We start from the raw sequence: 66,398 nt of genomic DNA on the forward strand, positions 1-66,398 counted from the left end.
GGCCAACATGGCAAAAACCCATCTCTACTAAAAATACAAAAATTAGCCGGGGTGGCGCACACCTATAATCCTGGCTGCTCGGGAGGCTGAGGCAGGGGAATCGCTTGAACCCGGGAGGCAGAGGTTTCAGTAAGCTGAGATTGCACCACTGCACTCCAGCCTGGGCGACAGAGTAAGACTCCATCTCAAAAAAAAAAAAAAAAAATGGAGTGGGAAGATTTGGAAAAGCAGATAGGGAGGGCCTGAGCAGGCATTGCAAGAAATAGCCCTGACACTCGGTAGATGCTCAGTGGCTGTAGCCCCCACCGCCTACAGGGGCCAAGACAGTTGTCACCAAGAGCGTACAGCTAGCTCTATGCCCTGCTCCCCATACAAGGCCCAGGGGCCACCAACACAGGCCAGATAACTCCCGTCCTGTCCACGGCATCTCATTTGGATGATTGAAAATATTCCAACCACATTAAACAGCTACTTATTTGATGATGTTTAGTGATAAAAATACTATCAACCTCATTCAGGAACCACTCGAGGAGGCTTAACGTCGTACGAGGTCCATTGAGTCCCAAAGAGAAGTGGTCACATCATCTTTGTTTTTTTTTTTGTTTTTTTTTTTTTGAGAACGAGTCTCACTCTGTTGCTCAGGCTGGAGTGTAGTGGCGTGATCTCAGCTCATTGCAACATCTGCCTCCCAGGTTCAAGCAATTCTCGTACCTCAGCCTCCCAAGTAGCTGGGATTATAGGTGTATGCCACCACGCCTGGCTAATTTTTGTATTTTTAGTAGAGGCAGGGTTTCACCATGTTTGCCAGGCTGGTCTCGAACTCCTGACCTCAAGTAATCCACCTGCCTCGGCCTCCTAAAGTGCTGGGATTACAGGAATGAGCCACCGCACCCAGCCTGGTCCATTTTCAAAATAGTCTAGTAGGCTTTTTTTTTCCTATTTACATGTTCGAGTTTCTAGAATCAGTGGCATGTCGGCTTGTACTCCCCAAATGAGTTCACCCAGGAATGATGTTGGCAGATTCCCATGGGAATGACTTCAGCCTTCCTCAGCAGGCTAACAGTGGCAAGCACACCAGGGTGTATTTTTGTGCGGCATCGTCAGGCACCAGTATTAAACTCAATACAGTCATGAGAAATTCAGCTCAGGGGCTCTTAAGTCAGCACTTCACTGAGAGTTCCAAGGTCTCAGGCCTTTCTCTTTTCACTTTATTTGGCAAGCAGTTAAATAAATAAATAAAATAAAAATAAAAAATAAAAAAATCCAGCACATCTCCATGCTGTGGGGCTGTGGCCCCTCCCAAGCTTTTTTAAAAAAACAAAAACAAAAACAAAAAAACCCCACTGGCACAGCAAGAAGAATCTCCTTCTACCCAGGCTTGAGTGTATCTCATCCCTAACTCCAGAGGCTTCTAGGAACCCAATCCAGGAAGATAAATCTGGTCTCAGTTTGGTTTGGTGACTCACAAGGTGTTAATAAAGATGACCCCAAGGTTCTCAGAGCACATTTCCGACCCCCAGTGACCTAGACTCCAAGGAACACTTTGGCCAGCCTTGGGCAATAGCGGGAGCTGGCTTCCCTGTGCGCTTCCTTTTTTAATTTTTAGAGACAGGGTCTCAACTCTGTTGCCCAGACTGGAGTGCAGTGGCGGGATCACAGCTCACGGCAGCCTCATCTCTTGGACTTAAGCTATCTTCACATCTCAGCCTCCCAGGTAGCTTGCAACTGAAGACGCACGCCACCACCTGGCTAATTTGTTTTTTGTAGAGACAGGGTCTTGCTATGTTGCCCAGGCTGCTCTCAAACTCCTGGCCTCGAGGAATCCTCCTGCCTTGGCCTCCCAAAGTGCTGGAATAACAGGTGTGAGCCATTGCGCCAGGCCCTCTGGGCACTTTTGGACAATCTCAGCCTCTTGGTGAGGCCTGAGGCCAGGTGGGCAGACATGCTACCTAAGTGGCACCTTGGCTGTTGGCTGGGTCGGTCCAAAGGGATGCAGCAGGCATATTCCCATTACCTGAGTTCACAGCCCTGAGTCTTCCCAGGTTCCTGTTGCAATCTGAGACTGAAAGGTGACCAGGACAATTCTCTCATGAGCCGGGCTATTGGAGACGTCACAAAACCCAAAGCAGGCTTGTTAAATGCACCTGTCATTTATTCTAACTGAAACCAGGGACAATCTCCATGATGACACTGCTTTCAAAGATTTAGAAACCACAAAAACCATTTTGAGTTATATTATTACTTTATTTTCTTTTTTTAAAATGTAGCATTAAAGTCATCCAACATACAGATATTCCTATGGCTCCTGGCACATTTTACTTTCTCTAAAGTTAGGTATTTTAATTATGAGATGAAGAAAATCATCTCATTAAAATGGCAACATTTCTGATAAATGTGTTTCATATTTATGTGATGGGTAATTGACTCCCCATCTACCCCTCCAGTCCAGAGCTACAAAAGACAGCGCACAACCACAGCTAACAGGTGGTGGGTGCCCAAGTAGACAGGGCTGCAGAACAACAAGCAACGCGATTAAACTTCTGAAACAACAAGCAACTTCTTTATTTGTACAGAGTAAGAATATATAAGAAAAGCATCATTTTCCTTTTTAGCCCTTTTATTAGTGTTTTGCCTCCACCCAAGTTACTGCATACCAAGCAGCTAATAATAAAAACCAACTGACTTAAAGTCTCTGAAATGCATGCAACTTAAAATTCCCTAAAGCACACATCGGTTCCGAGTCTGATTTTTATGGGGCAGAGGCTACGGTGCTGTTGGGTTACCAGGGGTGTCTGTCGTGCTGCTGGGGTTTGAAGTCGCTGCTGCTGTGGCTTCTGGCTGCTGGGTTTCTGTGTGGGGATCTTCTGCATTTCCAGCATTTTTCTTGCCCTTGTCTGCTGCCACGGCACCCATCTCCATGATTGCCTGCAGTGGCTGATTCGCTTCAAGGTTGCTGGGCTGGAGTTCATAGACCTGGACTTGACCTGGGACATCAATGGCTTTCTGTTCAAGTTTTTCCAAGATGGTCTGAACCTTCCTGACACCGTCTCTCCTGGCCTGACGCACATCGGCTCGTCCCTCGGGGTCCACTGAATCCAGGGCCAGCAGCTCTTTGGTCAAATACTCTTCAATCATCAGGTACTTTTTGTCAGTCTTCTTGCCTTCAAAGTTGTCTACAGCCTGCTCCAGCCCCTGCACCTTCTCCAGGATGGCTTCCACTTTCAGCACTCCTGGATGTTTTGGGGAAGCCTCGGCTTCTCCTGGTTTTGGAGGTGTAGCTTCTGCAGGGGCAGTGCTGGGGGCTGCCCTCTCTTCTGTAGCCACATTCTTTGGGGAAGAGGGGACAGCAGAAGGGCCAGGGCTGGGAGAAGGACAAGGAACTGGAGCAGGGGGAACTTTCACCTCTACCTTCTCAGAGGGAGGTGGGGGCTTCTGGGAAACAGGTTTAGAATCCGCCTCTTTGCGGATCACTTGAATTGGGACGTGTCCAGGAGGGAGTTCTGGTACAACTGGGACTGGCTTACTTTCTGGTTTGTTTTCAGGCTGGGGAACAGGTGCAGTTTCTCGATGGGTCATGGGCTGCTGAAAAAAGGACACAAAAAGATATTTTTAATAACTGACTGAAAGTCACAGAAATTGTTTGTAGCTAGTACAGATTAGAAAGAAAACTGAGAAATGGCTTTTTTAAAAAAGTTTAATAATATAAAAGATTTTCAAAGTCAATCAATGGCTGTTACAAAATAAAAACATGGTATTAATCATGTATGTAACCAAACCATTAGTCAGGCTTCCATTGATCACCCCGGGCTATTTGTCTGTTACCTCTCACTGAATTTCTCTGTAGATGGTATTCTTAACGGCAATGAAAAGAAACCCAATAAAATACTCAAAAATGAAAATAGCTAGCCTGGGCGATATAGTAAGACCCCAACCCTACAAAAAATCTTTAAAAATTAGCCAGGTGTGGGAGCTTGCACTCGTAGTCCCAGCTACTCAGAAGGCTGAGGTGGAAGAATCGCTTGAGCCCAGGAATCCAAGGCTGTAGTGAGCCATGATTATGTCATTGCACTCCAGCCTGAGTGACAGAGTGAGATCCTGTCTCAAAGAAGGGAGAGAGGGAGGGAGGGGAGGGAGGGAGGGAGGGAGGGAGGGAGGGAGGGAGGAATGAAGGAAGGAAGGAAGGAAGGAAGGAAGGCAGGCAGGCAGGCAGGCAGGCAGGCAGGCGGAAGGGAGGAAGGGGGGAAGGGGGGAAGGGTGAAAGGGGAGAAGGGGGAAGGGGAGAAGGGGAGAAGGGGGGAAGGGGGAGAAGGGGAGAAGGGGGGAAGGGGGAAAAGGGGAAGGGGGAAGGGGAAAAGGGGAAGGGGGAAGGGGAAAAGGGGGAAGGGGGAAGGAAGGAAGGAAGGGGAGAAGGGAGGAAGGAAGGGGGAAGGAAGGGGGAAGGAAGGGGGAAGGGGGCAAGGGGGAAGGGGGGAAGGAAGGAAGGAAGGAGGGAAGGGGGAAAGGGGGAAGGGAGGAAGGAAGGGGTAGGGGGAAAGGAAGGAAGGAAGGGGGAAGGGAAAAGGAAGGAAGGAAGGAGGGGGAAGGGAGCAAGGGGGAAGGGGAGAAGGAAAGAAAGAGGGAAAGGGGGAAGGGGGAAGGGAGGAAGGAAGGAATCAGGGAAGGGGGGAAGGGAAGGGGGAAGGGAGGCGGGGAAGGAAGGAAGGAAGGATGGAAGGAAGGAAAAAAATAGCAAAAACTCATGCTGACTGCTGAACTAGGCTGACTCAGAGCAGAGTCCTGAGTGACTCCAGCTCTCAGGTGATGCAGCCTTGGAGTCGCTGCCTCTGGTCCTCCTTCCTTACGCTGTGCAGACAGTCTGCTCACGGTGTGATCTTCTTGTCTCCTGTTTTAGAAAAGATATGATCTTCTTTTTTTAAAACCGTGAGAGCCTAGTAGTTTCTGCCCAGACCAATGTATTTTTTTAGAATTAGCCAAGATGCTCTAAATAGTTAACTCCAGAACAATCTTGCTTCAGGATAGCTGTGCTGCAGCCTAACATTCAGCAATGACACAGCGCCTCTGTGCTAACCTCTGGCTGTGCAGGTTTTCATGTGACTATAAACTACAGCCATACAGATACATAGATTTTTGTGGGGGACAGGGTCTCACTCTGTTGCCCAGGCTGGAGTGCAGTGGGGCTATCACAGCTCGCTGCAGCCTCAACCTTCTGGCCTCAGGTGATCCTCTAACCTTAGCTTCATGATTAGTTGGAACTACAGGCACATACCATCGTGCCTGGCTAATTTTTATATTTTTTTGTAGAGACAGGGTTTCGCCATGCTGCCCAGGCTGGTCTTGAATTTCTGAGCTCAAGCAATCTGCCCACCTCGGCCTCCCAAAGTGCTAGGATTATAGGTGTGAGCCACCATGCCTAGTAAGCCATATATATATATATATATATTTTTTTTTTTTTTTTTTTGAGACGGAGTCTTGCTCTGTCGCCCAGGCTGGAGTGCAGTGGCGCGATCTCGGCTCACTGCAAGCTCTGCCTCCCGGGTTCACGCCATTCTCCTGCCTCAGCCTCTCTGAGTAGCTGGGACTACAGGCGCCCGCCACCAGGCCTAGCTAATCTTTTTGTATTTTTAGTAGAGACGGGGTTTCACTGTGGTCTTGATCTCCTGACCTCGTGATCCGCCTGCCTCGGCCTCCCAAAGTGCTGGGATTACAGGCGTGAGCCACTGTGCCCGGCCAGCCATATACTTTTAAATGAGCTATGCTCAAAGCAAAAATATCTTGACTCTTTTTTTTTTTTTTTGAGACGGAGCCTCGCTCTGTCACCCAGGCTGGAGTGTGCAGTGGTGTGATCTCAGTTCACTGCAACCTCTGCCTCCCGGGTTCAAGCAATCCTCCCACCCTAGCCTCCCGAGCAGCTGGGATTACAGGCGCCCGCCACCATGCCCAGTTAACTTTTTTTTTGTATTTTTAGTAGAGATGGGGTTTCACCATGTTGGCCAGGCTAGTCTTGAACTCCTGACCTTAAGTGATACCCCCACCTTGGCCTCCCAAAGTGCTAGCATTACAGGATTACAGGCGTGAGCCACTGCGCTTGGCCTTATCTTGCTTGGCTCTTATTCATGTAAGTGAATATCTAACACCTCTTTTAAAATCTCACCCTAATTTCATCAACTGGGAAATAATTGGACTATATTATTTCTAAACTATTCCCAGCTTAAAACATTCAATTCCACTATAATGTTCAGTTTGGCGAAATGCTGGAAAGCCTCCCAAAAGGGAACTTTGAATCAGCTCTAAAAGGGAGGTTACTACAAACACGATTAATGGTAAAAACAGGATGAAATATTGTTTCACTGATTATGAGAAATACATGGGAATGATTTGGCGAAAATATCCCTCTCTCTACAAATGGGACCCTCCTAGGATTGCTGAACCCAAGTATGGATCGATGTAGCTGTCTACACTCCAGCAACCTCCTTTTCCATCAAATCTCTTTCGCCAATGCAGACATTCGCAACTTTGGCCCTTACCAGTCACAACCCAACCACGCACCCCTCCCTAGGTTCTGACAATGATGGCTGTGTAAGAAGTGACTTTAGAAACACTTTAGAGAGGGTGTTCCACAGCCTGTGCTCTTCAAAAACGTCAAGGCCGTGAAAGCAAAGAAAGGCTGAGGGAAGACTGAAGAGAAGTTGCGTTTAAATGTGGTGCTCATGATCCTTGTTTCAGTCCTGGAAGACATCCTGGAAGTGGGGGAAAACTGCTATAAAAAAGATTCGAAAATGGGCTGTGTACTGGATAATAATGTTGTAAGAATGTTAAATTTCTCGAATCTGGTAAGTCTACCATGGTTATGAATGAGAATGTCCTCCTCTTTGGAAAATATTTGCTATTCAGGGGAAAAGGGACATGATGTCTGCAACTAATTTTCAAACAGTTAAAACACATCAATAATATACGAGAGAAGAAATGACAAGGCGAATGCAGACATATTGACAAACAGTGAACTGGATGAAGTGTATGTGGGACTCTGTATGATTCACACAACTCTTCTATGAGGTTGAAATTATTTCCAAATAAAACAAAATTTTAAGAGGAGGGTGCTCTATTCCAGGTCCCTGGCCAGTGTGACCATTTGTAATGAAAGAATATCCCACATTTGTTCACCGGGGGCTTTCCTTTTTAAAAACTGTAGCATTCAGCTGCTCAAGTTGCAGCCACAGGGGGCCCAGGGCTGCTGACTGTTCTGCTGCTAAGCTGCAAGCTGCTCAAACTAAATGACATCCTCTTCCAGGAACCTGCACCTTGTGTCTCCACTGGAAGATAACCAGACCCCTGCCTACAACCTTCCCCAGGCCAGCCTGGCTTCCAATCCGCCATAGCTGGCTGATGCCTCAGCCAGACCACATGGTACCTGATTACAAAGGGAGGAGGGGGGTTAAGACATGGGCCCTGTGGTCAGGCTCAGCCCTAAGCTGAAGAGATAAAACGAACACTTCTGAAATACCGCGAATAATCACATGTTGAACTCATACAAGTTGGGAGTTCTCATTAAGGGACTCGTATGAGGCATCACGAGATGAGAAGGATGAGTAGGCTTCATGGAGGAGACAAGACTGGCTCGTCCCTCAGAGGACGGGGAGAACCTGTACTGTGTGGGCATTTCAGGGAGCGGGTTCAGCATGGGCAAAGGCACAGGGGTGGGAATGAGCAGAACGGGCCTGCAGAGTGGAGTGGGTAACTGAGCAGAAGGTGACACGCTGCCTACACCCAAGATGAGGCTGTGGCTGCGCTGTGGGTGGGGGTGTGAAGAGCCCTGAAAGGGTGTGGTGGGCACTAAGGAACCTGGTCCCAGGTATGTAAGTTCTGCCAAGCTGTTTCGTCTGCTCTAAGTCAGCTGCAATGCACAATGATCAGCCCAGCAAAAGCTGCAGAGTGCGGAGGGATCACAGCCTGAGCAACTGTCCTGCATTTCTGTTAATACCTAGCAATTTCTCGAATCTCACTTGCCTCTAGGTACACGCATGTTTAAATAGGCAGGGATGAAGGGGGAACCCAGGGCACCCACAGAGCTCCTGCAGCCCTGGAGACACACCACCATAACCGGTCTGCTGACGACTAACTTCCCGTACCTGAGGCCTGTCGACCACGGTGTGCACACGGATGGGCGAGGGGGAGTGGAGTGGCGTGCTGCTCCTGGCTGGTGAGCCCTCCCGGCTCGATGCACCCTGGACAGATGACCTGAATGGGGATGCCGCCCGAAGGGGCCGGGGCTCCCAGTCATCCCCCTGGATCTTGTGGTACACAGGCTGGTGGGTCTGGTACTCCCCCTGCTGCGCTGGGTAGTGCGTCTTCTGGGCTTGGTGGAAGGCGGGCTGGGCTGCTGGCCGGATAACGTTCTGCTCGTGTATCACCGGAATGGAGATGTACCCCCGCGGGAGCTGGTGACTGCCCAGGCTGCTCCTGCCGGAGGAAGGCAGGCTGGCCGAGGAGGATGAGGATGAGCAGTCAGAGGCAGCTGGAGACTGGGACCGCTGCAAGAGACACAGGGTAGAGGGCTTGACCCCACAAATGACTCCCCTAGCTTGGTATCCTGACCATGCCTTCTGCTGTGCACCTCCTCAGGGCAATCCATATTGTAAAACCTCCTATCTGTAATTTTCAATTTTCAAAATGTGGGGTTAAGACTGAGAGCTTTAGGGTTGGGCGCGGTAGCGTAGCTCACGCCTGTAATCCCAGCACTTTGGGAGGCCTAGGTGAGCGGACCACCTGAGGTCAGGAGTTCAAGACCAGCCTGGCCAACATGGTGAAACCCCATCTCTACTAAAAATACAAAAATTAGCCGGGCGTGGTGGCACATGCCTGTAGTGCCAGCTACTCAGGAGGCTGAGGCAGGAGAATTGCTTGAATCCAGGAGGCAGAGGTTGCAGTGAGCTGAGATCACACCACTGCACTCCAGCCTGGGCAACAGAGAGAGACTCCACCTCAAAAAACAAAAAACAAAACAAAACACACACACACACACACACACACACACACACACACACACACACACACAAAGACTGAAGGCTTTGGAGTCAAGGGGCCTATGTTCAAATTCCTAGTAATTCAATCGTTTTCTAAGCTTCATTCGAAATATAGGAAGAGTGTCCCTCCCTCACCGGGCTGCTCTGAAGATGAGGTCAGTCACCTGGGCCTGTACCTCAGCCCCAGGCCAGCACACAGGAGGCACTCATACAAGGGATGTGTTGTCCCCACTACCCTTTCTCTGCCAATCTACAGAGAACTTGGCTGAGCAACTGCGAGCTGCAAGCATCCTGTGTGGCCCAAGGCAGGTCAAGCACCTTTCCCTGCTGGGCCACCTTCTATTCACCTCGAAATTGAGAGCATTTCCTCTTCTAAGTGCCTTGTTAGCCTAAATTTGCGAAGATGTCTCGCATTTATGTGTCACTTTGATTTCTTGCAGCAAAACCATTATAAATACAGGCATTACTTATTTTTTTATTTTTGAGACAGTCTTGCTCTATCACCTAGGCTGGAGTGCAGTGGTGCGATCTTGGCTCACTGCAACCTCTGCCTCCTGGGTTTAAGCAATTCTCCTGCCTCAGCCTCCTGAGTAGCTGGGATTACAGGAATGTGCCACCACGCCTGGCTAATTTTTGTTTTTTTTTTTTGTAGAGACGGGGTTTCACCATGTTAGCCAGGCTGGTCTCGAATTCCTGGCCTCAAGTGATCCACCTGCCTCAGCCAGCTACTACCTCTTTAAGAAAAGAAAAGAGCCTCTGATATCCCACATTAACTGTAACTTTTCACTCTCAAGCAGGTGTGAAGCTGAACCGATTCAGACAGAGCTGAGAGGCAAGCATGACTCTGGGTGCAGATACAACACGGGAGTTTGTGCCCAGCAACAACACTGGCACACACAACAGGATGATCTGCAGACGGGAAAATGAGAGGGCTTACTGCTCAGGAATCCTACTAGGAATGCCTCAAATCCAGCTAAGAGCCAGATTAAGAACTATTTTTTAGCTATTAATGCACAGAATCCATTGACAGATCCCTGAGATGTTTGGCTTCAGGATTAAAATGCTGTCTTAAAGCAGCTGCCTTCCTGACTCCTTATTTCTTTTTAAACTGTGGTGCACGGTGAGGGCAGGCATGGGGTCTCATTTTCCTATCAACATAGCTCCACAAGTGGTTAAGATTTATCCATAAGCATTGAACTGAACAAAATAATACACAGCTATCTCTGTGCTTCTGAATGGAAAGCCCAGTGTGAAGAAGGAGCACGGAAATTAGGAGCCAGAAGGCAGGCCAGGCTTCTGGTCCCAGCTCTGCTCCCTCCACCTGTGTGCATCTGGAGCAGGCAGGCTGCGGTGTGCCCTTCCAAGCCGTTCCTTAACTACAAAAAGAAGCCACATGATTCCTGCCCTGCCCCACTGAAGAACAGCCCTATGAGATGCCGAGGGATGATGTGGGGCCATCACTCTGTCTCTGCTGAGTGACCTCTGATGCTGCAGGCCAGACCCAGATGCCCTGCATGTGAACAGGTGCCTGGCCCAGGACACTGTCCTCGGGGGCTGGGCCCGGCCTGGGAAGCACAGCAGCTTGCTCCCCAGCAGGCCCGTGAGCCTGGCCTCTCCTTACCTCAGGTCCGTGGGAGGCTGGGGGCTGGGCTGCCGCCGCCGCTGCCACCTGTCCACACTGTTTATCTGGCTGAGTGGTTTCTGGCATGCCCCGCAGAGGTGACTGGGACCTCTGAGGAGCCGCTGCTGCCGCCTCAGTTCGGAATCGCTGCATCCCAGGCTGGGGATAGGCATGGAAAGGGTGCGCCTGCCGGTTCTCAGCGCCTTCATGGAGCACGGGAATGGGAATGTAGCCTGGTCGGAGCTGGGGGTACACAGGGTGGCCTTCCCTAGCAGGCGGCAGCCTAGAGCCCTCCCGGGAAGGGCCATTGGCAGAGGATGGAGTCTCCTGAAACAAAAAGTGGAGAAACACAGACTGGTTAGAAACTGGGAAGTGAACCCTCCTGGCAGAGGAAACAGTGTGGCACTTGGCATTGTAATCTTCCTGAGTGACTTGGGCCTCAAAGCGTCAGCCAGCTCCCAGCCCCTGTACCCTCCAAACCCCCCACCCCACAGAGGCTGCTATTTGGCCAACAGTTTAGGAATTAGGGTCATCAGGAGAAAGCCAAAAGTATCTGTTAAGCACAGGAAAGGTCCCAATTCCCCAAACTGGTAAGACAGGTTTCTTTTCTGGGTGACCGAGGGAAGCGGTGGGTGTAGGAGAGCTGCCCACGCCCTCATTTTCAGAGACCTGGATCAGAAGATGAGCTCCAGGAGCAGCGGTCAGCTCCAACTTCTACATTACAGCAAGCGTCTCTGTTTCCAAAAAGGCCCTCACATTTCCCAGCAATATAGAGCTTGTACTGGGCCCAAACACAGGACACAGTTTGGGAATCTTTACAGAGAAGTTGGCTGGGGAGCGAGGGCTGCCTCCTCAGGAGTATTGTTAGAACAATTTGCAGGAAGGGGAAGGACAGGGATGCAGAAGCAGCACAGGGAGAGAGGAGCACCCAGGGGTAACTGTGTCGCCTAACGATGCCAACTGACAAAGATTCTCTGCTTGACCAAACCTTAGGCTTCCGAAGCATCTCCTAGGCCCATCTGTGTACTTCCTTGTAAAGTCAAGTTTTAGCAAAAGACACTGCTAAGTCAGTTTAGCCAGAAGCCCCCTCCCCAGCCTCACTATCTGGTCAGCTTCCTCAGCCTCCATCATCCCCAGGTGCTGTCTAATCACCCTGGCCTGTCTTCGGCAAGAATCCTGTTTGGTCAGCGTAGCCAGAAACGCCCTTAGCCCTGATGTTTCCTCTTCTAATTTTCCATCCACACTGCTCCTTGACTATAAATTCCCACTCGCCCGTGCTGTATTTGAAGTTGTGCCCAGTCTCTCCCCACGACTGCAAGACCCCACTGCCGTGGTCCCTATGCCTATCTTGATGGCCCTGAATAAATCTTCCTGACTGTGCTTTAACAAGTATCACTGAAGAACTTTTTCTTCAACACAACAGAGCCTGCTTGGGCAAGGAGCAGTTGGGGTCCTTCTCTTATGTCCTGTCTTGAAGTTCTCCCTTCAGTGGCCTGGCTATTTTGGGACCCTTGAGAAGGCCAAGTTCCAGATGTACCACAGGAAAGATCTTATTTCAGAAAACAAGGCTGGCCAGTCACTCACTGGGCAATGCCATCTCTCAGCAAGCTGGGGCTGCGCAACAGAAGTCCTAACAGTCCCCGAGCGCTGAGGGTCCTTTCCCAGGAGGGGAGCTACTGATAAGTGTCACTTGCACATATCTGTAGAGGGCAAGTCTTAAGAAGGGGAGTGATCTTTCCTGAAGGAGGCAGCTCTCTGCACGGCAAACAAACACCAAAGGCTAACAATCTATGAGCTTGCCAGGGACAATCTCTAGTGCTGCAGAATCAATCAAAAGTAAGGACAGATACTGAGGGCTGCTCTGCACTTTGAGTGAACAGACTATTAATTCTGTGATGTTTCTATTTGTGTGCAGGCGTGGGCACCAGGTGGCTGACCCTGGTTTAGCCCTTTCAGTCCCATCAACTGCCTCCCTCCTGCTGAGACCCTGCCCTTGGAGGGCCTCCAGCACACAGGAAAGGCATGGGTGTCACTGTGTCCTTGGGGACATGGGCAGACAGGCATTCTCAGATTAGAACAGCCACGTGCTCAGGGCAGCGGCATTACATTAGCCTGCTTAACTCTCAGGTCACCCAAGAGCAGGAGCAGGTCCAGGCCTCACATTCAGAGCTGAATTCCTGCCGTGAGACGGCCCTGACAGGGAGCCAGCAAGAGGCGCTGAAGAAACCCTCTGCTACTCGGTGTTGAGTCATAACGTGCCTGTGGGCATTCTGTCCACTCACTGAGGTCCTCCTCCTTCCAGCCGAAATCAGGGCCTGCATTAGTCCTGCAGTGTCATTTTTGCTGGCTGCCCAGGGGCTCATTGTTTCTTCCCAGCCACGCACAAAAGCCTCAACCATCTGCACACTCCACACAGCAGGGCCCAGCAGTGAGCAAACCTTCATCCGCCACCTGCTCCTGGGCAAACATCCTGTCACCCACTGAGGAGTCCTATGGGGATACCAAACCAGCAAGGGGCACTCCCTGCCAACAGGGACTTAGAAGATGGGCTAAGGAGGCAGGAAACAAACAAGAAGCAGAATTACTTGGAAAGCACGGAGGCCCTGAGGGATGGGGAAAGGCACAGGCTCTTCCATGGTAGACGCCGCCCTAGGTAGGGTCTAAGTGTGATTCATACCCCTATTCCTAACAGTTCTGTGAGCTTGGGTAATTCTCTTACCTCTGTAAGCCTACATTTCCTTTTCTAGAAAATGGAGCTAGCCAACACCTGCTTCTGGAGAAATGTTGTGAGGTTTTATAAGGGCATATCGAGAGATGCCCGGAAGACTGGCAATAAATGTGAGTTTCTCCCTAAATAGGCACAAAATTATGCTCTTCAGACTCCAAAGTGTCAAAGGAATCAAAAGCGAAGGATAGGGCCAGGCGCCATGGCTCAAGCCTGTAATACCAGCACTTTGGGAGACTAAGGCGGGCAGATCACCTGAGGTCAGGAGTTTGAGACCAGCCTAACCAACGTGGCGAAATTCCATCTCTACTAAAAATACAACGATTAGCTGGGCATGGTGGTGGGCGCCTGTAGTCCCTGCTATTCAGGAGGCTGAGGCAGGAGAATCGCTTGAACCCCGGAGGCAGAGGTTGCAGTGAGCTGAGATCTTGCCACTGTACTCCAGCCTGGGCAATAGAGCAAGACTTTGTCCCAAAAAGAAAAAAAAAAAGAAAAAGTAAAAGTGAAGTACAAAGTGAATTGATGGTGCTAGAAACCAGAATGGTGGTCACTTCTGGAGGAGATGGTAGTGGCTGGGAAGGGTCTCGAAAGAGCTTTCTGAGGTGATGGGAATATTCTCTTTTTCTGGGCGGTGGTAAATGGGTGTATAGCTATGTAAAACTCCATCAAACCCCCACACTGCCCACTCCACCACATCCCACCCACACTCTCTGGTTTCAACTGAGAGAGCTGCTGATCCCAACCCATTGTAGCCAGACCCTTCCAGGGCCCGGAGTCCTCAGACAGGCCTTGAGGAGATGCAGCTCCTCCTGGGGGAAGCCCCTGGATCCAGAAGGCCCTTGAGCCAGCCAGCCATGAGCTAAGCACCTCATGCATCTCGCTGAGCACATTTTGTGCCTCCATTGAAAGAGGAGGGGAAGAAGACAGGAGAGAGAGGGAGGAAGGAAAAACAACTCTGTCTGCACACAAGACTGTGACAGCAGAGACTGCTTGCTGGAGCCAATATTCAACCTTTCCAGAAACATGGCTTGGTCCACGGGGAAGGAATGTAGTCACTGCAGGCAGGGGCAGTGGTGTCAGAAGAGTGGTGGGAAGCAGTGGCAAGGGGCAGGCTTGGGGGTCAGTGCTGAGCTGAGGGAGATCTGGCTGGAGGCCCAGGGGCCAGGCTGGAAGTGGGGGCTGAGGTCCACCCTTCTGAGTGTTCCAACCATCACAGGAGATGCCTCCGCAAGACAGAGGGACTGGAAAGGAGAAGCCAGGACATGCTGGGAAGTGAGGAAGGACGTCATGGAGGAGGAGATGAGCACAAAGCAGGGCAGAGGGCCTGGAGGGGAAAGAGCACCCAGAAAAATGAGAGGCACATGGGGGGAAGGGGAAAGGTCTCCACTGCGCGTGAGGTCCACTGAACAGGCCAAGCCTGCCGGCACAGCTGGAAAGCAGAGACAGTCAAGACAGGCAAGGGCGGCCTGGCTGCTTCTCCAACAGTCCCGAGGTCTGTATTCCTGGGTTTGGGTGAATTAATGACCCATTTTTGCCATTTAATAAAAAACCAAGTGTCTCCTTGTAAGCACTGCATCTAAAAGACGTTCCAGGCTCCCCTTCTACTCCGGTGGGGTTTTGTTAAACAAAAAACAAAAAACGTTGCTTTAAATAAAAAACACACGAATTTCACAAAATAGGCAATTAAATACTTCTACGTGAATGAATAATTTCAACCAAAAACGAAACTCCCACCTGTAATGAGGTCTGTGCCGGGAATGCTGATGCCACATTCTAATGTTCCCATCCACTATCATTAGGGTCACAACAGCAAATGCTTCCACTTTTACTAAGTAAAAAACACCACTTGGTCCAGGTGCGGTGGCTCATGCCTGTCATCTCAGCACTTTGGGAGTCCGAGGTGAGTGGATCACCTGAGGTCAGGAGTCCGAGACCAGCCTGGCCAACACAGTGAAACCCCGGCTTCACTAAAAAAAAAATACAAAAATTAGGCCGGGCGCAGTGGCTCACGCCTGTAATCCCAGCACTTTGGGAGGCTGAGGTGGGCGGATCACGAGGTCAGGAGATTGAGACCATCCTGGCTAACGCGGTGAAACCCCGTCTCTACTAAAAATACAAAAAAAAAAAAATTAGCCGGCGTATCTTGGCATTGTGATCTTCCCGAGTGACTTGGGCCTCAGAGCGTCAGCCAGCTCCCAGCCCCTGCACCCTGTAGTGCAGGGTGGTGGTGGCCTGTAGTGGTGGTGGGCGCCTGTAGTCCCAGGTACTCGGGAGGCTGAGGCAGGAGAATGGCGTGAACCCGGGGGGTGGAGCTTGCAGTGAGCAGTGAGCCGAGATCGCGCCACTGCACTCCAGCCTGGGTGACAGAGCGAGACTCCAGCTCAAAAAAAAAAAAAAAAAATATATATATATATATATACATATACACACACACACACACACACACACACACACACACAAATTAGCTGGGTGTGGTGGCGGGTGCCTGTAATCCCACCTACTCGGGAGGCTGAGGCAGGAGAATTGCTTGAACCCGGGAGGCGGAGGTTGCAGTGAGCTGAGATCACGCCATTGCACTCTAGCCTGGGCTACGAGAGTGAAACTCCGCCAAAAAAAAAAAACCACACACACACACACACACACACACACACACACACACTAAACACCACCTGGAAGAGTTAAATTGCCCTTTCTCTCTTCTACGGTGTTTTCAACACAATTTAGCAAAGAGAGATATTTTGTAAATAAAAGAATCAAAAGAAAAAATGTGTAATATTTATAATTCTCCTAGAATCTGACTAAAACATGTCTCTTCAGTCTACTAAGTGTTTTCAAGTTCAAGCACATCCAGATAATGCCTCTTGGTTACACCAGCATCTCTCAGATAAGGCTCACTACGTGCCCCTTCCTGATTCAAGCGGGAGCTCGGAATCTGCCTCCTCAGAGTTGGGGGGACAGCTCTGTGTGATTACGGGACAGGGACTGGGGCGCAACCACAGTGACCAGGCAGATGACTGCTGATCCTCATGGCCACCTCGTCAGGGCCCGCCTGCAGCTCAGAGCTCATTATCCTTATCTCTGGCTAAAGACATCAGGAATATCAGATGACATATATCATACAAAATCCAATTAGGAAAGAAGAGCCCAGGGGCTCAGTCCTGACTCTCACTGCTTATCTCACTATATTAATTTATTAAATGAATTAGTTAATTCTGCCCCCTTGTTTGTGCATTGCATTAAAAATCTGAGGCATGTCTCAGGGCACCCAACAACTCCATGAGATAGCCAAGACAGAAAGCAGGAAAAAAATGACCCCAGATGAGCCAAAATTTGCCCTATTATGTACAAGATATTATGATTAGAGAAAGCCTGAGGTCAGGTTCTGAGCTTTGGTGAGCTGTTGGGCTCATTTGCTTAAGAGCAGGTCTAAACTGCACTAGTGGTTTTTAGCAGCAACATGAGCGCTGAGGGAACAAGGAGGAGACCCAGGAAGAGGCTGCACTTGGTCCTAACGCTGGCTCTGCCCCTAAATACATGTGTTACGGAAGCGGCTCACATGCCCTCTGTGAACTTTAGTTTTCTCAGCTGCAAAATGAAGGGGAGGCCCAAAAATGTTCTAGAAAGCAGTGGTTCTCCAGCGCTTGGAGTATCGAAGCACCGAGGAAATGCAAACATTGCAGACTCTAAGCCCAACCCAAGTAGGTCTGATTCCATAGGTGTGTGAGGAAGCCTGAAGGTCCGCACTGAGAAAAATGATGATGGAAAGTTCCTTTCAGCTCTGACACTCTGCGTGGCCTGATTTCCAAAGTCCCTTCAAGCTCTCAACAGCTATACAAAGCCCCCAGACAAGGAAACGTTAATGTCACAGAAATCTAAAAATGACTACTCCTAACTACACTCAAATCATATCAGAATTGCTGGAACTCAAAGCATCCCAAAGTTTCATGTCCCAGATGAAGAGGAGGGCCCGCCCGGGTGCAGTGGTTCGTGTCTGTAATCCCAGCACTTCGGCAGGCCGAGGCGGGTGGATCACCTGAGGTCAGATCCATTCCCAGGAGTTTGAGACCAGCCTGTCCAAAATGACAAAACCCCGTCTCTACTAAAAATACAAAAATTAGCTGGCCGTGGCGGTGGGCATCTGTAATCCCAGCTGCTTAGGAGGCTGATGATCCACAAGAATTGCTTGAACCCGGGGGTGCGAGGTTGCAGTGAGCCAAGATTGCACCACTGCACTCCAGCCTGGGCAACAGAGTGAGACTCTGTCTCAAAAAACAAAAACAAATGAAGAGAAGGAAGGCTCTAACCCCCAACCCTGTGCCCTAAAAGCAGGGTGGGAACGACAGCCCTTGGGCACCTGCAAGGTGTCTGCCTAAAGAGGCGTACGCTGGGCACATGCATGTTCACGAAAAAGCCATGGAGAAGAATCTATCTTGATCCACCCACAACTGACTCCCTGTACACTGAGTGGCCATTGAAACCCGAAAATGGGCACCTTCTGTGAGCCCCAATCTTGGCTCCATGGTACACTGCTCTATATTTTATTTTTATTTTTATTTTTGAGACAGAGTCTCATTCTGTCACCCAGGCTGGAGTGCAGTGGTGCGATCTCGGCTCACTGCAACCTCTGCTTCCCGGGTTCACACCATTCTCCTGCCTTAGCCTCCTGAGTAGCTGGGACTACAGGTGCCCGCCACCATGCCCAGTTAATTTTTTTTTTTTTTTTTTGTATTTTTAGTAGAGACGGGGTTTCACTATATTGGCCAGGATGGTCTCAATCTCCTGACCTCGTGATCCGCCCACCTCGGCCTCCCAAAGTGCTGGGATTACAGGCGTGAGCCACCACGCCCGGCCAGGTATAGTGCTCTTTAAAAAGTGGGCTCCACATCTACAAACCACAGCTTCCATCACTCTGGTCTGAACTAGGAGAAACAGTAACAAAGGCAACTCTTAGGGCTGTCTCGTAGCACTTACGACTTGGCAGGCCTGGAGAATTAAGTAGGACACAGACTGTATTAACTGGGTTTTTAGGCCAGAAGAGCCTTCACATGGGTCAAGTGAACACTTCAAAACTTCTAAAACAAAGAAAAAAGATGGAAGAACACAGGAATCCTGGAACTCCCCATATGGCTAAGGCCTGGATCAAAATTAAGTGGCCTGGCTCGCCTCCATCAGGCAGGAAACAAACAAAACACACTTTCTTCCAAAGTGCAACTGGAACTGGGCGTGGTGGCTCATGCCTGTAATCCCAGGACTTTGGGAGGCCGAGGCGGGCGGATCACCTGAGGTCAGGAGTTCAAGACCAGCTTGGCCAACATGGTGAAACCCTGTCTCTACTAAAAATACAAAAAAACAAAAAAACATAGCCAGGCATGATGGCAGGCGCCTGTAATCCCAGATACTCCGGAGGCTGAGGCAGGAGAATCGCTTGAACCCAGGAGGGAGAGAGAGGTTGCAGTGAGCTGAGATCGCACCATTGCACTCCAGCCTGGGCAAGAGAGTGAGGCTCTGAATTAAAACAACGACCAAAACAAAAAACAAAGTGCAACTGGAGTCGAGTTTCAGCACCCTACCAAAGCTCTCTGCTTGTTATGACGGGGTGCATGAATGAATTAAGTCTTACTGCCCATTTGATACTGAAATAAACAATAAACAGCCATTCACATCCCTACAGCCAAAGTCAAAATCCCTTCAGTCCCCACTGGATTGTAATACAGGGTCTCTCCCACTCCCCCAGCACTATTTTGGACACATAATAGACTCGGGGAAAATTCTGAATAAAAAACTAAGTCCACACTCCACTTATAGCACACCTGAGGAGTTAGGCTTTGTCCAGAGACTCCTGGTAAGACAAGAGGTCTGTGCCAACCACATACTCGATAAGCTATCACAAGTCACAGGCCACTGGAGGTTTTATCTAATATGCCTGTTACTAAAATATATATACATTTTATCCTGGGATAAACAGATGACTGTCCCTATGTGTTTTCAATGGGGAAAATTTTTTTTAGACGATGAAACCAACATTGCTTCTCTCTGCAGCTGTGTCCAAATAAACAGGAATGAACCAGCATGAGCCTGGGTCTTCAAGTTGCCACCCTGGGTTCCAGTCCCTCCTTGATGCTCACCAGCTGTGTGACCACGGTCAGGACTCCTTGCTACTGTTTCCCCAGCTGTAAAGATCCCCATATTTCCCCGTGGTTTTTGCAAGAGTTAAGTGAAATAAGGTACGAAATAAGGTACAAGTCTTTGTAAACTCTGAGCTGCTCTGTGCCCTAAACAATCGGGTTTTTCTTTCTTTTTTTTTTTTTTTAAGAGACTGAGTCTCGCTCTGTTGCCCAGGCTGGAGTGCAATGGCACAATCTCAGCTCACTGCAACCTCCGCCTCCCGAGTTCAAGCAATTCTCATGCCTCAGCCTCCTGAGTAGCTGGGATTACAGGCACATGCCACCACACCCAGCTAATTTTTGTTTTTGTTTTTGAGATGAAGAGTCGCTCTTGCTACCCAGACTGGAGTGCAAAGGCATGATCTTGGCTCACCACAACCTCTGCCTCCTAGGTTCAAGTGATTCTCCTGCCTCAGCCTCCTGAGTAGCTGGGATTACAGGCATGTGCCACCACACCCAGCTAATTTTGTATTTTTAGTAGAGATGGGGTTTCACCATGTTGGCCAGGATGGTCTTGAACTCCTGATCTCAAGTGATCTTCCTGCCTCAGCCTCCCAAAGTGCTGGGATTACAGCCGTGAGCCACCACGCGCAGCCACAATTGCATTTCTTTATTCCACAAATAGTTATTGACGGACTCAGCTTTTCTCCAGCACTAGCTGGTTGGGCTTACAGTTTACAAGGCCTAATTCTTTTTGTAAAAAAAATATTTATCTATTTATTTTAGAGACAAGGTCTCACTATGGGGCCCAGGCTGCTCTCGAACTCCTGGGCTCAAGTGATCCATCTGCCTCGGCCTCCCAAAGTGCTGGGATTACAGGTGTGAGCCACCGCGCCCTGTTCAACAAAGCCTAATTCTTTAGTCTGTCTCACCGAGTTGGTGGTAAGACGGTTAGAATTAGAAGCCCCTTTATCTGAGAGTCTTAAGAGGACTAATTAGCAAGAATGTCACTTTCCCTGCTTAAGACTTTATCCAAAGTTTCACAACCTGGAAGCAAACAGCCAAAGACGACTCTAGGGACCTGAGCCCTAAACTACCCGCCTCTCCAACAGGCTGGGCTGCTGCTCTGGGGAAGAGGCCTGCTCTGCAGACAAACTCCTGGCTGAGCAGGGCGCCCAGCTGCACTGACTGTGGCTCCTTGACACATCTCCCTGAGGCCTAGGGAGAAAAGCCAGGCCAGGCTGGGGCACAGAAGGGTCCGCCTGGGAGCAGAACATCTGCTGGCGTCTCCTCAACATCCTCGATGGCCCCTCACCAGGGCACATGTCAGCCATCTCCAGGCCAGGCACCATCCGCAGCTGCTGGTATTTCCCCTGCTGGGGGCACTTGAGTCAGCATCCAGCCTCCCCGCAGCCCCAGCCCTGCAGCCCGCCTCACGGGTTCCATGTGGCAGAGGTAGGAACTGGAATGTGGCCCAAGGTCACAGAAAAGCTTCAGGGCATGTTAGAACGTACCTACCTCTTCTTTAGGGGAAAAAAAAAAAGAGCAGAGGCCGGGCGCGGTGGCTCACACTTGTAATCCCAGCACTTTGGGAGGCCGAGGCGGGCGGATCACGAGGTCAGGAGATCGAGACCACGGTGAAACCCCGTCTCTACTAAAAATACAAAAAATTAGCCGGGCGTGGTGGCGGGCGCCTGTAGTCCCAGCTACTCGGAGAGGCTGAGGCAGGAGAATGGCATGAACCCGGGAGGCGGAGTTTGCAGTGAGCCGAGATTGTGCCACTGCACTCCAGCCTGGGTGACAGAGCAAGACTCCGTCTCAAAAAAAAAAAAAAAAAAAAAAAAAAAAAAAGAGCAGAGCCACCTGCTTTAATCAAGCCAAAGTCACAAATCACAGACAGAAACTACCCGAAATTTCCATCCCAGGAAGCTCTGAATCTAGACAGAGCCAAGGAAAAGGGCCTCTCTCATCTGCTACATTTCCATATGCTAAATGTAACGGTCAGCCACCTGGCAAGTCCATCCTCCAGACACGACCCTACAAGTGTCTGTTAGGTCTCAGCGTACAGGACATCAGCAGACGTGTATTCTGTATAAAATACAATTTCCAAAAGAAAAACATCCTCAGTTCATCAGCTGTCATGCAGGCAAGGGGACCCTCTCTGATGGACAGTGAGACCCCTGAGTCCCAGGGGGGGCTCTGCTCCCACCTGCAGTGGCTTCTCAAGCATTTGGCCCACAACAGCCACACCCCCCAGAAGAGGGTGGTGGCACTTGGAAAACCCCTCCTTCCTTCCATCTGTGGTGACATTTACACCCAAGAGCTGGGTCCAGAACAGCTGTGCAGGTAATCGGCCCCTCAGTAAGGTGGGCTGACGTCCCCCCTCACAGGCTGCGCTCCTAGCTCCTGCCTGGCACTTTGTGGCTGCACAGACACGGCTAAGGGAGACCCTCCCCTTGAGGAGCTGGGGCTGAGTAAAGTCAGCGCTCTACACAGCGCAGTGCAGGAAACAAGGACCCAGCCTGTCTCGGGCAGAGGATGGGGAGATGCGTCTACGGACGCATGGGACGGGGGCTGGCAGCTGGGTCAAGGCTCCCGAAGGCCCCGCAGCTTCATCTGTTACTGTTCCTCTACATCCTCCACTCACAAAGGGCACGGGAAGCCCCAGGGAGGGCTCCGAGGGCTACCTGGACACTGGTCGGAGGAGTCAGCTACACTCCGTACAAGGGGGATAAGAGGAGGCCTCGCTTCTAGGAAACAAGACCCCAGGCCTCTCTGAGAGCTGAAAGGCCCATGGACAGCCAGGACGGTCTGCTGTGTGGAGAGGCCACACACCTATCCACAAACACACTTCTACTCCACAGAGCAGGCTGCAAATGTTTCCAGGAGTTCCACGCATGCATCAGTTCAGGCTTTGGGGCGTTCGCCTCCCACGTACCATCTTCCTTGATTCTCCCAATCCTGCTAACAGGAGTGTTGCTATGCCCACTTCACAGAAGGGGAGACTGAGACTCAGGGAGGGTAAGTGCTTTGCCTAAGATCTCTAGAACCCAGGTTTGTCTGATGGTAAGGCCAGGTGGATGCTAACCTTTCTACTACTCCTGTCACAGCTGTACACTGTGATAACATCCATGTGTCACTAACGTCTCCAAAACCTTCATCTCCCAGGGTAAAACGCAGCAGGAGAGGCAGCAGGAGAGAAAGCCTTCCATTTTGCCCAGCCACGCTGGGCTGAGGCTCAGACCTGGAACATTCAGTTCAAGTGTGCTCTGGGTCAGGGAGCCAGCGCTCCATGCTGAGTCATCGGGCCAGCCAGGCAGGGCACACGAGAGTGAAGGCACTCAGCTTAATTCTGAGTCACCACAGCCCCAAGACTGCAGGGACGCCCGGCATGGAGCGCTGTCAGAACCGGGGAAGACCCCGTCCAACCCAGGAAGGAGTGCTAACCCCGCTGGGATGCTGGGGGTCTGAACTGACCCTGAAAGGTGGGCCAGCGAAGAGGCTGGCTTTTCTTCTGCACATGAAGGGGCCTTCCCATCCTCCCACCGTTTGAATTTTTAAACCATCCATTCATTTATTCATTCATTCAATGTCAAGGAAGAATTTTTTGAAATAACTGAAAAAAATATATAATTCTACTTTAATAAACACTGAGGAAGCTACTTTAAAACAGCAAACGTTTGTTCTCCAATTGAATGCTAAGGAATATTCCGTAAAAAGTCTCCCCATTTCACTGGGGCACAGCTCTGTGCTGGGAGCTCTTGGACAGCTGAGCTGTTTACAGGCTCCTGACGCACAGAGCTGGCACTCTGCGATTCTAGGCTTTTCTGAATTGACAGTGAATAAGAAGCTTCACGTATACGGTGTCTGATCTTACTGCCAGCCACACGAAAAAAAATTTTTAAGAGAATCCTTTTACAGTGCCAGGGGCTGCTCTCTGCACAGCTATGGAAGTAGGGTCTGGCTGCTGCCAGCTCCCAGCCTCTCCAGCCCTGCTGGAAGATGCTGTGTCATTGGGAGAAACAAAAAAGAGCTTCTCCAGACCTGTAAGGATGAACTTAGGGAATCAATAGTGAAGTCCTTTGTGCAGAGAAGGCCATTCACAAAGTGACCAAAAGGAGCAGGCCTCTGAGACCTTTAGGAGCCCAGGGCAACTCTGCACTTCTTAGGAACCAATGGAAGGCTTCCCGGGACACACCTGCACCCTTCACGGGCAGCTCTTCTGTATCTGCCTTCATGCTCTGGGCAGGCCCGTGTTCTACCCTTCTCCACAGTCACTCGTTTGATCTTTTCTGAGCCTGTGGACCCTGCCAGGCATCAAGAGGCAGCGATGAAGCACACAGACTCTGCCCCAGAACTCTTAACAGGGGTGTGACCCCAAGGCAAAGCAGAAAAGTGCAGAGCTTAGGAAAAAAGATTCAAATTAAAATAATATGGGGTCCAGAGGAGAGACAGGCTGCTTTGGACCAGGAAGAGGCAGGACATGCTTTGTGGAGAACGGCCTCAAAGTGGGCAGACTTGTCCTCTACATGGCATTTAACACTGTGACTCGCACATTGTGGGCGCTCAGTGAATTTCAGATGGGGTGAAGGAGTGAGTAAAGAGTTGGGCCCATCTCCTAAATCCAGACCCAGGTTCAAGAAACAGGCCAACATTTCTGATTAACTGTACAAAGATGGACTCAGGGCTGTTTATCACCTCAAGCTGTGCCTGGGGAGTATAAAGCAGCCAGGCCCGCTAAAGGCAAGTCTGTCTGTCACCCCTTCAGGAACCCAGGTGAGGGTAAAGCCACAGAAGTCTTTCTGTTTATCACAGGCCAGGCACACTGCCTCTCCAAGTCTGCTGTCCCATGCCTAAGACACTTCATAGTTTCTACTTCAGAGAGCTGGTGAGGATTTAGAGATAAGGCTACCAAAAGCACCCACTCATATCTGGCACATATACATATATATAAGTGTGTTGACAGACAGAAAAACACTATATTCACTCCTCTCTCCCCAAATTCTTCCTAAGCTTTTGCAAGCTGCCTGGCTTCCTAAAAGGCTGCCAAGGTCCCAAAGATACCTTCATCGAAATACGTGACGACTTAACACCAGATATCTCACATGGTATCACATGTGCCACATGATGCATACAGAGGAATCCTGCACCTGCAAAACGAGGGGCTCTGGAGCCTGCCTCAGACAGCTGCCTGATGGGCATGGTGGCTCTCACCTATAATCCCAGCTACTTGGGAGGCTGAGGCAGGAGAATCGCTTGAACCCAGGAGGCAGATGTTGCAGTGAGCCAAGGTCGCACCACGGCACTCCAGCCCGGGAGACAAGAGTGCGACTCTGTCTCAAAAAAAAAAAAAAAAAGAGAGAAGGCCATTTGAGTCTATGCTCTGAGGCAGAAGCAGATCAGGGGTGTGTTGAGTCACAACAAAAGGGAACCCGGGAGAGGCTGGAGAATAACACAGTCAAGTGTGACAAGGGGTTCATTCGTGTTCGCCAGTGCCAGAGGGTCTCAAAGATCCTAATAAGCAAGGCTGTTGTCTTCAGTTTCTTCTGTAAGCTCTCTTAAACATTTAAGAGCAATATTAAAACAGCAAAACTTAAAGGAGAAAGAGTAGGTCTGGATGATGAATGGTTTTCTACTTTGGATGACAAACATCAGAACATCATTTTTAAATGTCAATAGAAAGTAATAAACATGTAGAGTGGTTTATATAAGGTGACTGTGTGTCATTCCAGAAACGAGGACAGCACTAAGCAAGCCTCATGGGTGGTATGAAGCTTTCTGACTCACAAGCAGCCCTGACAGCATCCAACAGTTAAGCCTTCCCAGCCCTGGCTAACGTCAAACGCTGCCGCAGGTCCTGTGTACGGGCTCCACCCTCATAAAGGGCAAATCTACCCTACAAAACGGGACAAATGATGTTCTCAGAGGTGCAGTCGGTTCTCATGTGAACAACACAGGCTGTTCTTTAGAGGGGAAAATGAAAGTCCTGGATGAGCTGGGCTCAAGGCATCTGGCCATGCTCTTCATCTGCCCCCCAACAAATCACTTTCATGCAGTCGCACAGGAACTTCCTCAGCCACAACTGTAACTTGCTGGAAATACAAAGGAGAGAACGGCCACTCATTTCCTGATTGTGCTCCGCCTCTGCTAAGAGGCATAACAGCTTGCAATCGATCTGGAAAGAGCAAAACGATCTCATCTTTAAGAAAATTCAGGAGGCTCTGCTAGACCTTAAGCAGAATAAATGGGTCTCTCTACTTCAATCATAACTCGAAACATTTCCAGTGTCATCTGAAAGGATGTTTCTACCTCCTTCTCACAGTGCCTGAGTATAATCTGTTAAATGATTATGGTGAGATTCTGCCAGGTGGGCAAGACAGAAAGAAAAGGCTCTGGCTTGCTTCTTCCTGGGGTCCAGGAGGATCTCTGGACCACCTCCCCACTCTCGCACTGCCAGCCACCCTGCCAGACTTTGCAAGGTGCTGTCTCCGCTGGCTTCCCATGTCACCCCCGGCTTCCCATGTCACCCCCATATTCACACCTCCAGAAGCCCAGGTACCCGGTGAGTTTCCCCAAGAAGGAAAATGGAGGCTCGGGAAAATGCTCCGCAAGTTAGATGTTCAGGAGGCACTAAGCCGCAGCTCCTCCTCCCCAAAATGGGATCACTGGCCATCCGTGGCTCCCACTGCCCGTGCAGCAGAATCAGAACCACCAAAAAAGCTTTTTGGACCTAATAGTTTTCTGGGCCCTACACTGAGCAATTCAGATTTGAACATGTGGTTGGGGCAGGGAGGCGATGAGACACAGCCACCATCTGTGTTCTTAACAGGACTCCCTGGAGACTGCCAGGCTGGTAACTCCCAAGATCCACAGAGCTAGAGCAGCCCTGCTCCAAGAGGGAGGAAGGTCTCCCTCTCATCCCAAGGATGCCTGGCAGGAACAGCACTCCAGAATATCCGGCCTCTGTTTATTCAGGGAGGAGCCTGGAGGAGTGGCTGCACCAGCATCGAATGCCAACCTCTGCCAGGAAGGGGCCTGGACTGGTATGAACTTGCCAAATTAGTGGGAAGCCCAAGTGTGCAGAAAATCAAAATCCAGGAAGACTGCAGGTGGGGAGGCCCAGCTGCTTAGAATGAGGCTGGATGAAGCCCAACATCTTTGCCGTGAGCCATCCTGCTTCAGCAACAGAAGATACTTGCTTTCGCTCTGCCCCTCTGTGAAAACAGGGAGTTGTCCTCACCACTTCTGGAGAGGGCGGAGGATTAACTGCAAGATGGCAGTAGAAGATGAAATAAAATACAAAGGTCTGGTCTTTTCTTTCCATTTTCTTACTAACGTGGTTAAATTTTAAACATCCTGAAGCTGAGTCCTCCCCGAAAAGAGAGGTCGTCTCTTGAGCTCCTCATGCTCAATGAACAGCTTTTTATTGATTGACAGCATTTCGTCTTGAAGATGATGATGCTCAGGCGGGCCTCAGCTCAGCTCCTCCAAAATCGCCCTTTGTTTTATGCAAGGGCCTTTTTCTCATTATGCATTGAGAAGCCAATTTCAAATACAAAATGATATTCAAGGATTTTCCACTACATTTAGTCTCCAGTAAGGTGTAACTCACACAAGTGCAACCAGATATTGTGTGTGTCAAAGCACAGGATTGAAAGCAATGAAGCACAAACAGCTCATAGGCTGAATGTTAGTTTTCTCCTTAAGTTTTGGTGCCATGCTGACAAGCCTCAAGTCATTCACTTGGTAAAGGGAGCTCTTTTCTTGAGTTGATCACATCCCATCATCAAAATCCAAGCAACCTCAGCACAGAGGTCAGTGACCCAATAACTTGGTGGCCAGGAGGGCACAAAGATAATCAAGTATTCTAGCCTGCACGCTTCAGTTTCACAAAACATTCACTTCCAACTTCTGAAGAGACACAATGCCTCTTGCTAGGACTTTCCTGACACTAGTTCTCTCCCTGTTGTTGGTACTAGCTGGATGACCTTCAAAGTCACACCTGAGCTCTCTGGGTTTCAGAAAATAAAGAAGCCTAACATAAGAGATCTTCAAGGACCTTTCAACTTTAAAATTTTGACTGCGAAATTTTCAAATAAATCTTTCCAGCATCAGATTTCTGATTTGGTAGTTCTTTTTATTTGTTGAGAATAATAATGGTAACTAAACCTGCTTTTTTTATTTTAATAAGGTTTATGAAATCACAGCCTAACCCATGCACCAGGTGGGTACAGGAAGATCTCAACTTGCTGGGTAAGTTTCATGCTGAGAACAAAGTGCTGGGAATGTTTATGTTCAAACTTGATCTTCACTCACAACAAAGGTGCCAGCAGATACCACTGTCCCTATGTCTACATGAAGAAGGCCTCAAAATAATAGTTGTAAACCACACTAAAGATCAGGTACATCCACGCAGACTCCTAAGAAAGGTGGTTTGAAATAAGCGTCAGTTTCACCCAAAAATGGGTTGAACAGACACACAAAAAGGTATACGTAACTGTGCCCATCCCAGCTAATTACACCCTCTTGTACTAATTTTCAAGAATAAATATACAACTAATCTCTCGTAAATGTAAACTGCTGCCTGTACACGGTCTCACTGTTGGGCACCGGAGTTTTATCAATATTGTTAAAACAAAAAGTGCATAAAGATGAAGGGAAATAATACAGGTCTTTCTTCTAAAATAATGGGTTACAAAGCAGTTTTAATTTGGTGAGTTTTTAAATCTTCAAAATAATTTACCAGCTCTTTGCTGCTTTTATCTTGCCCAGACGGCATTAACAATTACGCTTTAAGTATAACATATTTTAAAAAACTTTTTATTTTGAAAGCTCAAATGTATAGAAAATTGAAAGAATAGTATGACTAACTATGATTTTTGAAAATTAACACACTCATTCCAAATTTACGTTTTCAAATTTCATGCTCTTGGGGATTAAGTATATATCCTTGCATATATGTAAATGAGACATAGTTCTGCTGTATTCACAAGAGTATCATTACTCAGTTATTTGTGTACTGGTAACAAATCCTAAGTATTTTAATACCATAACAAGGCAGGAAGCGAATGCCATTATAAATATACACGTATCATTCTCTTTCTCTCCAGTGTGAGGCAATGTGGTAAGGCAATGGCCAACTGTAAGTCTCAGATCTCTAGTTTAGAAACTGCTGGGGAGAAGCACACCCTGTTTTTTATTTTACAAGTCATACTAAGATACGTTCATATTGAAAGCACTTTCAAACAATAATACAATTTTAATTTAAAATACACACACACACACATATATATATGAATGCTTTGACACCAGCCTCCAGAGTCATTGGGTGCCTAACATGGGACAGTAGTCAAGATACCCCTCAACCAAGTTGGAGAACTTGAGCAGTAAAATTCCCCCCAAAACCACCATCCAAGCTTACGAGTGTCCCCCTCGAGTCCGCGGTCAGCGGGGTGCGCCGCGGGTCCCGGGCCCGGAGGCCGAGCGGGCAGCAGGGGCCGCGGTGGGCCGGGGCCTCCGGAGCTGACCAGGCCGGCCGCCCCTCTCCCAGCCCGGGAGCGCGAGGCCAACGCCGGACACCCGGCCTTCCGCCCTGGAGTCGAGTCGTGGACGGCACCGGAGCCACTGCGGGGTCGCTTCCCGGGACACCGAATCCCGGGGCCTCCTTTCGCCCCGACGCCTGTCAAGGGCGGGTCCGGAGCGAGGACTCGTCCGGGCGCAGCGGGAGTGTGTGGCGGGGCGGGGAGCCGGTGTACGCCCGCGAGGGGCCTTCGCCGACCCCCGGGCCCCGCCGCCTCGCGTCCCCCCGGCCCAGCCCACTCCCCGCCGCCTGCCGTCGAGGTGGCGCCGCCGACCAGGGCGGGCCGCAGGCCCGGCTCACCTTGGGGCCCTCGGAGGGCACGCGCGGGTCGTTCCACGTAGTTGTGCGGCTGTTGTGGTCCACGAAGAAGGGCCAGCCGGTCTGCGGGTCGATCTTGATCTCCCAGCCGGGGGGCAGAGGGTCGCGGTCACCGTTGCCGGACGCCACCTGCATCATGGGCGAGTGGGTGGCGGCGCTCATGCTGGGTCGGGGTCTGCCCGCCGGGGCGCGGGTGCGGGGCGCTGGCTCCGAGCGCCGAGTCTCTGGCCGGGCCGCCGCCGTAGGCCCCTCTCCGCCGCCGACGTGTCCGGGAATCCGGCGCCGGGCACCTTTATGAATTAAAGGCGGGGGTGACGTGGCCAAAGAGGGGTGGAAGTGTCTGGAAATAGCCTCCTCGCTGCCAGAGGGGAAGGAGGAGATAAAGGGAGGTAGCAACTGGCCGGCTAGAAACTTCTGGTCCAGTCCAGAGAAGTTGGCCGCGGCCCGGAGTTGGATGCGGAGCTCCGCCCTGAGTCATCGGCTATAATCGCGGCGGGCGGGGCTGAGGGGCGGGGGCGGGGCCTCGGCCCGCTCGCCCCTCCCCCACATCTTCCCGCCCCTCCCCCCTCCGCCTCGTGCGCGTGCCCGGGCCGGAGTCGCCGCGGGCGGGCGCGGGCGCGCCTTCGGGGTACGCCTGCGGGTGGGAAGCCGGACAAGCTGGACTGGGGGCGTCCTCCGTGCGCCCTGGGCGGGTTTCGGCTTTCATACTCGCTCTCTCCCTCTCCTTTGCGCCGAGTGAGTGTTCCCGGGGCTGGAGCCCGTGCTCCCCGTGCCTGCCACCACTCCTTCCTTTACAAACAAAGCCATCTCGCCCACCTCCACCGCCTCCCCCATATGTGATAGCCGGGGACCCTGAGGGCTGTCCGGGAGGAGCGCGGGGACGCTCATCTGACACCGGAAGGAAGCCAGGGAGAAAATGGAAGTCAGTGCAAACTCACCTGCCTTCCTTTGGAAACTTCAAGAAAAAAAGGGATTGTATCAGCTGATAGCTTTTAGTCTCCTAGACTAAAAAGAAAGTTTCGTTGCAGTGAACAGCTTTAAAGATAAATCACATTTTCTTGGATTTGGATCTTTTTTATGGTAGCGGTTGGTTCTTGCTATCTTACATCTTGACCCTGATTTGGGAAGTAAAGACCGAACCTAACCATGACATTTTTTGTTTGGTTTATTCAATTGCACTTGTAACCTGTCAAAGGAGAAAATTACAACACATTTAAAGATCTTTGTTGTTGTTGTTGTTGTTGATTTTCATTTTTTAACTTTTATTGTTAAAGATCTTATTTGTGATTCTGGAATTGGGCAACACCTCCATTAAATTAGAATAAGTGCTCCCGTGAGCTGAGCAGAAGAGGTTGGTTTTATAGACAGAGAAGGGCTGAAGAAAGCAGAAACAAAGAACCAAGACTGGATTGGTTGTTTCAAAATTACTTTCCTTGTAAGGAGGGGACAGAGAGAATCATAGAAAAATAACTGATGAGGGCTTGCCACCATGGCTCATGCCTATAATCCCAGCACTTTGGAAAGTCAAGACTGGAGGACCTCTTAAGTCCAGGAGTTTGAGACCAACCTGGACAACACAGTAAGACCCCCATCTCGGCAAAAACAAAAAATAAGCCAGTTGCAGTGGCTTATGCCTGTAGTCCCAGCTACTCAGGAGGCTGAGGTGGGAGGCTCATTTGAGCCCAGGAGTTTGAAGCTGCCATGAGCTATGATTGTGCGCTTCATGCCAGCCTAAGCGACAGAGCAAGACCCTGTCTCTTTAAAAGAGAGAGAGAAAGGAAGAGAGAAATGATTGGTTATACTTCAGATTACTGTACAGTTGACCCTTAACATGGGTTTGAATTGAGCAGGTCCACTTGTACATGGATTTTTTTTCAATAAAAGTTACACCGATGTGCTTGCCTCTCCTGTCTCCCCTTCCACCTCCTCCACCTCTTCTGCCTCTGTCATCCCTGAGATAGCAGAATCAACCCTTGCTCTTCCTTCCCCTCCCCAGCCTCCACATGAAGATAATGAGGATGATGACGTTTATGATGATCGCGTCCACTTAATGAGTAGTAAATGTACATCTCTTCCTTATGATTTTCTTAATAACATGTTCTTTAGCTGACTTTATTGCACGAATACATATAATACATATACAACATATGTGTTAATTGACTGTTCATGTTATTGGCAAGGCTTTCGGTCAAAAGTAGGCTATTGGTAGTTTTGGGAGATCAAAAGTATGCAGGGGCGGGGCATGGTGGCTCACGCCTGTAATCCCAGCACTTTGGGAGGCCAAGCGGCAGATCACTTAAAATCAGAATTTTGAGACCAGCCTGGCCAACATGGTGAAACCCCAACTCTACTAAAAATACAAAAATTAGCTGGATGTGTGGCACACGCCTGTAATCCAGCTACTCAGGAGGCTGAGGCAGGAGAATCGCTTGAACCCAGGAGGCAGAGGTTGCAGTGAGCCAAGATCATGCCCCTGCACTCCAGCCTGGGCAACAGAGCCAGACTCCAATTCAAAAACAAACAAACAAAAAAGTATGCAGGGATTTTCTTTTTTCTTTTCTTTTCTTATTTTATTTATTTATTTATTTATTTTTGAGACAGGGTCTTGCCCTCTCTCCCAGACTGGAGTGCAGTGGTGCAATCTCAGCTCACTGTAACCTCCGCCTCCTGGGTTCAAGCGATTCTCCTGCCTCAGCCTCTCGAGTAGCTGGGATTACAGGTGTGTACCACCATGCCCGGCTAATTTTTGTATTTTTAGTAGAGACAGGGTTTTGCCATGTTGGCCAGGATGGCCTCAAACTCCTGGTCTTAAGTGATCCACCCGCCTCGGTCTCCCAAAGTGCTGGGATTACAGGCATGAGCCACCTCACCCAGCTTTGCAGGGATTTTCAACTGCAGGAGTTGGTGCCCCCAGCCACTTCCTGTCACCCCCCCAACCCTCACCCCTCATTCGAAAGTAGCCTGTTTGGGAAATGAGACTATCATCTCTCCTGATTTCTCAGAAAGTCAGATAACAACTTGGTTTTGGTTTGGTGTTGTGGAACTTTAGCATGAGTGACTCCTTTCTGATTTTTAGTGGGGTTTGTTGAGGCCTAATGCAGGAGCTTAGTCCAAAACAGTGACCTCTTATAACTTTTATTTAACAAACGTCAATGAGCACCCCAATTCCCCTGGGAAAGAGAGACTGTGTTCCAGAAAGAGAGAATGTTTGGGAGGTGACATTTTGGATCTTTAGGCATACTGACTCATTCCCTTCCCCAGAAACGCTTTGAACTAATATTGGGCCTAGTTTTCAATTCGGAATCAGAGAATATCCTCGAACCCCAGTCAATGCCTCTGCCCTCTCCTGCCCTCAGCTTACTCCTTCTGGAAGAAATGCCAGAGAGGCCTGCCTATCATTTCCAACGGAATGATTCTCACTTGTAAAAGTATGCTTATCCGCTTTGGAGTTCAGTAACTCCAGCGGTGATTAGGCCCCAGGGACTGATGCAGGTCACCAAACATGTTAGAGACAGGTGTATAAACCCGAATGTCAATGCACTAGTTTCCCATGGGAAATATTACTGTTGAAGGAACTAGACCCCCAAATTCACTAGTCAGTGCCTGTCTTACGCTTCCTTATGTCTGCAGCCCTGAACCCAGAGTCCATATTCAATAAATGTTGATGTTTATCGAAGATTGAATCCAGAGTAAAATTTTATTTCTATCTTCTTCCTTGCTCCATTTGCTTTCCACTACAGTTTAAATAACTACAGTTTAAATAAACACGGAGGCCGGGTGTGGCAGTTCACGCCTGTAATCCCAGCACTTTGGGAGGCAGAGGCGGGGGGATCACTTGAGGTCAGGAGTTTGAGACCAGCCTGGCCAACATAGTGAAACCCCGTCTCCACTAAAAAAACAAAAATTAGTCGGGCATGGGGGTGGGTGCCTGTAATCCCAGGTACTTGGGAGGCTGAGGCAGGAGAATAGTTGGAACCCGGGGGGCGGAGTTTGCAGTGAGTTGAGATCACGCCACTGCACTCCAGCCTGCGCAACAGAGCAAGACTCTGTCTCAATAAACAAACAAACAAATACCGAAAGTGGTGTTGGCCATTTTTCCCCTGAAAGAAGCAGCAGGGAGGAAGCAGGTTACTCTGGGATTAACATAGCTGCTTCTGACCGTTGCTCTGGAGGCTAAAGCAGCTCTATCTTGGATGCTCATCGGCCATGTTCACTTCTGATGAACCCCAGTTCCAGGAATGTCTCTAAGATTTCTATTTTCACATACTTACCCTTAGGTCAAAATAACGTTGGTGTTACTGTAAACGCATACTACAAATCCTGCCTGTGGCGAATTCCCTATGGTATACAAGCCCTGGGACTTGAGGGTAACAGTGCAGGGATCCGTCATCTTGTCTTGCAGCCATCCAGGACATGGCTTGTGTTTGTAAGTCCCTATTGTTTCTCTCTGAGAAACTGGATTTGTCCACCTCTTTCTTCAGCTTCTCAGCTTCCCCAGGCTTTGAGGGTAGGTGTGCATAGACCTGCTCACCGCAGAACGTTATCCTCCACTAGGGACTTCCACAGGGTTTGTCTAAAACAGAGACTCAAATCTTGGAGAGCTGGCTAGAAGAAGCTGCTCTGAGCCACTTTGAATACTGAGCATCGTGTCTGTCCTCAGTGGCTTTTTCTTTTCTCCAGGCCCTCGGACACTCCCGCTTTAGGCCTCCTGGAGTTCATTTGCCCAAATCAGAAGCTTAAGCATAACCCTAAGTTTCTTTTGCCCCTCACCATTTAATTATCCTTTTTTTTTTTTTTTTGAGACTTGCTCTGTCACCCAGACTGGAGTGCAGTGGCATGATCTCGGTTCACTGCAACCTCCGCCTCCCTCGCTCAGGCGATTCTCCTGCCTCAGCCTCCCGAGTAGCTGGGATTACAGACACCTGCCACCATGCCCAGCTAATTTTTGTATTTTTCGTAGAGACAGGGTTTCACCATGTTGGCCAGGCTGGTCTTGAACTCCTGACCTCAGGTGATCCTCCTGCCTTGGCCTCCCAAAGTGCTGAGATTTTGGGATTACAGGTGTGAGCCACTACACCTGGCCCATTTAATTATCCTTAAATCTGTGGATTCCACCTCCTAGATATTCCTTGATTGTGAACTCCTGTCTGTCTTTAGTGCCACCAACCCATCCAGGTCACCTTTGCCTGTCGTCTGGACCCTGGCACAGCCTCCTGATAGATCTCCCAGCCTCTAATCTTTGTGTGTGTGTGTGTGTGTGTGTGTAAGCAGTTGGTCATGTAAACCAGCCTCTAATCTTGTTCATCCCCAATTCATTGCCCACATGGTAGCCAGAGCAATCTTTCAAGCACAAAACAGGCCTTGTCCCTTCTCTGCCTAGAATTCTTTAATGCCTCTCTGTTGACTCCACACTCCTTGGCTTGGTGTACACAAGACCTTCCTCCCCTCAGCCTGGTGTGTACTCTGACTGGCCTTGCTGCACCATATCATGCAGGCACTGATACAGCCTGCCCTTGCCTCTGCCCACCCTGCTTCCTCCACCTGGAGAGCCCTTCTCTCCAACACCCAATGGCCTCCCACTCCCTTTGCCTGGCTGACCCCCCTTCATCATCAAGTATTATCTTGGCATCTCTCTTCTTTTTTTTTTTTTTTTTTTTTTTTTTTACTATTTCTTTTTTTTTTATTATTATACTTTAGGTTTTAGGGTACATGTGCACAATGTGCAGGTTTGTTACATATGTATCCATGTGCCATGTTGATTTCCTGCACCCATTAACTCGTCATTTAGCATTAGGTATATCTCCTAATGCTGTCCCTCCCCCCTCCCCCAACCCCACAACAGGCCCCGGAGTGTGATGTGGCATCTCTCTTCTTCATCCTCCTGGTCTGAGTCATGTGTCCCTTCTATTATGGCAAAAACTGTGATTAGTTTTGCACCAACCCAATAGGTGCTCTGTGGAAAGTAAAAAGTTTCCTCTTCGAAGTTTCCCTCCTTGTTAAAAAATAAATCATAAATGTTAAAAATAATAGTTTCTTTTAAGGACTAAACTTCCTTCAAGCCTCCTTGCTTTGTGCTAATAACTCTTTGTTAAGCCTTGTCCTATGTAGCTATTAGATATAAAAGAATAAGTACAGTTGGCCAGGCGCAGTGGCTCAAGCCTGTAATCCCAGCACTTTGGGAGGCCAAGGCAGGTGGATCATGAGGTCAGGAGATCGAGACCATCCCGGCTAACATGGTGAAACCCCGTCTCTACTAAAAAAATACAAAAAAAAAAAAAAAAATTATCCGGGCGTGGTGGCTGGCACCTGTACTCCCAGCTACTCGGGAGGCTGAGGCAGGAGAATGGCGTGAACCCAGGAAGCGGAGCTTGCAGTGAGCCGAGATCATGCCACTGCACTCCAGCCTGGGAGACAGAGCAAGACGCCATCTCAAAAAAAAAAAAAAAAAGAATAAGTACAGTCTATGTCCTTGTACTTTAACCAAGATATTTGTACTAGACGTGCTCACAGGCACATTCCAGCTTGCAGCCTATGCCCCTTTCTTATTTAAAAATATTATTACTTTTCTAAGTCCTTTCGCAAGCAACTTCCTCTTTTCCTTTGTTCTCTGTTGCTTTTACCTGTTTAAGAAAGTTTTAAATTATTAGCCAGTCGGATTTAATTTAGACTGTGAGGTCCTGCTCCAGCCAATAGAGACAGGACACAGTAGCAGAGACAAACTGCATAAAGGATAAAAATTACTTCCCTTCTTTGTTCAAGTGTGCTCTTGCCATTGCTTCATCTGCAAGGAGCACCCTTTCTGCAGAAAGTAAAATTGCCTTGCTAAAAAAACCTTTTTGTCTAAATGCTAATTTTTCCTTGCTGTACCAGGGAACAAGCACTCTGTTTCTAAATAAACATTTTACTTATAACATGCTCCCTTATACATCCTGTGCCACCCTGTCAATTGCACTGCATTGCAATTGCTTGTCTGATGATCTAATGTGTCCATGGATTGAATTTCGTGAGGGCAGGAGCAGACTTGTCAATCACCACTGGGTCCCCAGCCTCTAGCATGGTGCCTGACAGATAGTAGTTACTAAAGCAAGAATAGTTGTAATGGCTACAATTTATTGAGCATTTACTGCATGCCAGGTACCATGTGAAAGGCTTTGTGTGGATTACTGCATTTAATTTTTATGGGAGAAGCTGTGATGCATGCTGCCCAGATCCACTTTCAGGGATGAGGGACTTATTCCACCTGCTGTTGGGGATGCTGTAGGAAGCCCAGTCTCAGCTACCTATGGGAACTGATGCAGCTGAAGAAAACTGCCTTGCCCAAGGTCACACGTCCCTCCAGGGACAACCTGCATCCAGTGACTTAGAGTCACAGTGGGCTTAGAGTCACAGTGGGCTTAGAGGCCCAGCCCCTTTGGTCCAACTCAGGATAGGGCTAACGGGCTACCCCGGCTCCAGAGCGCCCTCTGGGGTTGACTGCTGCTTTCTTTGGGACTGCATCACAGCTCAGCTTCTCCCTCTGCACAGTCCTGCTTCCTGTGTTGCTCCTAGGAGAATTCCGTGATAAAGTCCAGCTTGCTACCTCTCATAGTCAGCTTCCTGAGGAACCAAGCCTGGAACAATCCTCTCAGCAGCCTTCTAGGTAGGCGTTATTATGATTCTCCTTTTACAGATGAAGCAACTAAGGTTTGGAGACGTTAACACAAGGCTCTTGATTTGTGGAGGTGGGATTTGAATTGTGGCAATTGACGCTGGATCCCACGCTATTAACCAGGCACTCAAACATAAGTGAATCAATGGCTTAGTCCCACTTGTCACCAAGGGAAAAAATGTAAAAGGCTAGAATTGAGAAACAAAGTTTTGTGCAAATGATTTTTTCTCAATGCCGAGGAAACAGGAGCCGTAGCTGGCTGCTGTGGAAGATTATAAATCAGCCCTATCAATGCTGTGCCCAGGCCTGGCTGACTCATAGCACAGGTCACAGACAGAGGACTCAAGCCCAGTTATAATGGTGAGTTTTAAATGAAAATGTCAACCACAAGATTTCAGCGTCTGGGTGATTTAATCCATTTCTAATGGAACACAAGAGCCAGCATAGGAGAACAGCCAGTTCTCCCTGATCTGTGCAAAATGCTGGTCATCCCAGGTCGTTTTTGTTTGCCTTTGGAATGTTGTGACAGATCAGCACGTGCAGCTATGCACACCTTCACCAGCCATGCCCTCTCAGGGGGCCCTTCCACTAGGGGCAGCCTAGATAAAAGGAGGCCAGGGCCATCTGGATGGAAGCCATGGCCTCTCTCTCATGTCCTGATGGTCAAGTGCATTGGGAGAGAAGGGCTACAGGCAGTGGGTATTAGCACTGAGGGGGATAGAAGATGTCCGGCCTGGTTATACTGTGCAGACTGCTATGATAAGCTCTATAAATACGCCCTGCTGGAGGTGGAAGGGGAAATCAATATGGCTTCACTGCAGAGTTTCAGATTGCAGCACTAACTTTGCATCTGTTTATTATTAAAAGTTAAAGTCTGTGCCTGCTTGAGCCCAGTCGCCCTGTGCTCTCTGACCTTATGTGGCAGGTACATCCTGGAACAAGCATCTGGGCCTTTAATCACAAACCATCCTGTTTAGCTATTTAACTCTCTGCATTCTTCCCTGAAAGAATGGCAGGAACCGTGGTACTGGGGACTCTAGCATCAAACGCTAACTATTTTTTACTTTTTAGTTTTTGAGGTGGAGTCTCGCTGTGTTGCCCAGGCTGAGTGCAGTGATGGGATCTCAGCTCACTGCAACGTCTGCCTCCTGAGTATCTGGGATTATGGGTGTGTGGCACCACACTGGCTAATTTTTGTGTTTTTAGTAGAGATGGAGTTTCACCATGTTGGCCAGGCTAGTCTCGAACCACCAACCTCAAGCAATCCACCTGCCTCTGCTTCCCAAAGTGTTGGGATTATGGGCGAGAGCCATCACACTCAGCTATTTTTTTTCTTTTTTCTTTTTTCTTTTTTTTTTTTTTTTTTTAATATCAGACGCTGTCCTGATCTCATTTATCTACCCAGCAACTCTAGGAAGCACAGGCTTTTATTAAACCCTTTGCATGGTTGAGGAAACAGGCTTGGAGATGTTGAATAACTTGCATAAGCTCACGTAGCTGACCAGCAGGTAAAACCAGGATTTGAAGCCAGGTCTGGCTGATTCTGCAACCTGTATTTAACCACAAGGCAAAACAGCCCTCTACCTCTTGCTGCTTCTCTTTTTTAGGTGAGTCCTAGCTGAGCAGCTGAACTGCATTGAATAGTATCACCGCAAGTTCACATCTACCCACAACCTCAGAATGTGACCTTACTTTGCAGACGTGATCAAATTAAGATGAGGTAATACTAGATTAGAGTGGGCCTTAATCCAATGACTGGTGTCCTCATAAGAAGAGGAGACCAGTTCATAACCATAATCCCAGGACTTTGGGAGGCCAAGGCAGGCAGATCCCTGGAGTCCAGGAGTTTGAGACCAGCCTGGGCAACATGTCGAAACCCTGTCTCTACAAAATAAGCAAACATTAGCTGGGCATGGTGATGCGAGCCTGTAGTCCCAGCTACTTGGGAGGCTGAGGTGGGAGAATAGCTTGAGTTCAGGAGGCAGAGGTTGCAGTGGGCCAGTATCATGCCACTGCCCTCCAGCCTGGGTGACACAGTGAGACCTATGCCTCAAAAAAAAAATAAAAAGAGGGGCCGGGCATGATGGATCGTGCCTGTAATCCCAGCACTTTGGTAGGCCAAGGTGGGCGGATCATTTGAGATCAGAGTTCGAGACCAGCCTGACCAATATGGTGAAACCCGATTTCTACTAAAAATACAAAAAAATTAACCAGGTGTGGTGGTGCACGCCTGTAATCCCAGCTACTGGGGAGGCTGAGGCAGGAGAATCACTTGAACCCTGGAGGCACAGGTTACAGTGAGGCTTGATCACGCCACTGCACTCCAGCCTGGGTGACAGAGGAAGACTCTGTCTCAAAAATAAATAAATAAATAATAAGTAAATAAAAATAAAAAGAGGGAAATGTTGATACAGAGATACAGACATACAGGGAGAAGACCATATGACAATGAAGGCAGAGATCGGAGCAATGCACCTGTAAGCCAAGGAGCACTGAGGGTTGTCCGCAAGCTCCAGAAGCTGGAAGAGGCAGGTAGGATTCTCGCCTGGCGTCTTCTAGAGAGAGCATGGCCCTGCCACCACCTTCATTCCTGACCTCTTCTTTAAGATCAGTTTTCAATTATATCACCCTGACTAAAAATGAATGAATGGATAGCTTGTCAAGTCAAAAACCAATAAATAATGATACAAATATAGGAGGGAAGTGAAAAATGTCTGGTTACCCATTTGTTTATTCACTCTAACAAGCATTTGATGCCACTCTCTAGGATTACAATGATAAATGAAACAGGCTCAGCCTCTGTGCTCAGGAGTTAATGATTTTGTGAAGTCAAGAACCCTGTGAAGAGTTAAATTACATTACAACGTGGTAAATGCTGTTGCAGAGATACAGATAAAATGCTGCGGGAGCCGAAAAGACAGAGCAACAAACTCAGCCTAGTGAATCTGGGAAGGCTTCAGGGAGACATTTGTGTTGAAAAAAGTTTTAAATCAATAATCAGTAGTATACACATGATACAGAACTCCAGGTGCCAAAGGAGACTGTGTTAGTTCACTAGGGCTGCTGGGACAAAGTACCACAAACTGAGTGGCTTAGAACAACAGACATGCATTGTCTCAGGTCTGGACTCTAGAAGTCCAAGTCAAGGTGTCAGCAAGATTGGAGCCTTCAAAGGGCTGCAAGGGAAAACTCTGTTCCATGCCTCTCACCTAGCTTCTAGTAGTTTTCTGGGCATCACCCTAATCTCTGCTTTCATTTTCACATGGCATTCTTCCTGTATGCCTGCCTGGGTCCAAATTCCTCCCTTTTCTTTCTTTCTTTCTTTTTTTTGTGTGTGTGTGTGTGTGTGTTGCCCAGGCTGGAGTGCAGTGGCATGATCTCGGCTCGCTGCAACATCTGCCTCCTGCGTTCAAGCAATTCTTGTGCCTCAGCCTCCCCAGTAGCTGGGATTACAGGCATCTGCCACCATGCCCGGCTAATTTTTGTATTTTTAGTAGAGACAGAATTTTGCCATATTGGCCAGGCTGGTCTCAAACCCCTGACCTCAGGTGATCCACCCACCTCGACCTCCAAAAGTGCTGGAATTACAGGCATGAGCCACCACACCTGGCTGCCTCCTTTTCTTTTTTCTTTTTTATATAGAGGTGGGGTCTCACTGTGTTGCCCAGGTTGGTCTTGAACTCCTAGGCTCAAGTGATTCTCCTGTCTCAGCCTCCCAAAGTGCTAAGATTACAGGCATGAGCCACCACACCCAGCCTCAAATTCTCCCTTTTCAACAAGGACATTAGGGGCCCACCCTACTCCGTATGACCTCATCTTAACTAATTACATCTGCAATGACACTATTTCCAAATACACTCACATTTTGAGGTCCTGAGGTAGGACTTCAACATATAACTTGGCGGGGGTCGGGGAGGTTCACAATTCAACCCATAACAGGTACTCAGTGAAAAATAAACCTCCCGGCTAGGCTCAGTGGTGCACACTTGTAATCCTTGCACTTTGGGAGGCCGAGGTGGGCTGATCACCTGAGGTCAGAAGTTCAAGACCAGCCTGGCCAACATGGTGAAACCCCGTCTCTACTAAAAATACAAAAAAAAAAAAAAAAAAAAAAATAGCCCAGCATGGTGGCACCTATAATCCCAGCTCCTCAGGAGGCTGAGGCAGGAGAATCACTTGAACCCAGGAGGCGGAGGTTGCAGTGAGCCAAGATCATGCTACTGCACTCTAACTTGAGTGACAGAGCAAGACTCTGTCTCAAAAAAAAAAAAAAAAGAAAAGAAAAGAAAAGAAAAAGAAACTTCCCTTCCTCTACACTCCCCAGCTTCCCAGTTCCCTGCTCTAGAGGCAACCAATGTCTCCAGCTTACTGGGTGTTTTTCCAGGGGTCTCCCATTCATTTACCAACATATATGTGCACATTATTCCTACTTGTAAAATGATAGCCATGTGCACTGGCATTCACCTTCCTCTTTTTACTTAACAATGTTCCTGTGAAATTTTCGGTATCACTCCACACAGAGCCTCTTTACTCCTTTACGTGACTGTACAGTACTTTCTAATTTATTGAACTGGTCTCCTATTAATAGATATTTAGATAGTTTCCAATCTTCTGCTATTACAAACAATGCTGCAATGTGTGTGTGTGTGTGTGTGTGTGTAGAGAGAGAGAGAGATTGAGAGAGAGACAGACAGACAGGGTCTCACTCTGTCACCCAGGCTGGAGTGCAGTGGCATGATCTCGGCTCACTGCAACCTCCACCTCCTGGGTTCAAGTGATTCTCCTGCCTCAGCCTCCCAAGTAGTTGGGATTACAGGCGTGCACCACCATGCCTGGCTTATTTTTTTGTATTTTTAGTAGAGATGGGCAAACTCCTGACCTCAAATGATCCACCTGCCTCAGCCTCCCAAAGTGCTGGGACTACAGGCATGAGCCACCGCACCTGGCCTGCAATGTATTTTGTTGTGCACAGGTCATTTTGCAAGAAAGTACGATTAGATCTATCAATACCTGGAAGTGGAAGTGCTCCATCATCAGGCCAATGCGTTTTAAAATTTAAGTTATTTTGCCAAATTTGTCTCCAAGGAGGTCAGATAAGATCAGAGAACCAGCAGTGTTCAGAGTGCACGTTCCCCATGATTTTTTTTTTTTTTTTTTTTTTTTTTTTGAGAAGGAGTCTTGCTCTGTCACCCAGGCTGGAGTGCAGTGACATGATCTCGGCTCACTGCAACCTCCGCTTCCTGAGTTCAAGCAATTCTTCTGCCTCAGCCTCCCAAGTAGCTGGGAAGACAGGCATGTACCACTGCGCCTGGCTAATTTTTGTATTTTTAGTAGAGACGGGGTTTCGCCATGTTGGTCAGGCTGGTCTTGAACTCCTGACCTCGTGATCCGCCTACCTCGGCCTCCCAGAGTGTTGGGATTACAGGCGTGAGCCACCGCGCCTGGCCCTCTTCAGGGATTTCTTGAACACCTCCTGACAATAATCCCTCAGCTCGGCTCCATGGAAGGTTTCAAAGACATGGAAGAGCTGATCCATGCCTTCTAAAATGGTAGACTCCAGTTGGGGAGTTAAGGCTTCTGTGATAGTTAATTTTATGTGTCTAGTTGGCCCCAGTACCAAGATATTTAGTCAAACATTATACTGGATGTTTCTGTGAAGACGTTTTCTGGATGCCATTTACTGACTTTTTTTTTTTTTTGAAACAGGGTCTTGCTCTGTCATCCAGACTGGAGTGCAGTGGCGTGATCTTGGCTCACTGCAACCTCTGCCTCCTGGGTTCAAGCGATCCTCCCACCTCAGTCTCCGAAGTAGCTGAGACTGCAGGCATGTGCCACCATGCTTGGCTAATTTTTTTTTTTTTTGTAGTGACAGGGTTTCACCATGTTGGCCCAGGCTGGTCTCAAACTCCTGGGCTCAAGCCATCCACCTGCCTTGGCCTCCCAAAATGATGGAATTACAGACATGAGCCACTGTGCCCACCCAAGATTGACATTTAAATGTGAGGACTTTGATTCCAATGAAGGATTTATGAAGGGGGAAAAAAATCCGTGGACTTTAAGTAAAGCAGATTGACCTCCATAATATGGGTGTGCCTCATCCAATCAGTTGAAGGTCTTCAACAGAACAAAGACGAACCTTCCCAGGTAAGTGGTTCTGCCAGCAGACTGCCCCTGCCCCCTCCCTAAATCACTAGTTTGCCCACCTAACCTGCAGACTTTGGATTTGCACCTCCATAATCTTGTGAGTCAAGTCCATACAATGGATCTCGCTCTATATTTACACATCCTGTTGGTTCTTTTTCTCTGGGAAACCCTGGCTAATATAAGTCTTAATGAATTGCATTATCTTCGTGGTGATATCTGACATTACCTGAAGGAAGCCTCCAATCAGAGAGACCTTGAACAGGAACTAGAGATTTAAGCAAGATTCCAAAGCAAAGTCAAGTTTGACTAGATGGAGGAAGAAGGAAGGGCCTTCTGGGTAGGGAAACACATTTGTAAGAGCAAACATATGGAGCTAGGCCCAAGCAGGAGACCAATCTCGGGGTCACAGGTGCTCTGTTACCTTCCCCATAGCAGCTGCCACAGTTGCACCTGGACACTTGTTAGTGGCAGTATGTGTTCAATGTCTGTCTCTCTCCTTAGGCCATAAGCTGGTATTTGGAGCACATATACATTCCTCATGTCTACCTAGTTCCATTCTTAACACAAGTTGGTGTTGATTAAATATTACGAAATGAATGAATTCACTTTGCCTTTCTGCTGAATTATAGTCAATGGCAGAATTAATTCACTACCCTTTTCCAAAAGGTGTCAAAAAATTGACAACGATGGTTATGAGAATTGCTTTTTCCCAATGGGGAGTCAATTTTATTGTTTTCTATTTCAAAATACATCCTTGTAAACAATTCAGATAATGCATAAAAATACAAAAAAGAACATCTGTAATCTCATTGCCCAGAGATGAGTTGAGAAATGAAATAACATTAAATTGCCACTGACTGTAAAATGTAGTGTATTGTTATTGCCACATTATCAGATCTTTCCTTGCTCTTGAACTAAGACTCTGTATTTATTGAGTGCTTGCTGTGTGTTAGCCAGTGTGTAGGATCTCAAATACAAAGGTAAATAAGGCAAGCATAGGGTATTCCTGGCTTCTGGAAGTGTCTAGTTAGTTATCTAGGCCAGGTGGGCGTGGTGGCTCATGCCTATAATCCAGGTGCTCTGGAAGGCTGAGGCAGGAGAATTGCTTGAATCCAGGAGTTCAAGACCATCCTGGGCAATATAGTGAGACCTCATCTCTATAAAAAATCTTTTGGGCTGGGCGCAGTGGCTCATGCCTGTAATCCCAGCACTTTGGGAGGTCGAGGCGGGTGGATGACCTGAGATCAGGAGTTTGAGACCAGCCTGATCAACGTGGTGAAACCCCATCTCTACTAAGAAGTACAAAAATTAGGCAGGCATGGTGGCGGGCGCCTGTAATCCCAGCTACTTGGGAGGCTGAGGCAGGAGAATTGCTTGAACCCAGGAGGTGGAGGTTGCAATGAGTCGAGATCATGCCATTGCACTGCAGCCTGGGCAACAGAGCACGTCTCCGTCTTAAAAAAAAAAAAAAAAGGCCAGCCATGGTGGCTCACGCCTGTAATCCCAGCACTTTGGGAGGCCAAGGCAGGTGGATCACGAGGTCAGGAGATCGAGACCATCCTGGCTAACATGGTGAAACCCCGTCTCTACTAAAAATACAAAAAATTAGCCAGCCATGGTGGCGGGTGCCTGTAGTCCCAGCTACTTAGGAGGCTGTCTCAAAAAAAAAAAAAAAAACTTAAAAACAAATTAGCTGAGTGTGGTGGTACACACCAGTAGTCCCAGCTACTCAGGAGGCTGAGACGGGAGGGTTGCTTGCGCCTGAGAAGTGGAGGTTACAGTCAGCCAAGATTGCATCACCGCACTCCAGCCTGGGTGACAGAGCAAGACCCCGTTTCAAAAAAAAGAAAAAGAAAAGAAAAGAAAGTTTTCTAGAATCAAAGCTTTTACGGACTCCGGTGTTTCTGCATCATCTCTTGGCTGCTGGACACAGGCTCTTTTTGCTGTGCTTGAAAACACGTTTTTCTTTTCCCAAGCTGTGGTAAACAAATCCCTCAGAACATTTCCCCAAAGCCATTTCCATTTTATAGAAAATGTGTTGCTACATTTTGAAGGATTCTTTTCATTACTTCCCCTGGGTCCCTCTGGAAACTTGGCCTCAGTTTAATGAGTTTCTTGGTTGTTGTTGTTTGTGTCCAAAGGTCACATTCTTCCACCAGGGAGCAGCTGTTTACCCTGACAGACCAAACTGGTTTAACTTTATTACTTTTCATTAATAAAAAGAAACATTGTTCTTAGTAAGTAGAAAGAATATTTAACACCATTTTCCTTATTTATGTTTGGTTTGTTTGTTTGTTTGTTTGTTTGTTTTCTAGAGACAGGATCTCGATCTGTTGCCCATCCTGGAGTTCAGTGGTGCAACCATAGCTCACTATACCTTGACCTCCCGTGCTCAAGTAATCCTCCTGCCTCAGCCTCCTGAGTAGCTTGGACTACAGGCAGGCACCACCACATCCAGTTGATTTAATTATTTTTCATAGAGGTGAGGCCTCACTGTGTTGCTCAAGCTGGTCTCAAACTACTGGCCTCAAGCAATACTCCTGCCTCAGCCTCCCAAAGTGTTGGGATTACAGGCACGAGCCACCATACCCGGCCTGTGATTTTTTAAATGTTAATAATTTTTAAGTACATAAATAATACATAAAACATATACTTGTTTGAAAATGTATTTAAAATTTTAGGCCAGGCATGGTGGCTCAGCTGTAATCCCAGCACTGTGGGAGGCCAATGCAGGTGGATCACCTGAGGTCAGGAGTTCAAGACCAGCCTGGCCAACATGGTGAAACCCCATCTCTACTAAAAATACAAAAAAGTTAGCTAGGCATGGTGGCACACACCTGTAATCCCAGCTACTTGGGAAGCTGAGGCAGGAGAATCGCTTGAACCCAGGAGGCGGAGGTTGCAGTTAGCCGCAATTGTGCCATTGCACTCCAGCCTGTGCGACAGCGAGACTTTGTCTCAAAAATAAAAAAAAAATAAAAAAAATATTAAACAATTGAATAAAGGAAACTTATCATCCAACAAGTCTTGGTCTGGCCCTTTTGTTGCTTTCTTTTTATTTTATTTTTTTCATTGTCAATATTCAATATAATGTTGTTTTCTTTAGGGTTTTTTTTTGTTTGTTTGTTTTTTGTTTGTTTGTTTTTTATGGAGTCTCACTATGTCACCCAGGCTGGAATGCAGTGGTGAGATCTTGGCTCACTGCAACCTCCACCTCCTAGGTTCAAGTGATTCTCCTGTCTCAGCCTCCCAAGTAGCTGGGAGTACAGGTGTGCGTCGCCACACCTGGCTAATTTTTGTATTTTGGGTAGAGATGGGGTTTCACCATGTTGGCCAGGCTAGTCTCTAATTCTTGACTTCAAGTGATCCACCTGCCTTGGCCTCCCAAAGTGCTAGGATTACAGGCATGAGCCACCATGCTCGGCCCTTTTGAGGGTTGTTCTTATAGGGTATAGGCATGGAGCTTAATGCACTTGTACCTGGGGAAAACTTGTTATGATTTTCCAAAATTCCTCTGTTCCAGATTAATTTCGTTCAAAATCTGCGGATTACTGCTAGGTGAGGTGGCTCGTGCCTGTAATCCCAGCACTTTGGGAGACCGAGGCAGAAGGATCACCTGAGGTCAGGAGTTTGAGACCTGCCTGGCCAACATGGTGAAACCCCGTTTCTACTAAAAATACAAAAAAAATTACCCAGGCGTGGAGGCGTGTGCCTGTGGTCCCAGCTACTCGGTAGGCTGAGGTGGAAGAATAGCTTGAACCCGGGAGGCGGAGGTTGCAGTGAGCCAAGATCGCGCCACTGCACTCCAGCCTGGGTGACAGAGCAAGACTCTGTCACAAAAAAAAAAAAAAAAAAAAAAACAACCTGTGGGTTACTCATCCAGCTGTTCTGTACTCTTGATTGGCCACAGGATGCCAAGACCTACTCTTGAACTGGAGCAGGCAATCTTTGCCCTCAAGGGCTCCATACCTCGCGAGGCAGCCTGTGCCCTCAGGGTTAGGACGGGTAGTCCCACGACTATTTCAGGCCTCAACACTAGTGGCTGGTAAAGGCACATTTTGAAAACTGGGGAAAGCATTTGCTAGTTAGTGGCAGCTCACTGTATGTGCAAATGGCAGGTAGGTCCAAACACAAAGACCAAGGTGTGCTTGTGCTGGACTCAGTTGCCAACATGATGTGGGCGAAGAGGCCAGTAATATGGTTCTTTCTCTTTTTTTGCCTTTATTGTTAACATAAAGGGCAGAACTAGATTCTGCAGTTAGAACTTTAGAAAATGTATTGCTTTCTCTCTAATTACAAAAGCAATTTATATATACTCTATAAAAGTTGAATGGCTGGATGCGGAGGCTCACACCTGTAACCCCAACACTGTGGGAGGCCAGGGCAGGAGGATTGTTTGAGTCCAGGAGTTTGAGACCAGCCTGGACAACATAGGGGGAGACCCTGTACTTACATAAAATAAAATTTTTTAAAAATTAGCCAGCTGGCCGGGCACAGTGGCTCACACCTATAATTCCAACACTTTGGGAGGCCGAGGTGGGCCATCACCTGAGGTCAGGAGTTTGAGACCAGCCTGGCCAATGTGGTGAAACCCCGTCTCTACTAAAAATACAAAAAAATTAGCTAGGCCTGGTGGCGCATGCCTGTAGTCCCAGCTACTCGGAAGGCTGAGGTGGGAGAATCACTTGAACCCAGGAGGTGGCGGTTGCAGTAAACTGAGATCGTACCACTGCACTCCAGCCTGGGCAACAGAGTGAGATTCCATCTCAAAAAAAAAAAAAAAAATCAGCCAGGCATGGTGGCACGCACCTGTAGTCCCAGCTACTTGGGAGGCTGAGACAGGAGGATCACTTCAGCCTGGGAGTTCGAGGCTGCAGTAAGGCCTGATTGTGCCACTGCACTCCAGCCTTCATAACAGAGCAAGACCCTGTCTCAAATAAATAAATGAAAATTAGAAAATACAGAAGTCACAAACAAATAAAAATCTCACAAATGGGTGGGAACTCTTAAGGAGACATGATTAAGGTTGATAATGGGAAGAACTTGCTAACAAGTAGGAGTGAGCTCCTGGTCACCAGCCGTATTAACTGAGCAGAAGACTGGATTGTCTCAGCCTCTAAAAGGACTTGGGCCTCTGATTCTTGTGATGGGAGCGCCTGTCCTCAGCCTGCTGGGTTCTAAACAGCATGTCCCTTTGCCCCCACAGAGCAAGAAAGGGCAGAGTGAAGCAAGGCTCTGAAGAATGGTGTTTGCAGAGTGGGTTATAGGCCTCAGGCTGCAAATGCCACTATTTGTTCGTCATTCATTCATTCGTCCACCCAATCTTTAAGTATTTATTGAGTGCCTACTACGGGCTGGACACCACACCGAACTCTGGGGATGTTCCGTGAACAACACAAACTCTGACACTAAAATTATACAGATAATAATTTTGGTGCAATTGTTAACACTAAGAAGGAATAGAATAAGATGCCTTGAGAAATTAAATATGGAGGGAACCCTCCAAGTTGGGAGGTCGGGAAGGCATCTTGAGGAAGTCACATGTAAGCTGAGGCTTGTTGGATGAGTCAGAGTTAGCTGGGCAGGAAGAGTGTGGGGAGAAACGACGGCCACTGCAGGTGTGAAGGTCTGTGCTAAGGAACCTTCAGGGGATGAGACAAGGCCACTGAGGGAGGCGCATGCTGAATAGGCCTCTGGCTAATGAAGTAGGCGAGACCCGGGGAGCCTCTATGGGGATGCAAGAATTTATCCCAAAGGTAATGGGAATCTCTTGCAGAATTTTTCTTTTTCTTTTTCTTTTTTTTTTTCTTCGAGATGGAGTCTCACTCTGTCACCCAGGCTGGAGTGCAATGGCATGATCTTGGTTCACTGCAATCTCCACCTCCCGAGTTCAAGTGATTATCCTGCCTCAGCCTCCTGAGCAGCTGGGATTACAGGTGCCCACCATCATGCCCGGTTAATATTTTTGTATTTTTAGTAGAGACGGGGTTTCGTCATGTTGGCCAGGCTGGTCTCGAACTCCTGACCTCAGGTGATCCGCCCACCTGGGCCTCCCAAAGTGCTGGGATTATAGGCATGAGCCACCGCACCCAGCCCACTTGCAGAATTTTAAGCAGAGGAGTGGCATGATCAGGTTTGTGTTTTAAAAAATCATTTGGCTGCCATGTGGAGAATGCCTTGCAGGAGGGTAAGATTGGAAGCAGACTTCAGGTTCCCGTATAAGTTCAAAGGCCAGAGGGCAAGGCAGAGGGGAAAAAAAAGGCCAACATGAACGTTTCAGGGAGAGATGATGTGGCTGGGGCAAGAATGGGTTTGATTAAATATATATTAGTGCCAGTAATTTACCTGCTGTGCTCAGCAATTTACCTGCATGATCTCATTCGATCCTCACAAACACCTATGAAATAGGTACTATCATTATTGTCGTTTTATAGGGACAACTGAGGCTCAAAGATGTTGCCCGAGATCACACAGCTGGTGAATGGAGAGCCAGGATTTGAACTCCCGGGGTTAATTACCACCCATAACAGCATGCCCCATGGGCTCAATTATCACCTATACCGGAGATAATCAGATCAATTCAAACCATACTTCAGAGTAAGAGGCAACAGGCCGGGTGCCGTAGCTCAAGCTTGTAATCCTAGCACTTTGGAAGGCTAAGTCGGCAGATTGCTTGATCCCAGGAGTTTGAGACCAGCCTAGGTAACATAGCAAGACCCCATCTCTACGAAAAACACAAACATTAGCCAGGCATGGTGGCACGCACCTGTAGTCCCAGCTTCTCAGGATGCTGAGGTGAGAGGATCACTTGAGCCCAGAAGGTTGAGGCTGCAGTGAGTGCTGGACTCCAGCCTGGGTGACAAAGCAAGACCCTGTCTCAAAAAAAAAGGAAAAAAAAAAAAAAAAAAGCAACAGAACTTGGTGATTAATGATTAGTTCCACTTAGTATCATTGGGACAGCAATTTCAAAGTGAAAATTTGTTGTAGGTATACCTTAACGAGAGGAAAGTTGCAGATCAGTAAATTTACACTAAAGTAATAATAATAATAGCAAACATTTATAGGGCACTTTCTCTGCACTATGTAAAGTTCTTCTAAGAGGTTAGTCCTTAGAAGATTCACTTAATCCTCTTTTTTTTTTTTTTTTTTTTTTTTTTTTTTTTTTGAGATGGAGTCTTGCTCTGTCTCCCAGGCGGGAGTGCAATGGCGCGATCTCGGCTCACTGCAAGCTCCGCCTCCCGGGTTCATGCCATTCTCCTGCCTCAGCCTCCCGAGTAGCTGGGACTACAGGCGCCTGCCAACACGTCCGGCTAATTCTCTGTATTTTTAGTAGAGATGGGGTTTCACTGTGTTAGCCAGGATGGTCTCGATCTCCTGACCTCGTGATCCGCCCGCCTCGGTCTCCCAAAGTGCTGGGATTACAGGCTTGAGCCACCGTGCCCGGCCTACTTAATCCTCTTAAGAGCCCTAAGAGGGAGGTGTTATTGGTGTCATTCCCATTACACAGACAAGGAAACTGAGGTACGTAGAGCTCAAGGAACTTGCTCAAGGTCACACAGTAGCAAGTCTCACAGAAGTATATAAGCCCAGGCAGGCTGGCTGCAGAGGCTGGCCTATTAACCACAGGCCATGCAGCTTCCAGGGGCTCCTGCAATGTAATGGTCCCTCTACCTGAGGCCAGACTTCACCAGAACAACTCATTCCTCTGAGTAAAAGAGCCCAGGAGTGGCTGTGTGCAGTGGCCCACGCCTGGAATCCCAGCACTGTGGGAGGCTGAGGTGGGCAGATCACTTGAGGCCAGGAGTTCGAGACCAGCCTGGCCAACATGGTGAAACCCTGTGTCTTCTAAAATATAAAAGTTAGCCAGGCGTGATGGTGTGTGCCTGTAATCCCAGCTATTCAGGTGGCTGGTGCACGAGAATCACTTGAACCTGGGCAGCAGAGGTTGCAGTGAGCCAAGACTGCACCACTGCACTCCACCCTGGGAGACAGTGAGACTCTATCTCAAAAAAAAAAAAAAACCCAGGAGCTTGCTTTTTCCTCTGAAGTCACTCTATAAACATGGTCAGTAAGATATAAAATTGGCCTTAAGATTTTTTTTTTTTTTTTTTTTGAGATAGAGTCTTGCTCAGTCACCCAGGCTGGACTGCAGTGGTGAGATCACAGCTCACGGGTTCAAGCCATCCTCCCACCTCAGCCTCTCAAGTAGCTGGGACCACAAATGTACACCACCATGCCTGGCTAATATTTTTATTTTTTTGTAGAGACAAGATTTCACTATGTTTCCCAGTCTGGTCTCAAACTCCTGGGCTCAAGCAATCCTCCTGCCTTGGCCTCCCAAAGTTCTGGGATTATAGCTGTGAGTGCCCATGTCCAGCCCCGCCTGAGGACATTTAAATAATAAACCTTCCAGACTGGCGTACTCAGCCTTCACTCCCTTGGGTAGAAATCCCGAGTCTGCTGTAAGCTGCTCACTGGAATGGCCTGAACTGAAAAAAGGGGTTTCTTTTCCAGATGTTATTTTCTGAATTGGCTGGGTAGGTATTTGTAGGAGGATGAGGGGTTATTTGATAAGGAGTCCACAGGGAGTTTTCTCAGGCTTCCAATGAAATATTTTCATTATGCAGATGTGGCCGGCTTGGTGCTTAATAAAGCTTTGCTTAATTTGGATGCCTGTGGAATTATATTTGGAGGGATTGCTATTCAAGGGAACCAGTGGAGGGGCGGTCGTTAGTTCCTCACAAGCTCGAATGTCTTTTTGTAACAGAGAATACAGCTTTCCAAAAAAAATCACAGGCAGCTCCTCATGAACTGGACTCTGAAGAGGGGAGGATGCTCAGGTGCCTCCTTGGATCCAGCCTCCCTTCTGAGTTGCTATCACCCCTGGAGCCACCCACGGTGGTCGTTCCTGTTTCAGATCCTTAGAGGTCTTCCCACTGCTCTCCGGTAGAACCCAAGCTCTTTGCTGGTCCCACCAAGCTCGTCACAACATCACCCTACTGGCCCTGCCAGCTTTCCTCCCAGCTGCCCTGCTCCCCAGTCCCACCTACAGCATCTCACCTTCCGCCAAAATACCCTGTGCAGGTTCCTTCCTGCCAGAAATGCCATTCTCCCTTCTCTTCATCTGGTAAACTCCAGCTCATCCTTCAAGGCCCTGGCAGAAGTTTCTCGGGGAGACTTCTCCATGGTCCGCAGGTAGAGGCAATCAACACCCGTAGTGCCATGAGAGATCTAGTACAGCCTTATCACGCACAAATTATTTGGTTATGGTCTCGCTAAACAGAGAAGCCAGGGATCAATTTATGGGTCTTCAATTTTCTTTCTTTTTTTTTGAGACAGAGTCTTGATCTGTCACCCAGGCTGGAGTGCAGCGGCATGATCTCAGCTCACTGCAGTCTTTGCCTCTTGAGTTCAAGCAATTCTCCTGCCTCAGCCTCCCGAGTAGCTGGGATTACAGGCACACACCACCATGCCTGCGTAATTTTTGTATTTTAGTAGAGATAGAGTTTCACCAAGTTGGCCAGGCTGACCTCAAACTCCTGACCTCAGGTGATCCACCCGCCTTGGCCTCCCAAAGTGCTAGGATTACAGGTGTGAGTCACTGCGCGCCGCCCATTTTTCTTTCTTTGCCCCATCTGTGGCCTTTCCATCCAGCACAATCCCTGGTGAGCAGTAGCCATATGGGGCAGGCCACACTTCCCAAGCTGTGTCCCACCTGTTATTTCATCTTAGTAAGACTGTCCTGACCACAGCCCTGGGGTAAGATGTCCATGTTTTGGACCATGTGAACCTTGCCTCCTCTATGCCTGGTCTTAGAGCGGATCCTTGGAAGCCAACCCATAGGCTGGCATGTGACCTGTGATGACCTGAGAAAAAAGATGAACCATCAGGCTCTGCTTTTAGGCATGTGAACTAAGAAACATGGGAAGAACTGGCAGGAGAAGAGAGAAGGGGTGTGGCTGAGTCACATGAAGAGGAAGGAACAGGAGGAGTGAAGACAGGGGGATGGCTGCCACTGAAGTGCCTTGAGCTGCCCTGGCTCCTGGGATGCCCTCCAGCTCTTGTCTCTGGGAAGCCTGGCTGGGCTGTAGCTACCATTCTTGATTTCTGAGATCAGTTCCCTTTTGTGGTAGCCAGCCTCCAAGATGACTCCATGACCATCGCCTTCTGGTATTGTATCCTCCCACACTGAATAAGGTAGACCAATAGGATATTCCAGACGAGATGGTTGTGACTTCCAAGACAAATCATAAAAGACACTGCAGATTCTGCTGTGGTCTCTTGAATCACTGCCTCTGAGGAAGGCCAGTCACCATGTTGTGAAGACACTCAAGCAGCCTTGTGGAGAGGCCACACCTGGGAGGAGCTGAGGCCTTCACCGGCAATCAGCACCAACTCACTATGCGTGTGCGTGAACCACCGTGGAAATGGATCCTCCTGCCCCAGTCAACCTAAAACCACTCACTGCTCCCGAATTCCTGACCCACAGAAACTCTGTGAGATGATAAGTGTTTGCTGTTGTTTCCTGCAGCTAAGTTTTGGAGTAAAGCATTAGGCAGCAATAGATAACTAATATACTTTTTTGTTTCTTTACAACAAAAAGTCTTTGTATTCACTTGTGTATAAGCACTTGCTAGTTGCTTACTGCTGACATGTGTGGCTGGTGGCCCAACTACATACTAGGGGCAGTTTATGCCCTGGAATTAGCAGCTGCTCCACTAGAAGCATAGAAGAACAAATCCCTCTCTCCCTCTCTCTCTATATATATATATAATATATAATATATTTATATTTCTATATATAATATATAGATTTCTTCTATATATTATATATGTATATTATATAAACCAATAACACATTACCTATGTTTGCTGTGTTACCATTTTTTATTTTTATTTTTTTTTTTGAGATGGGGTCTCATTCTGTCACCCAGGCTGGAGTGCAGTGGTGCGATCTCGGCTCACTGCAACCTCTGCCTCCTGGGTTCAAGCGATTCTCCTGCCTCAGCCTCCCGAGTAGCTGGGATTACAGGCGTGTGCTACCACGCACAGCTGGTTTTTAAATATTTTTAGTAGAGATGGGTTTTCACCATGTTGGCAAGTCTCGTCTTAAACTCCTGACCTCAAGTGATCCACCTGTCTTGGCCTCCCAAAGTGCTGGGATTATAGGTGTGAGCCACTGTGCCTGGCCCTATGTTACCATTTTTTTTTTCTTTTTTTTAGATGAAGTCTCACTCTGTCACCCAGGCTGGAGTGCAGTGGCACGATCTTGGCTCACTGCAACCTCTACCTCCCGGGTTCAAGCAATTCTCTGCCTCAGCCTCCCAAGTAGCTGGGATTACAGTCACCTGCCACCACACCCAGCTAATTTTTATATTTTTAGTAGAGACAGGGTTTCACCATCTTGGCCAGGCTGGTCTTGAACTCATGACCTTGTGATCTACCTGCCTCGGCCTCCCAAAGTGCTGAGATTACAAGCGTGAACCACGGCACCTGGCCCTATGTTACTATTTTTGAAGAGGTTTTCATACACATCTCATTTGACCCTCTTAGCAACTGACATAGATATATTATTCTAGATCTCAGATATACTTACAGCTACAGATTAACTTTATCTTGAGAACTTTTGCATTAATGCCCAGATAAAGCACATTTTGCAGTTTTTTTCACTTCAATATAGGATCAATATGTTCATTTATTCGACAAATATTTACTGAGTTCCTACCGTGTATAAGAAGTGTGAAGACATAGAAAGAAAGCAAACATTAATCTTGCTTTCAGGGAATTTATAATCTAGTAGTAGGAGCATTAAAACATGTACATAAATATCACCTCTGTTGTGAGGCTATAGAAAAAAAAAAAAACAAAATATACAGAAATAACTAAAACTATGCAGAAACTTCTAAAGCCCTAACACCTGGGACTGGGCAGTGGCCTTGTCCTGGGTGTTGTAGTAAAAGCTTTGTTGTTTTTTTTTTTTTTGGAGATGGATTTTCACTCTTTTCACCCAGGCTGGGGTCCAGTGGTGCAGTCTCGGCTCACTGCAACCTCCATCTCCTGGGTTCAAGTGATTCTCCTGCCTCAGCCTCCTGAGTAGCTGGGATTACAGGCATCCGCCACCACGCCTGGCTAATTTTTTATATCTTTTTAGTAGAGATGGGTTTTCACTATGTTGGCCAGGCCAGTCTTGAACTCCTGACCTCATGATCCACCCACCTTGGCCTCCCAAAGTGCTGGGATTACAGGCATGAGCCACCGGGTCCAGCCCATAATCCCCATTTTACAGACAAAGAAATGGAGGCTGGGAGATATTCATTAAGCCATTCCCATGCTTTTAACTGTATTACTCTATTATCTGCAAAAAAGATAGTAAAGAAAGGCAGACCAAGATTGGTGTCCATGTATTTTCTGTTTTTTAGTATTGTATTTTATTAAATATAAAAATATTTATATGCCACAAAATTATTTTAGTGATGACTACCAGAAATGTACAAAATCACTTAATAACCAGTTTTCTACAGCTTGATTTGTCAAGAAACTTATAAGCAAATGGAAGGTATCTAATAAGTACTTACTGCAGTTGCTTACTGGAGTGAACAGTTTTGAGAACAAGAAGAAAACCTGTAACTCTGAAAATTGTTTTTTTTTTTTTTTTGAGACGGAGTCTCTCTTGCTCAGGCTGGAATGCAGTGGCACGATCTTGGCTCACTGCAACCTCCACCTCCCAGGTTTAAGCAATTCTCCTGCCTCAGCCTCCTGAGTAGCGAGGACTACTGGCATGCACTGCCACGCCCGGCCAATTTTTGTATTTTTAGTAGAGTTGAGGTTTCACTGTGTTGGCCAGGCTGGTCTTGAACTCCTGACCTCAGGCAATCCACCTGCCTCAGCCTCCCAAAGTGCTGGAATTACAGGCATGAGCCACTGCACCAGGCCTGAAAATTATTTTATATCCCATTCATAGATCTCTTCAAAAGGTCTACTTTAAAAATAAATCACATAAAGAATTGTTCAGACTTGTTTGGTGATGCCTCAACTTCAGAACATTTGCAAAGAAATCACATGTAAAAGCAATCATCTCAATACAATTAAATGCTAGTTTAAAAAAAAGTTTCCTTTAAAACAGTGGTTCCCAAAATTTAGCATGCGTCAGAATCTCCTGGGGAAAGCGTGTTAAAATATAGAATGCTGGCCTCCTCCCCAGAGTCTGCTACAAGTTTGCAGGTGGTTCTGATGCTGGTGTGGGCACACCATTTTGAGAAGCACTGCTTTAAGATCTAGTCTCTAGAATTCAAACTAATAAGCAATGAGCATATACCTTTGCCTTTTCTAATAGTAAATAAATAAAAGAACATTTCAGGTAGCTGCATTAAGTCTTTAGACTCTTGAAATGTTCTACTGAAATAGAACATATAATTTATTAATCTTGGCTCACAATCATTCCCATGAGTTCAAAAGACAGAACTACAGGACAGTCCTGAATAGTCTATGACTACATGAAAACATTTATTTACATGCCCTCTACAAAATGTATTTACAAAACACATAGCAACTACTAGGGTACACGGACCTTGTTTCTATCTTCCCCATGCTTCTTCTGTATAGGAAATCCAACATGAAATTATAAAGAGTACTGAACTCAAGCCTGGGCGTGGTGGCTCACGCCTGTAATCCCAGCACTTTGGGAGGCCGAGGCGGGTGGATCACCTGAGGTCAGGAGTTCAAGACCAGCCTGGCCAACATGGTGAAACCTCGTCTTTACTAAAATATAAAAATTAGCCAGGCGTGGTGGCGGGGACCTGTAATCCCAGCTACTCGGGAGGCTGAGGCAGGAGAATCGCTTGAACCTGGGAGGCGGAGGTTGCAGTGAGCCGAGATGGTGCCACTGCGCTCTAGCCTCAGCGACAGAGTGAGAATCCGTCTCAAAAAAAAAAAAAAAAAAGTACCATACTCAGAATGAGAACTTCATCTGTCATCAATGTACACATAAATATCAGTGAATCGTCACACTCAAGACTCAGATTAAAGAACTTCTTCATCAGGGCAGCAGTAATATTCCACAAAATATATTGGTCTATCTTCATTTCTAATCATATACTGTAATGAAAGGAAGCCTCAGTTATCTGTCGGAATAGATACCTGACAAGACAGGACTAATGCCTTTGTAGAGGGTTTCAGTAAGGAAATCTTGCATCTGTTGACTTGGGTCTGATTATAATGCTTCCATCAAATCAGAATCTTTGGGGCGGTCAAGGTGGGAACTTCCTACATTTCCAAAAGTAGATAACCTGAAATAAGGCTTGTCAGGAGACATGGTAATTTGTAGGACCTCACTGGTCATATCCAGTTCAGACAAAGCTTCACAGAGCCCCTCTGACTGCAGAATTTTATCAATAACATTGGTGCTGTAGAAATTAAAGTCCAGGTCCCTTCAGGTTCCTGTGTATTGATTTGGCAGACTGCCACCACTCCTTCTTCCAGAAACAGCATCAAAAGGTAACCATAACCTTGGTAACACATCCGTAGTGGAGTTCAAGTCCCTGGCATAGGACTTGATCCAAAAATAGATAAACAGTCTAAAAGGACAATTAAATTAATTCACAAAGTAACAGACTTTTCCTGAACTTTAAGCTCTTGAAATATTCCAGCCTGAATAAAAGCATTTGCTTGCACACACTTTGCATTTTCCATTGTTACTTTAATTCCATTTTTAGTTGCGAAACACACGGCACATTTTGGGAAATGAATCGCTTTTAAGATAGTGGAGAGATGGGCCGGGCACGATGGCTCACGCTTGTAATCCCAGCACTTTGGGAGGCTGAGGCGGGCGGATCACGAGGTCAGGAGATCGAGACCACGGTGAAACTCCGTCTCTACTAAAAATACAAAAAATTAGCCGGGCGTGGTGGCGGGCGCCTGTAATCCCAGCTACTTGGAGAGGCTGAGGCAGGAGAATGGCGTGAACCCGGGAGGCGGAGCGTGCAGTGAGCCGAGATTGCGCCACTGCACTCCAGCCTGGGCGACAGAGCAAGACTCTGTCTCAAAAAAAAAAAAGGTAGTGGAGAGATTCCTAACGTTGTCAAGGCTGGCCACAAGGCTGTATTGATCATTCTCGTCTTGGATCTGTTGGGTCAGGAGGGGCATCGCCCACTGCACATTCGGTCCCGAGGGATGCTCCTGGGGCCTGTTCCTGCAGACCGCGAAACACCTTTGCAGCGGGGTCTGGCTGCTGGAGAGCCTCTCTCAGCAAATTCCCTGAGGAGGAGCAAGGCAGCTCCAGGAAACCGCAGAGGAAGTGAAGCAGCCCCTGCCACTCTTCAGATCAGCCTTCCACTTCCTTTCCAAGCATTTTCTTGTAATATAATGAAGAGTTAGTTCATCCAAAGATGATGATCAAATTAGTGGAGGGCCTCTTGAAAACAATCTGTTCTATACTGAAGTCAACTGGGTTCTAGCCACAAGTTGCTTTTACTACTCCTCCCCTTAGACAGTTGGTGGTTTTTGCCAGAGAAGCCCCACTGTTCTCGGTTGGTGCAGCCATTTTTGCACGACTCACCAGGCAGTTTATAGCACAATTTAGAAACACCAGGGATAGCAAGATTACGAATCATGCTGTCTGCTGATGTAAACTCTATTTGGATACAATAATGTTTTTAAATAACCTCAAATACAATTACCACCCTGAGGATGGGGGCTGGTTGAATGACTACAGAAATATCATTCAGATAGTTCATTAACTAATTACAGAGCACCACAAACAGAGCCTACTGCCAGGGAGGGGCCGTGGGGATGAATCACAGGGCTGAGCTCAGAGGCCAGAGCGATGTTCAGTTCTTTTCTGGTGCTGGCATCACAAGGTGGCACTCTTAACTGAGAAAGGGAGGCTCTTTCCTCCTCTCCTGGCTCTCTAGCATCTGTGGGAAGGTGCTACGGGAGGCCCAGAAATACATGCCAGGGTCACATGGCTTCAAAAAGCTCTCTTCCTTCCCCTCGTCACTCACTGCACTCGTAACTGAAGACAAAGTCTCAAGCCGGGTGCAGTAGCTCCTGCCTATAATCCCAGCACTTTGGGAGGCCAAGGCGGGTGGATCACCTGAGGTCAGGAGTTCAAGACCAGCCTGGCCAACATGGTGAAACCTCATCTCTACTAAAATACAAAAATTAGCCGGGCGTGGTGGTGGGCGCCTGTAATCCCAGCTACTCGGGAGGCTGAGGCAGGAGAACTGCTTGAACCCGGGAGGTGGAGGTTGCAGTAAGCCAAGATTGAGGCACTGCACTCCAGCCTGGGTGACAGAGCGAGACTCCGTCTCACAAAAAAAAAAACCAAAAGCAAAGTCTCAGAGAGCTCTGGGCAGGCAGGTTGCTGGTCGCCTATTTAGTTACTGAAGTTGTTGTGTTTTGCTTTCTTGAGGGGTTTGAGCACTGCATGGAAGAGAGGTTTATTAGAGACAAATGGGCCCCACTGCCCTGCTGTCTGGGAGCACTTGCCAGAGGATCTTGGGTCTTCACTACACAGGATAGGAGTGACCACCTGCCAGCTGGGCTGGTTGTAGTGCCAGCACGTGGTGGGGTTAAAAAATCGTTTAAAGTTATAAAAGTGTTTGCAAAGCATTGGGAGCCCTGCTACTTTGGGCAAGCCTCTCTTTGAATCTTGGTTTCTTCAACTGTAAATGGGGTTAGTAGTAGTGGTATCCACCTCAAAGAGTTATTGGATCAAACAATATAAAAACTGTGAAGTGCTTAGCACAGTGCTTGGCAAGAGGCCAGGGCTCAGTAAATGTGCAGGCCCTTCTTCTCATTGTCATTTGGCTTCATGCGCACTTACATATGGCCTTCAGAGGAGAACAGATTCAGATCTCTTTTACTTAGCCCCAAGCATGCACCTGTCAGCATTCAGGCCCATGGTTATTTGGCCAGCCTTGTAATGATACTAAAGATGGACTATTTAGAATGTTTCTTCTGAACTTTCAAAATCAATGACAGTTGCACACTATCTCCTTTCAGGCAAAGGTCCCCCCAAGCAGACCTTCTCCCCACCTTGTTTTGAAAAAAGCATTATTTAAGGGAAATATAACAGCCTGGCTGGCTGTATTACCTTATTTTTCTATTTCCCTCCAAAGTGAATGCCAGACATTTCTAGGCCAAAGACAGGATTAACATTTCTCAGCTTAGTAAACACACCCATCTGGATTCAACACGGGGAGCACCGGCACTGCAACCGTTTCCTGTAATCGGCTTGAACGATCCAGGCTGTAAGCTTGAAAATTAAATTCTAGAAGTGATATTTCCACCCTGGAAGCTGTTTCAATTACAGCTTCTTGCAGATGAACCTCAGATAAGCGGCAAACTTACAAGCTCTGGAGCGGATGTAATGAGTCTGCACGATGGGAACCTGGCCATGCTACTAGGAAGAGGCTGCCTGTAGGCTGAGAACACAATCGCTGGACAGAGCGACAAATCTGCACTGAGCACCTGCGGCGCAGCAGACATCCGGTGAGACTCTGAGAACCACAGGGAGCCAAACGTGGACCCCATCCTCAGAGACTTTTGGTCCAGTGGAGGAGATGTGTTACCAGGCCATTTTATGTAATAGGCTGGGATGGTGCTCAACCCTGGTGCTGTGAAAACATTAGCCCAGCTTGGGATTGAGGAAGTGATCCCCGAGCTGAATCTCCGTAATTAAGCAACAGTCAGCTGTGTGAAGTAAGGTGGAAAGGATATTTGAAGCAGGGGTAAGAGCAAGCAGAGACCCAAAGATATGGAACAGGGGTGTGTGTGTGTGTGTGTGTGTGTGTGTGTGTCTGTGCATATGTATCTGAGTCTAGCCAGCCCAGTATTCAAATACAAGAAAGGGAGTGCTCAGGGACTAACTGGGTGTACCTTTGCCCTTCACCATCATTTTTAGCATCAGAAAGTCCTTCAGAAACTGCCCCAAAATCTTGGGTTCAAGACACCAGATTTCTAGGGTGTGAGATTCAGAGCCCAGTGAGTCTTCCCAAGGTTTGCAGAGGCCAAGCCTTCACATTTCTAATCTTTAGTTTACAGTGGGGCCTCAGTATTACTAATAGAATTAGGGTTCAGTAGGTGTCCAAACAGCCAGTTTATGGAAGCTGAGGAACCTGAGCCCAGAGGGAAACTTCAGGACACACAGCAATCAATCCTGGAACGTCTCTGAGTTTCAGGGCAGTTTTGGAGGTCATTAGGGAGGTAGCAGTGGGCTGATCTGATAACAGATGCCACCTTGCTGACTGTTCTTCCAGTGTGAAAATGACGTGGAAGCACAACAGAGGCTCCTTTTGAAGGCTGGTCCATGAAGCAGATGCCTCTATTTGTTCTTTTTTCTTTTTCAGAGACAGGGTCTTGTTCTGTCACCCAGGCTGGAGTGCAGTGGTGTGATCGCAGCTCACTGAAGCCTTGAACTCCGCAGCTCACACGATCTTTCTGCCTCAGCCTCCTGAGTAGCTGGGTCTACAGACATGCACCACCACACTCAGCTAATTTCTTATTTAAGAAAAATTTTTTAGAGACAAGTCTTGCTCTCTTGCCCAGGCTGGTCTTGAACTCTCACCCTCAATCGATTCTCCCACCTCAGCTTCCTGAGTAGCTGGGATTACAAACGCAAGCCACCACACCCAACCTTGTTTATTTTTTATATGTTCCACAGTGTATTAGTCCATTTTTATGCTACTGATGAAAACATACCCAAGACTGGGAAGAAAAGGAGGTTTAATTTGACTTACAGCTCCACATGGCTGGGTAGGTCTCATAATCACGGCGGAGGGTGAAGGGCACTTCTTACATGGCAGCAGCAAGAGAAAATGAGGAAGAAGCAAACGTGGAAACCCCTGATCAAACCATCAGATCTCGTGACACTTATTCACTATCATGAGAACAGCACGGAAAAGACAAGCCCCCAGGATTCAGTTACCTCCCGCAGGGTCTCTCCCACAACACTTGGGAATTCTGGGAGATACAGTTGAAGTTGAGATTTGAATGGGGACACAGCCAAGCCATATCACACAGTTTGGGTGAAGGATACTTAATAAGGGAGGGCGCAACGTTCAAAAACTGCGACATCTGGCTGCCATCAGCTCCTCCACCAGCGCCCCAGCGTGGGAATTAGTGGAGCGCCAGACAGTCCTGAGTTCAAGTCAGTCCTAACCTTGCAGTTGTTTGTGAGACTTATATCACTTAATTTCACAAACCTTGCTGTTCAAATGGGGACAGTCAAGCTTATGGGTAGTTGTGGGTGTCAAATGAATGTTCATATGAGGTCTGGCATCACAATGAGTATTTTAATGGATCTTATCCAGATGCCTCCAGATGCTATTGGATAAAAGGTTACAGCTAACGACTGACCTTGAATTTTTCTGGCTACTTGGGGGGCAGTGCTGCCTTTCAGTTTGGAGGCTCCCCTTAGTGTCACCACGGTAGGCAGTGGGGTCAGCCCATCCATAATTACACTCAGAAAACCAGGCAGCAGTACCTGAGGGCCTCCAACTTGACCTTTCCTCCTCCTGTTTCTGTTGAGCTCTGCTATGAGCCTAGAGGCTTCTCAACCACCTCTCCACACCAGACTGTGAGAAAAAGGGAGCCTGCCTAGAAGTGACACAACTTGAGTTCCTTCTTCTTCTTCTTCTTCTTCTTCTTCTTCTTCTTCTTCTTCTTCTTCTTCTTCTTCTTCTTCTTCCTCTTCTTCTTCTTCGAGACAGGATCTTGCCCTGTTGCCCAGGCTAGAATGCTGTGGTATGATCACAGCTTGCCGCAGCCTCCATCTCCCGGACTCAAGTGATCCTCCCATCTCATTCACCTCAGTAGCTAGGACAACAGGCATGTACCACCACACCCAACTAATTTTTAATTTTTTTGTAAAGACAGAGTCTCACCATGTTGCCCAGGCTTGTCTCAAACTCCTGAGCTCAAGTAAAGGTCCTGCTTCAGCCTCCCAAAGTGCTGGGGTTACAGGCATGAGCCACTGGCCCACTGCACCTAGCACAACCTGGGTTTTCATTCACTGCCACAATAGAACTTGGAACTGAACATTTCTATTGCCACTCTCAGTTTCAAAATCCCAGAAGAGGGGAAGATTTTAAAATATTTAATAGTATTATTTTTACTTTAGAAGTAATGCAGATACATGTAAAAAAGAAAAACCCACAACGAATAGTATAGAATGCTGAAGTTGAGTCACTTGACTTCTCCTGGCCTCAGTTTCCTAATCTATAAATAGAAGATAATAGCAATACCTTCCTCTTAGGGTTATTATGTAGATTAAATGAAGGATAGGAAAGGCACTTGGTGCAATGCCTGGTAAAGAACAAGCATCTGATATATGTTAGCGATTACCATTATAGCCATTGTACATCCAGAGATGACTTAGAGTCTCTTTCCAAAAATAAGCCATGTTTACAAGAAAACACATTTACACACACTTACACACAGACAGATGTTATGCTTAATGCTCTGCAACTTGCTGTTTTCACTTAACAATAATCTTGACCATGTTAATGCCTATTAATTCCCCCACAATCTTAAAATGACTGGGCAGTATTTTTTTGAATGGATGTACTGTAACTTACATGACCAAACGGGAACATTTAAAATACATAATTACTGGCCGGGCACGGTGGCTCACGCCTGTAATCCCAGCACTTTGGGAGGCCGAGGCAGGCAAATCATGAGGTCAAGAGATCAAGACCATCCTGGCTAACATGGTGAAATCCCATCTCTACTAAAAATACAAAAATTAGCTGGGCTTGGTGGTGGGCGCTTGTAATCCCAGCTACTCGGGAGGCTGAGGCAGGAGAATTGCTGGAACCCGGGAGGTGGAGGCTGCAGTGAGCCGAAATCGCACTACTACACTCCAGCCTGGGCAATAGAGCGAGCCTCCATCTCAAAAATAAAATAAATAATTATGTATTTGCTCAGAGGTTTTATATTTGAAAATACAGGCAAACAACCACTTGAATAACTCAAACACACTTTCAAAATTTACAAGTGTTACAACCTGGACCCACATTATGTACAAACAGTGCGGCTGAGAGACAGACTGGAACCTCTAATCAAAAGCACTGTGGGCCAAAGTGGGCAAGTCTAATGGGGCAGGTTAAAAGCAGTATAAGTTACTATACTTATTCCAGATTCACTTGAAACAGAATGGAACATTAAAGGAGGTGTAATAGTTGTTTGTTCAAGTTCTTTACTACAATATAAAGGGACCAGTGATTTTACCATTATATTCTTCAACTGGCTTCCCTCAAATTCAATCAGTGTCCTGCTGTGCAGAGGTATTCTGGAATGTGCCAAGTCTTAATTGGAGTGGAAGTGCATGAAACCAGAGTTAATACCAGGAGCAACAGGAAGTCGAATTTATGGAGGTAAACTGTTGCTAGCTCTGCATTTCCACTCCTTTCGGCTGCTGGGACCAGTTGAAATTCTGACTGTCGACTGGACGGTTGGGAGCTGAGGTGCACTGGGTCACAGGTACAGCTCTGGTAACTCTGCCAGGCTTTGAGTTTCCACAAAGAGGCGTGCTACAGGGTCCAGCGGCCTAGGCCCGATAGCACCTGGCATGCCTTCCACCAGTTACTATGATGCCTACTGGATGCACCAGGTACTGTGCTGGGACCTAGAGGTACAATGGACAACAGGAGACTGGTGGAGCTTAGATCTTAGTTGGGGAGACTGACACAAACAAGCAAGCAAACAAAATAGAGCTTATGTATGAGTCCATTTTCACACTGCTATGAAGTAACTACCTGAGACTGGGTAATTTACAAACAAAATAATTTAACTGACTCACAGTTCCACATGGCTGGGGAAGCCTCAGGAAACTTACAATCTGGCAGAAGGTGAAGGGGAAGCAGACATGTCTTACTATGGCAAAGCGGGAGGAAGAGCGCTACTTTTGTTTATTTATTTATTTATTTTTTCTTTATTTTGAGATGGAGTTTCGTTCTTGTTGCCCAGGCTGGAGTGCAACAGCGTGATCGTGGCTCACCATAACCTCCGTCTCCCAGGTTCAAGCAATTCTCCTGCCTCAGCCTCCCGAGTACCCGGGATTACAGGCGTGCACCACCACACTCAGCTAACTGGGAAACTGCCACTTTTAAAACCATCAGATCTCGTGAGAACTCCCTCGCTACCATGAGAACAGCATAGAGGAAACCACCCCCATGACCAATAACTTCCCACCAGGTTCCTCCCTTGACATGTGAGAATTACAGTTCGAGATGAGATTTGGGTGGGGACACAGAGCCAAACCATATCAGCTTATAATTAGCACTGCAAAAGAAATAAACAGTGATGAAATAGAGAGTAACAAGGGGAATCCACTTTCCATAGATGAGGAAGGTGACCCCTGAGCAGTGACTTGATAGATGAGAACAGCCCAGCTCTGGGAAAAAGAAAGCAGAAAGAACAAGGGCAAAGGCCCTGGGGTAGGAAAGAGCTTGGTATATTTGAGGAACTGGGAAAAAAAAACCCAGGAGGCTGAATCAGAGTGGGGAAGAGGAGAAGAAACCAAGGCAATAGGCCGTCTCCTGCAGGGTTGTATAGACTACAGCAAGGAGTTTGGATTTCATTCTGAATGCTATGGGAGGCCACAGAAGACATTAAGAAAACAGTGGCATAGCCTGATTCCTATCTTTTCAAAAAGATCAATTGACTGCTGTGTGGAGAATGCATTGAAAGGAGGGAGGCCAATGGAGAAGACTGCAGTTTCCCTTGCAAAAGATGATGCTGGTGCCGGGCACGGTGGCTCACGCTTGTAATCCCAGCACTTTGGGAGGCCGAGGCGGGCGGATCACGAGGTCAGGAGATCGAGACCACGGTGAAACCCCGTCTCTACTAAAAATACAAAAAAATCAGCCGGGCGTGGTGGCGGGCGCCTGTAGTCCCAGCTACTCGGAGAGGTTGAGGCAGGAGAATGGCGTGAACCCGGGAGGCGGAGCTTGCAGTGAGCCGAGATTGCGCCACTGCACTCCAGCCTGGGCGACAGAGCGAGACTCCGTCTCCAAAAAAAAAAAAAAAAAAAAGATGATGCTGGTGGAGGCAGAGGCTGCAGCAGCAGATGTACAACTGTTATCAATCCCCTCTGGCAGGCCAGAGCCCTCTGTAGACTCCAGAACACAAAGGTTCTCCAGGGGTTCCCAACTCACTCACTCCCCAGTGATCTCTCAGGCAACGGCCCAGTGCAGAGGCAAACGTCTGGTGTAATAGGGGTTATGGGACACATTAAAAT

General features: G+C 47.9%; 1 protein-coding gene and 1 pseudogene across 2 annotated transcripts; both read right to left on the bottom strand.

The window, feature by feature from the left end:
• Positions 1–2,223: 2,223 nt before the first annotated feature.
• On the bottom strand, positions 2,224–29,869 carry BAG3 (BAG cochaperone 3). Of its 2 annotated transcripts, none has more exons than XM_055247355.2 (4): positions 29,351–29,869; positions 10,642–10,968; positions 8,127–8,528; positions 2,224–3,579 (listed from the first exon to the last, which is right to left on the bottom strand). In XM_055247355.2, the coding sequence occupies exons 1-4, from the start codon at positions 29,528–29,530 to the stop codon at positions 2,764–2,766; spliced, it is 1,725 nt and encodes a 574-aa protein (XP_055103330.1). In that variant the 5' UTR covers positions 29,531–29,869; the 3' UTR covers positions 2,224–2,763. The 2 variants fall into 2 exon arrangements, with proteins under 2 accessions (XP_055103330.1, XP_055103322.1); XM_055247347.2 differs by having other exon boundaries at positions 2,224–3,582; positions 29,351–29,868.
• Positions 29,870–57,166: 27,297 nt separating this feature from the next.
• Positions 57,167–58,343, bottom strand: LOC129465442 (cell cycle checkpoint protein RAD1-like; annotated as a pseudogene).
• Positions 58,344–66,398: the final 8,055 nt, after the last annotated feature.

This window comes from Symphalangus syndactylus, chromosome 2 (assembly GCF_028878055.3).
Source record: "Symphalangus syndactylus isolate Jambi chromosome 2, NHGRI_mSymSyn1-v2.1_pri, whole genome shotgun sequence".
NCBI lineage: Eukaryota > Metazoa > Chordata > Mammalia > Primates > Hylobatidae > Symphalangus > Symphalangus syndactylus.

Excerpts from the sequence above, each read along its gene's own strand:
- BAG3 (XM_055247347.2), bottom strand. The coding sequence starts at position 29,530 with ATGAGCGCCGCCACCCACTCGCCCATGATGCAGGTGGCGTCCGGCAAC. Across the intron at positions 8,529-10,641 it reads CAGCCTCCCACGGACCTGAG|CGGTCCCAGTCTCCAGCTGC; the intron begins GTAAGGAGAGGC and ends TGTCTCTTGCAG. Across the intron at positions 3,583-8,126 it reads CCGTGGTCGACAGGCCTCAG|CAGCCCATGACCCATCGAGA; the intron begins GTACGGGAAGTT and ends TCCTTTTTTCAG.